This window comes from Salvelinus namaycush, chromosome 22 (genome assembly GCF_016432855.1).
Source record: "Salvelinus namaycush isolate Seneca chromosome 22, SaNama_1.0, whole genome shotgun sequence".
NCBI classification, from domain to species: Eukaryota; Metazoa; Chordata; class Actinopteri; order Salmoniformes; family Salmonidae; genus Salvelinus; species Salvelinus namaycush.
Window position 1 is genome coordinate 13,575,459 of NC_052328.1, and position 60,948 is coordinate 13,636,406.

General features: G+C 42.9%; 2 protein-coding genes across 7 annotated transcripts; one reads left to right on the forward strand and one right to left on the reverse strand.

Moving 5' to 3' along the window:
• Window positions 1–9,554: 9,554 nt before the first annotated feature.
• LOC120066949 (peripherin-2-like) lies at window positions 9,555–13,954 on the forward strand. Its single transcript, XM_039018288.1, has 3 exons — window positions 9,555–10,135; window positions 11,660–11,906; window positions 13,540–13,954. The coding sequence occupies exons 1-3, from the start codon at window positions 9,555–9,557 to the stop codon at window positions 13,744–13,746; spliced, it is 1,035 nt and encodes a 344-aa protein (XP_038874216.1). The 3' UTR covers window positions 13,747–13,954.
• Window positions 13,955–20,015: 6,061 nt separating this feature from the next.
• ubr2 (ubiquitin protein ligase E3 component n-recognin 2) lies at window positions 20,016–58,342 on the reverse strand. 6 transcript variants are annotated; one of them, XM_038960417.1, is made up of 46 exons: window positions 58,216–58,333; window positions 55,196–55,455; window positions 54,647–54,725; window positions 51,596–51,706; window positions 51,304–51,434; window positions 51,041–51,179; window positions 46,416–46,478; window positions 46,161–46,281; window positions 45,773–45,880; window positions 45,438–45,526; window positions 42,705–42,803; window positions 40,750–40,913; window positions 40,490–40,589; window positions 40,092–40,220; window positions 39,719–39,902; window positions 39,527–39,588; window positions 39,313–39,423; window positions 39,114–39,179; window positions 38,885–39,007; window positions 38,693–38,756; window positions 38,405–38,529; window positions 36,783–36,835; window positions 36,457–36,608; window positions 36,172–36,326; window positions 35,932–36,034; window positions 35,549–35,652; window positions 35,196–35,279; window positions 34,908–35,089; window positions 34,544–34,743; window positions 34,201–34,294; window positions 33,850–34,008; window positions 32,358–32,449; window positions 32,109–32,184; window positions 31,795–31,943; window positions 30,717–30,772; window positions 30,510–30,606; window positions 30,274–30,341; window positions 29,694–29,829; window positions 29,373–29,469; window positions 29,066–29,196; window positions 28,034–28,142; window positions 27,812–27,868; window positions 25,526–25,603; window positions 23,077–23,247; window positions 22,129–22,230; window positions 20,016–21,911 (listed from the first exon to the last, which is right to left on the reverse strand). In XM_038960417.1, the coding sequence occupies exons 1-46, from the start codon at window positions 58,297–58,299 to the stop codon at window positions 21,770–21,772; spliced, it is 5,259 nt and encodes a 1,752-aa protein (XP_038816345.1). In that variant the 5' UTR covers window positions 58,300–58,333; the 3' UTR covers window positions 20,016–21,769. The 6 variants fall into 6 exon arrangements, 4 of the variants coding, with proteins under 4 accessions (XP_038816345.1, XP_038816343.1, XP_038816344.1 ...); XM_038960415.1 differs by having other exon boundaries at window positions 35,549–35,658; XM_038960416.1 differs by lacking the exon at window positions 42,705–42,803 and adding an exon at window positions 42,883–42,981 and having other exon boundaries at window positions 35,549–35,658.
• Window positions 58,343–60,948: the final 2,606 nt, after the last annotated feature.

Genomic DNA, 60,948 nt, shown 5'->3' on the forward strand with positions numbered 1-60,948 from the left:
TCGTCAGTCCCTTGAATAATTTCACACAAAAGAGATGCATATTGTAGCACATCCAAACCCAGCGCCAGGATAACGTGACTAAGGGTGCAGTTGAAATCTTGCTTGTACCTGTCGTTTTTTCCCCCGTTAACGTTACAACCGCGCAAATGTTTGTAATGCACTTTCAAACACCCCAGTAATGACTGAAATGGGCTCAATGGAATACATTGTCTTTCAGTTGCTTCTATAAGAATGCTTCGTCAGGGATTTAACACATTGTCTCGACACTTGTATCACAAGAAAGACAAGAAAAAGATATTTTCTTTTTAAATGGGTGTTGGTTTTTTTGTGGAATGAAATTGAAAAAAGTTAGAATTTAATACAGTTGAAATGTTTACAAATGAGGTGTGCTGAACTCAAAGCAACTTCTGAAAACGAACACGGATTATAGTGATATTATGTCTGATAGTATAGTGATATTAACACCTTTTTTGTTGAATTATGCAACAGAACGTGACAACAACAGTAATTAATGAGGCAGTCTAGACAGCGCAGGTGAGTCCAGGTAGGCCTAGACAGAGCAGGAGAGTCCAGGTAGGCCTAGACAGAGCAGGAGAGTCCAGGTAGGCCTAGACAGAGCAGGTGAGTCCAGGTAGGCCTAGACAGAGCAGGAGAGTCCAGGTAGGCCTAGACAGAGCAGGAGAGTCCAGGTAGGCCTAGACAGAGCAGGAGAGTCCAGGTAGGCCTAGACAGAGCAGGAGTGTCCAGGTAGGCCTAGACAGAGAAAGTTTTTGTTGTTGCAGCCCTGTTCTACCCCTTTATGTTAATCTATTCATATATGCAAATACACACCGTGTATTTATGCAAATGAGGCACATATAATTGTATTTATTTTAACACAAAATATATACCAAAAAATTGCTGATACCATTAGAAAATGTATATATAAGTACATTCTAAGAAAAAATGTGAAATTATACAATAAATTGATTACCTAAATTCCCACCAAAATCCCTGAACTCCATTTATTATTTGTCCGTGCCAGTACAATGTGTTATGTGCAAAAATCTGATGGATTTTAAACATTCAAAATGTTTGGAGTATCTTCATCCATTGTCCAACTGTTGCATTTATTAGAATGATTTTTAAAACCTTTGAACAATTTGTATGACCGTTGCTGCTGTGTGTGTGTGTGTTTACGTTCTCTTTAAGACACGCCTCGTACTCGGCCATCATAAGACACTGGTACTTGCTCATCATAGCTTCCTTTCACATCATGACCTCAGTGGCCTCTGCCTCAAACTCCTCATCCACTGCAGAGAGAAAGAGGATAGGTTTTAAAGACTGACAGCCTCCCTATAGTCTGGACTGAAGTCATGATAACCCATGTTACTGTACCATACCTAATAAAAAGCATGAGCTGGTGCACAACCAGAGAAAATGATTTAGTGTAGAGGTGCTGACTAACGGCGAATAAACTGTAAACTATAAAAACAAAGAGATTTGCATACTCTATATATAAACTCCCAGTGATTTATTGGGTAAAACACCAATGTTTCCCCATCACTGTGCCTTCTTCAGGGTGATTTAGAGTACCGCTGTACCATACCTCCTCCTGTGGGGGTACGATGGTCTGGAAGCCATGGTAGGGCAGTAGGCGATGGGTAGCATCCTCCAGTGAGGTGAAGGAAATGTGTATTGTCAGAGAGGTTTGAATAGGCTATTATTATGTTCTTACCTGGAAAAGATGTTCCAGTGGCAGTTTTTCAGCAGATGACAGGGCATGGTTTTCTGGGAGCCTGATGTTCTGCCCGGTAACTGGATCGGCCTCAGCTCTGTGGTTGGCCAGTATATGCCCGGAGAGGGTGGTACAGATAAACACATTGATAATGGGGAAGGTGGTCTCTGTGGATCCAGGCAGTTGAGTCTGATGCACTGGTCTACAGGTCCTGCGCTGGGCCTGGAGTGGGTTGGACTATAATGTGGTAGACCATCTGGGGGCTGCTGGTGGGTCACTTCTGGCGAGCGTGTCTGGTCAGTGGTGGAGAGATGCTGTAGGCCCATACTGGTGACCGTGTACACAGTGTTGAGTTGGGGATAGGACAGGCCTGAACAACCCCTTGGATGAGCTTGGCCCAGGCTGGATTGTACTGTCATGGAGGGGGCGGTGGACCCAGCGCCCATCTGTGTGTCCACAATGAAGGAGGGGGTAGACCCTGCATTGAGACGTATCCCCTGTCCCTGCAGCAGACCTGCTCTCTTCAACTCAGGCAAAGGCCCATTGTACATGTCTAAAACTGGATTAAATCATTTTGAAGAGGCTGACGGTTGGTTAACAGAGCCTGGTAAAGAAAGCCCTGCTTCAGAACATGGGAGTTGTCCTCTTGGTGACCCACCTTTTGGGAACCACTCATCTAAAGAATGCCTAGTAGTAGGCAACCTATCATAATCCATAGTGACTGAAGTGGAGAGATGCAGGGTAGGGGTATTCGATACTCCATGGTCACTATGGACAAAGCCAATAGAGAGGAGAGGCAGAAATGTGCTTGGAGAGCATAAAACACCTGGGTTTGTTGTGTCTGATATCTAAAAGGGCTAATCCATTATTTCTCAACTGTGATGCCAGCTGCCACATCCCATTTAGCAGTAGGCTTAGGACAGGCTATAGCAGGATAAGAGGAGATTAACACCTCCAGGTATCACCTTTAGAAAACAACCCACTGGGCACACTGCGTCATTTCAACATTCATAATTGAGTCATATTTGGTTGAGACATTGGTCAATGAGATTACATCCTATATTCACCCAGGCAAAAAGAGACAAAAGTTAGTTGAATTTCCAATGTGTTATCGCAATGCCTTCAACCATCTAAAAGCACAAGCAAATTCCAATGGAAAAGCAATGTCTTATTTTTGCTTTCGTTTTTTCCCCAACCAAATGTCTATCACTGCGCTTTCAACCATTTTAAAAGCACAGCAGTTCAAATAGAAGTGCAATGTCAGATGTCTTGTTTATTTACACAACAGATTGCGGTATCACTGTGCTTCATCTAATAGCAGAACCAAATCAACTGGATTGCGGTTGAGATAACATTAAAAGTACATGGTGCAAGTGATCAATGTTGTTCGAGATTCTGCACAGATTATTAGAGCAATTGTGAGGATCTCCACAGACCTGTGACAACCTATGCATGCTATCTTGAACATGCACGCTTTAAATTATTACATAAAGAAGACATTGATAGTAACAGTGACCTCAACATGTGGCCATTGATGTGTTATTCATTTTGAGGTCGAATGTTACATTAGTTTGTAAAATAGCTTCAACTTTAGTCTATTTACTGTATTGCAAAAGTAATATTGAATTATGTTTGGTTGTCAACGCAACCAAATATTAACATTTTAAAGGAGATGTAGATACTGCTTGGATAATTCCATCTGATCATCTGGTTTAATACCATTCTTTAACTTTTATTTTTGGTTGAGTTGGAGAATCCAACATATCAGTACCTCATAACTTGTCGACAAGTTAATAGGCTATTTATTGTATTTCAAAAGTGATATTGAATTGTGTTTGTTTGTCAATGCAACCAAATATCAACATTTAAAGTAGTATCTTCTGCTTGGACAGTTCCATCTGAGAGATTTACTTAGTTTGTCTTTAATTCCAGTTTGTCTAAAAATTTATGTTGGATTCACGTCTAGATTTCAACCAAAAATCTAAGTTAAAGAGAAGGACTAAATCAAAGCTAATCAAACTTTACATTTATTTAGTCCTATTCTTCAACTTAGATTTTTTGAGATGGAGACTTGAATCCAACATATCAATTATTAATTTGTAGATAAACTGGATTTAAAGCCAGACTAAATAAGTTTCACAAATGGAACTATCCAAGCAGAAGATAAATATTGTTGATATTTTGTTGCATTGACAACCAAACACAATCCAATATCACTAAATATCATTAGATTTACAATCAACCAGTTTGGAACCCTAGGCCTATACAGTTGAAGTCGGAAGTTTACATACACTTAGGTTGGAGTCATTAAAACTCGTTTTTCAACCACTCCACAAATGATTTGTTAACAAACTATAGTTTTGGCAAGTCGTTTGGCAAATCTACTTTGTGCATGACACAAGTAATTTTTCCAACAATTGTTTACCGATTATTTCACTGTATTACAATTCCAGTGGGTCAGAAGTTTACATACACTAAGTTGACTGTGCCTTTAAACAGCTTGGAAAATTCCAGAAAATGATGTCATGGCTTTAGAAGCTTCTGATAGGCTAATTGACATCATTTGAGTCAATTGGAGGTGTACCTGTGGATGTATTTCAAGGCCTAACTTCAAACTCAGTGCCTCTTTGCTTGACATCATGGGAAAATCTGAAGAAATCAGCCAAGACCTCAGAAAAAAATTGTAGACCTCCACAAGTCTGGTTCATCCTTGGGAGCAATTTCCAAACGTCTGAAGGTACCACGTTCATCTGTACAAAGAATAGTACACAAGTATAAACACCATAGGACCACGCAGCCGCCATACCGCTCAGGAAGGAGACGCGTTCTGTCTCCTAGAGATAAATGTACTTCGGTGTGAAAAGTGCAAATCAATCCCAGAACAACAGCAAAGGACCTTGTGAAGATGCTGGAGGAACAGGTACAAAAGTATCTATGTCCACAGTAAAACGAGTCCTATATCGACATAACCTGAAAGGCCGCTCAGCAAGGAAGAAGCCACTGCTCCAAAACCGCCATAAAAAAGCCAGACTACAGTTTGCAACTGCACATGGGGACAAAGATCTTACTTTTTGGAGAAATGTCCTCTGGTCTGATGAAACAAAAATAGAACTGTTTGGCCATAATGACCTTTGTTATGTTTGGAGGAAAAAAGGGGGATGCTTGCAAGCTGAAGAACACCATCCCAACCGTGAAGCACGGGGGTGGCAGCATCATGTTGTGGGGGTGCTTTGCTGCAGGAGGGACTGGTGCACTTCATAAAATAGATTGCATCATGAGGGAAGAAAATTATGTGGATATATTGAAGCAACATCTCAAGACATCAGTCAGGAAGTTAAAGCTTGGTTGCAAATGGATCTTCCAAATGGACAATGACCCCAAGCATACTTCCAAAGTTGTGGCAAAATGGCTTAAGGACAACATAGTCAAGGTATTGGAGTGGCCATCAGAAAGCCCTGACCTCAATCCCATAGAAAATTTGTGGGCCTCCAAACCTGACTCAGTTACACCAGCTCTGTCAGGAGGAATGGGCCAAAATTCACCCAACTTATTGTGGGAAGCTTGTGGAAGACTACCCGAAACGTTTGATCCAAGTGAAACAATTTAAAGGCAATTCTACCAAATACTAATTGAGTGTATGTAAACTTCTGACCCACTGGGAATGTGATGAAAGAAATTAAAGCTGAAATAAATCTTTCTCTCTACTATTATTCTGACATTTCACATTCTTAAAAATAATCTTAGGGCTCGCGAACCGCTAGCGGGACACCTGTCAACAACATCTGGTGAAATTGGAGCGCGCCAAATTCAAGTTACAAAGTTGTAATATTAAACATTAATTTACATACAAGTGTCTTATATCATTTAAAAGCTTAACTTCTGCGTTGTCCGATTCAAAAAGGCTGTACGGCGAAAGCATACCTTGCGATTATCTGAGGACAGCGCCCCACATCAAAATACTTTTTTAACCAGCACAGGCTTCACAAAATCCCAAATAGCGATGAAATAAATCACTTACCTTTGAAGATCTTCCTCTGTTTGCAATCCCACGGGGCCCAGCTACACAATGAATGTTCGTTTTGTTCGATAAAGTCCTTCTTTATATCTACTTTAAAAAAGTATGTTTAGTTTGCGCCATTGATTTCAGTAATCCACTCCTTCAACATGCATACAAAGGAATCCAAAAAGATACCGGTAAACTTCGTCCAAAAATGTCAAACAATGTTTCTATTCAATCCTCAGGTACCCTAATATATAAATAAACGATAATATTTCAGACGGAAAAATCAGTGTTCAATAGGAAAGGAAAATAACGAAGAGCGCATCCTCATTCACACGTGCCAAAAGCCTACTTTTCCTGTTGAGCTCACTTTGGAAAAACTACTATTACTTGTATGTTTTTCAAGAAACAAGCCTGAAACCCTGTATAAAGACTATTAACATATAGTGGAAGCCATAGGTGCTGCAATCTGGGAGATATGTTTATATATAGACCCATAGACTTGCATTGGAAAGGCCTGTGACCTAAAAAAAAAAAAATTCCGGATGGATTTTCCTCAGGTTTTTGCCTGCCATATCAATTCTGTTACACTCACAGATGAATGCCTATTCATACTGTTAAAATACTGATAGGCCTAGAGTAAACACTAAAACAAATGTGGACCACAAATTGGATTAAGGTTGGGCTAAACAAAGCTTTAGACTTTGCAAAGTCTCTGAGCCAAACACATAATTATTAAATTTTGCACTGGAAAAGGAAACTGCATCAGACACCTGCAATTTGTAAATTTTATGCAAAGGCTTATGAAAGTTAATGTTCTAATTAGTTATATTTGTTGACTCTTATAAACCCTAGCCACAAAATAATTGGAAAAGGGTGTGTCTTAGTGATATGTAGAGCCAGTAGAGAAAACTATACGGTTTTAGTCAAATGCTGTGTGGAAAATTATATTTAGCATGTACTTTTCTTTCTAACTAGTTTTGAACTGTGTATTTTGTGTTTTTTGGCTATTGGATTAAATGGTAGTTAATGCCAGGCACCACACACTAAAAGGGGAAAAAATATTTTTTATCATATCACAATTAACTTTACCAGTTGAATGTTGCATACATATCAACAATTTCCCTCTGGACAAGTCTGGAGAATATATCTAAGCATAACCACACACAATTTTGTGAATGCAGATGCTTCTGAAGATGAAAAATATGAGTTGAAGTGTGGGAAGCGGAAATGGCTGTTGAAGACAAGCACACTGAAATTAGACTACCAAATTCATAATGCCTATTTAGACCCAATCAACATCTATAAAAAGTAAGTTACCAAATATCGTCCAGTTTGTAACATTCTCTATGAAATGGCCTTTTAAATGGTGTAATTTAGTGTAGTGCGCTTTGAAATTATTGATGTATGTCCATTTTAAAGTTGTTCAAAGTATTTTCTTTTTTATATGAGGGTATTATCATACAATAAAGAAAATACACATTTGCATCAAGTTGACATTTTTATGTTTATAAAAATGATCAAAAATAGGGGTATTGTAAAGCAGTTGGCTAGCGTAAAAATGTAGCACGGTGTTGTTGCCATTTGTGCCCCATGCAACATTGTACAAGATCACCTTTCTACATGACTTTCTACGCCTGTCTCTCTGCTTGAAATCCATCAGCTTACAGTGCATCAATGAAATTCAGACAATGAGTGGAATATATTGTTATACTGTATAAAACACAGGTATTCAGCAGTGCACTGTACACTACACTATAATTCCAAATGGTAGTACATAAGAGTGACTCTTTCCACTTTTTCCCATTGAAGCACACTGGTGGATGGAGAATGATGTAGCATTTACAGCCACATCTATATATGATTTGGTTTTACCGTCCAACATAAATTGATGTAAAATTAATACATTTATGAGTTAAAAACAGATATTTACAGTGTTCAGCCGTTATCAAACTATTTAAGTTAACTATGCACTACATCATTTTGGTTCAGTACGTATCAGTTTGAGCAGTTTAAATGATAGTTTGTTGTATTGTTAATAAATGACAAGAAAATCATATCAAAAGTAAAGTGAATAGAGCATTTTGAAAAACAGATACTTAGATTGAATGCGTATCTAAATTGAATGAGTGATTTGGTGCAGTGAACAAGGACTTTGTGAATTGGTTTGTTGTACTCAGTCAATTGAAAATGTGCTTAGAGTTTTGAAACATGAGCCATGTTGATGATCTGTTTTGATTTTTGTACTTAGAGTTGTGAAAATGTACCATATATTTGTGAAACTTGTTGTGTACAAAACATTAAGAACACGTTCCTAATATTGAGTTGAATCCCGTTTTGCCCTCAAACAGCCTCAATTCGTCAGGGCACAAACTCTACAAGGTGTCGAAAGCGTTCCACAGGCATACTGACTCATGTTAAGCCGGATGTCCTTTGGGTGGTGGACCATTCTTGATACACACAGGAAACTGTTGAGCGTGGGAAAACCCAGCAGCTTCGCAGTTCTTGACACACTCAAACCGGTGCGCCTGGCACTTAAATATTTTGTTTTGCCCACTCACTCTCTGAATGGCACACATACACAACCCATGTCTAAGACTTAAAAATCATTCTTTAACCTGTCTCCTCCCCTTCAACTAGATTCAGCCAGCAGAACAATTTTTTTCTTGACCGGATGGTCAGGGGGCCGGAATGTAATTACAAATAATTTGTAGACTGCAAATTGACCGCAAGAAGCCCAAACAGATATAATGTTTGACTAAAACAATTATTTCAAACCTTATTTACATTCGTATACGATCACGTGTCTCTCTATTATGCGTGGGAATATTTAGGAACAGATTTCTTAAATTAAAATAACTTGGCGCTGATTTCCTAGTGTTTTTTACAGTCTTCTATGTCCAACAATTATTTTTTATTTATTTTTTGCTCAGAAAACTTGTGGACCAAATAAAACCACCTGCGGGCTACCAGTTGGGAAACCTTGATCTATACTCATTGAAGTGGATTTAACAAGTGACAACAATAAGGGATCAAAGCTTTCAACTGGATTCACCTGGTCAGTCTATGTCATGGAAATGTTTTGTACACTCAGTGTATACTGTACCTATATTGGTCTATTAGGTAGTTGTTTTGGCAAACACCCGAGGCAGTAGAGTCTTACTCTTAGAACACCACTCGCGCTGTCACTAGATGGTTCACACTTGAAGAGGTGGACGTTCCTGCAGCCACAAGACTCCAAGGTCTCCCCATCCCAGTGCAGCCCAGCGCAGGTAATGGAGGAAGCTGACGCTTAAGCAACAAATCAATTACATGGTAAGACAAGAGATTAAAGCCCAAGGCTCATCTGCTACAAATGGGATCAGGGCTGATTAGCAGGGTTTAGGATGACGTACTGCAACTTTGTGGCTTGATCACTCTGCTACTCACCTGGCTACCTCCTTTTGCAGGAAAAGGATCCACCTGGAATAGCTGTGTAGCCCGCTATCCTGTCATTTTGGGGGATTTTATGTGAATATTTGTTTTATCATTTTTGGTGGCAGACTCCTCTGTCCACCCAGCACTATGGACTTTCCTGATTTGAGGTTGGTCAGAATGGATATGAAGAGGGGAACCCTTGCCAAAACACATTCTGCAGCTCCTTTCTGGAACAGATTACAATTTTCCAACTGAAACTCTCCCCGGGAACATTGTTGCCTAAGGTCAACTGAGGTCTTAACTGTTACTGAAGAAATAACATTGAAAAAAATAGTTTTTACTATTTTGTATATTCTAATTTGTATATATTTTTTTTTATCCAAGTTTTGATTTGGGAATAGTATACACTCTGAGGTAAGCATGGTGTTGATGAAGGTAAAGTTTGACTTGCCGAAGCGGGTGAAGCTTGCCCAGGGCCTGTGGCTCATGTACTGGCTAGCAGTGATGACCGGCATTCTGGTCTTCAGTCTGGGGCTGTTCTTTAAGATCGAGCTCCGGAAGAGGAGTGAGATGATGGACAACAACGAGAGCCATTTTGTGCCCAACCTGTTGATTCTAGTTGGCCTAGCTGCTTGCGGGGTAAACGTTTTTGGCGGCAAGGTGTGCCACGACTCTCTGGATGCTTTGAAGTTCGCCAAGTGGAAGCCCATGGTCAAGGGCTACCTGATGGGCTGCTTCGGTTTCAACATCCTCCTGTTCTTCACAGCTCTGCTGTGCTTCTGCATGCAGTTCCAGTTGTACTTTTCCCTGGCTGAGGGTCTGAAGAATGGGATAAAATACTACAAGGATACGGACACACCTGGACGCTGCTTCATGAAGAGGACGCTGGACATGACCCAGATTGAGTTCCGCTGCTGTGGCAACAACAACTATAGGGATTGGTTTGAAGTCCAGTGGATCAGCAACCGCTATCTGGACTTCAGCAACGATGAAGTCAAAGAGTGAGTACCGAAATCAGTAGCTGATAGAAAGCAATGTTGGGTGGATCATGGTACCCAGAAGGCCAAGATAGGCCCAAAAATTGCCTGTCAAGTAAAAGTAGGCAAATGACTTGTTGACAGTGTCTCTGGGCGTCAGCCAGAACCAAGAAATCTGTCTTTCCACCAAAAGCTCCTTGGCCTCGAAAGATTCCTTCGGTCTTTCGATTGACAGAAAGGCTATTTTAGGAAAAACGTACTGGTTAATTCATGCCAAGTCTTATGCAACATATCCAACATTGCTGCTACATAGGATTTTTTTCTCACTCCTGACCATAGTCTCCATCTTTACTCATATGGTCTCTTGTGTTCTTGTGCAGGAAGCTGGGGATAGCAAATGAGACAAGGTAGCACTTGCTGTTGCTAGTGTATGGTAGTGACAACTTAGTTAATGTAAAACATACAAAACAAATAGTTTAATTAGGGGTATACCTTAAAGGGGGTCAGGGCAGGATAAATGTAGAGAGAATTAAAGAAGTCTTAGTGGGATGCAGAGGATACCAGTGTAAGTGGAGTCAGGCTCATGTGCCAGGTTCTGATAAGTAGATAATCTCCCTGGATCTAAATTCCACGTCCTTCAGAGCTTACTGTCCCCCTAAATCATAACAAGACGGCAGTTAACTGTCACCAATAGACTCTGACACTTAACAGAAACACACTACCCCCCTCTCTCCCCAATATTGTGCCTTGGTGGCAACTGATACTATATTTAGTCAATTTAGATTCTGATTTGAAGACATTGATTAAAGGGATAGTTCACCCAAATGACAAAATGACACATTGGTTTCCTTACCCTGTCAGCATTCTATGGATAAGGGGTGACAGCAATTCATGCTCTGCTTTTGTTTACCTGGCCACTGTTTCAAGTGTTAACTTGTAGGTATTCTTGGCACAAATCCAATGCAAGTCAATGGTACCTATAGTAGCATTTTCATGCTTTATGTCCAAATCATCTATAAGTAACTACACAATCAATTTTAGAATATTTAGGATGGATGATTTGGACATTTAGAAAGTAATTCAGGAATATGTTTGGAAGTGGGTGGTAATGTGTGAATAGCACACGTGTAATGGTGTGCATGTTTAAATGCATTAGAGTTCATTTACATATGTATATGTGTGTGCATGTACAGTATACTTGACTGTGTGCATTAGGCATGCGTGTTCATATGTTAATCTACTGAAGAGATGCCTGCTGTCTCTCTCACTCACGAATGATCCCATCAAGAGGATCCTCATGAACCAGGTTGAAACTCTTCACCTGTCAACATTAGCCTGAAGCAATCCCAACTTTTCTCCTGTCAGCCAAGGCCTCTCTATATGATAAAGCTGATTGATCATTTAGTCATACAGTTAGTCTAAACTGACACTTGACATGTGAGCTGTTGCCTCATTTCAATGCTTTCACATGTCTGTGTTATGGGACTGACGTAAACTTGTCACGTGGCTTGTGACGGGTCTGACGTGTCTCTCTTGGCCTCTCCACAGCCGTGTCCTGAGCAACGTGGAGGGGAAGTTTCTGATGGAGAGTGTACCGTTCAGCTGCTGCAACCCCGGCTCCCCCAGACCCTGCATCCAGCACCAACTGACCAACAACTCAGCCCACTATGACTACGACCACCACACCGAGGAGCTCAACATCTGGACCCGGGGCTGCCGCGAGTCCCTGGTCGCCTACTACGGAGGCATGATGAACAGCATCGGGGGCCTGATGCTACTGTACATCATATTGGAGGTGAGAAAGAGAAGAATAGGGAAATGGCTGGGGGGGCCATGTCCTTCACTTCAGAGGGTAGCTGGCGACATATGCTAATGATCACACGCGAACTAATTGATTAGCTGATTTGATTAAATTATAGTCTTAAAGGCATATGTGGGTAAGTAGTAGAGCAGGACTAGGCCCAGTGGTGTGGAGAAGAGGATAAAAAAAATCTAACAATTTAAGACTGTCCATCGGTTTCCCATTAATGGCCATATATTAGAAGGTGGCCATTTCTAACTATCTAGCTCAGTGAGTATTAGTAGAAGTCCAGCTGGTCCAAGTTGGCCACAGCTGACCAGTTCAGTGGGCACACATACCAACCCTCCTGAATATATTTTGACTTTAGGAGAACATGTGGCACACACCAAGCCTAACTGTCACCATAACGTTGCCCTTCTTACAAGCAGGCACTAAAACACGCCATTACATAGTTGTCTTAGCACTCACTTGACTTTCATATAAATGACTTGCCAAAAGTAGACCTCTAGTGTCTGATCTATCTGCCCAGTCTTAAGTATCAAAAGTACATGTAATTGCTCAAATATACTTCAGTATCAAAAGTAAAAGTATAAATCATTTCAAATTCCATATATTAAGCAAATTAGCCAGGGGCACAGGCCAACACTCATTTTTGTTTAGTGAGTCTGCCAGATCAGAGGCAGTAGAGATGGCCAGGGATGTTCTCCTGATGTGTGTGTGAATTGGACCATTTTCCTGTCCTGCTAAGCATTCAAATAGTAACGAGTACTTTTGGGTGTCAGGGAAAATGTATGGAGCAAAAAGTACATTGTTATCTTTAGGAATGTAGTGAAGTAAAAGCAAAAATTGTCAAAAATATAAATAGTAAAGTACAGACACCCAAAAAAACGACTTAAGTAGTACTTTAAAGTATTTTTACACCACTGTGTGGGTGTGGTATACTCTGTGAGGGAGGATCAGGGTTAGAGGGGTTAATCTGGGCAGAGCAGAGACCAACAGGTAGCCTTCCTCGAAGCACTAATAGGTTTGCTATCTGGGTCAAAACAACAACACTAAATTGTCATTTTGTGCCAAATCCAAATTTGAGATCTGTGTCAATTCATTGATGTCCAATTGATGTCCAATTGGCGCCAATGGGAGATTTGATCTAAAACCCAACCCACTGGGGGAAAATATTGTTTCAATGTCACTTCAACAACAAAAATCTATGTGATCACATTGAATCAACGTGGAAAACTGATTGGATTTGCAAAAAGTCATCAACGTAAGAGAATGTGGTCTGCTTTTCATCCAACTTTTCATCTAAATCCAATAACATGGTGACATGTTTCGTTGATTTCACGTTGAATTCACGTTGAATTCACGATAGTTGACAACTCAAACAAATGTAAATCAAAACTAGACGTTGATCTGACATCTGTGCCCAGTGGAAAGCCTTAGTGACTATAATTTTTTTTTGATTTAGATCAGTGATTAATACATTTGGAATCAGTGTTTTCTACATCTAAACAAGAACGGGTACCAGAGATCTCTGGTGGTTCAGAGGCCATATAGATTGTTTGATAACTACAGCGTGTCAGTGTAAAGGCTGTCAGTGATGTACATATCTTGTTTGTCTGGTCCTCAGGCAGGAGTGATGGTGGGCTTACAGTACCTGACCACTTCTCTGGAGACTATGGCCGATCCAGAGAACCCGGAGAGTGAGAGCGAGGGCTGGCTCCTGGAGAAGAGTGTGAAGGAGACGGTGGCAGACGTCATAGCAAAGATCAAGGGCCTGGTCAGTGCAGGGAACCATGTGGGGGAGGTTGAGGAGGGGGTGGCCACTGTGAGTTGAAAGGGTCTCACCCAAAGGGACTATCGACGGGAGCTCAAAGAGAAATAGGAGTGAGAGGAGAGACATCTTCTCAGTGAAACAACACACATATTCAAACATACACACACAGACATATCAATGGACACATGCACACACCCTATGAAAAGTGAACAACTAAACCAACTCCTCACATGAAGGGAGAACCAAACTCAAAAATGTGAATGTACAGATGACGTCGGAAGTTTACATACCCCTTAGCCAAATACTAGTAATTTGGCTAAGGTGTACGTAAAAAAAAAATATATATATCCCTCTCTTAGGTCAGTTAGGATCACCACTTTAATTTAAGAGTGTAAAATGTCAGAATAATAGCAGAGAGAATGATTTATTTCAGCTTTTATTTCTTTCCCAGTGGGTCAGAAGTTTACATATACTCAATTAGTATTTGGTAGCATTGCCTTTAAATTGTTTAACTTGGGTCAAATGTTTCGGGTAGCCTTCCAGAAGCTTCCCATAATAAGTTGGGTGAATTTTGGCCCATTCCTCCTGACAGAGCTGCTGTAACTGAGTCAGGTTTGTAGGCCTCCTTGCTCACACACACTTTTTCAGTTCTGCCCACACATTTTCTATGGGATTGAGGTGAGGGCTTTGTAATGGCCACTCCAATAGCTTGACTTTGTTGTCCTGAAGCCATTTTGCCACAACTTTGGAAGTATGCTTGGGGTCATTGTCCATTTGGAAGACCCATTTGCGACCAAGCTTTAACTTCCTGACGGATGTCTTGAGATGTTGCTTCAATATATCCACATCCTTTTCCTGCCTCATGATGCCATCTATTTTGTGAAGTGCACCAGTCCCTCCTGCAGCAAAGCACCCCCACAACATGATGCTGCCACCCCCGTGCTTCACGTTTGGGATGGTGTTCTTCGGCTTGCAAGCATCCCCCTTTTTCCTCCAAACATAACGATGGTCATTATGGCCAAACAGTTTTATTTTTGTTTCATCAGACCAGAGGACATTTCTCCAAAAAGTAAGATCTTTGTCCCCATGTGCAGTTGCAAACTGTAGTCTGGCTTTTTTATGGCGGTTTTGGAGCAGTGGCTTCTTCCTTGCTGAGTGGCCTTTCAGGTTATGTCGATATAGGACTCGTTTTACTGTGGATATAGATACTTTTGTACCTGTTTCCTCCAGCATCTTCACAAGGTCCTTTGCTGTTGTTCTGGGATTGATTTGCACTTTCCGCACCAAAGTACGTTCATCTCTAGGAGACGGAACGCATCTCCTTCCTGAGCGGTATGACGGCTGCGTGGTCCCATGGTGTTTATACTTGCATACTATTGTTTGTACATATGAACGTGGTACCTTCAGACGTTTGGAAATTGCTCCCAAGGATGAAACAGACTTGTGGAGGTCTACAATTTTCTTTCTGAGGTCTTGGCTGATTTCTTTTGATTTTCCCATGATGTTAATTAAAGAGGTACTGAGTTTGAAGGTAGGCCTTGAAATACATCCAATGATGTCAATTAGCCTATCAGAAGCTTCTAAAGCCATGACATTATTTTCTGGAATTTTCCAAGCTGTTTAAAGGCACAGTCAACTTAGTGTATGTAAACCTCTGACCCATTGGAATTGTGATACAGTGAATTATAAATGAAATAATCTGTCTGTAAACAATTGTTGGAAAAATTACTTGTGTCATGCACAAAGTAGATGTCCTCACCGACTTGCCAAAACTATAGTTTGTTAACAAGAAATTTGTGGAGTGGTTTAAAAACGAGTTTTATTGACTCCAACCTAAGTGTATGTAAACTTCCAACTTCAACTGTATATCCTGTCCATAATAATTCTGTATATATGTTAATCAGAGTATATTTTTTAAAGAAAAATAATGAAAAATATATTTGGGTTGTCAAAACATCTGTACCGTATACATGAATTTGGGCATGTGAATATCTAGAAAATATAATGAAATAATGAAATCTCCCCTTCCCTCCCGGGAATCCTCTCCATGAAAAATGATGGACCTACCCTGAAACAATCAAGCCTAACATAGTTGACCTATCCTCATGTCTAATAGATATACCCCTATGTCCTTTTTAAACTCCACAACTTGAGTTAAGTGGACATGCAACCCGATAGCTACACAAAGATATGTATTTTAGTCAAGTAATCCAAAAATGTTCTTAGTCTGCTCAATTTAACTGAATTTTGTAATCCAAAACACATTATCAATGCCTAATGCCACCCGGTCAATCGGTCACGTACGTTCCCTCACGGCAGCTTAAATCGGGCAGCTGCGGAACCGGTGTCCTGGCTGTCCCTCCCAGCCCCCTCTCACACTGATTAAAGGCAGATGAAACTCTGATTTTGTAGTCCTTTGAGGGGCTACAGTGGACTGAGTGCCCAGATGAGGTGCTGGGAGCACGTATCAGAAGAAGAGGGGGGAACACATAAACCCGGGCACTGTAGTGTCCCCATACAGGTCCCTGCAGAGCAGCGCCACATGCATTTACATCTATACAACACACATTTTAACATTTATCGGTTATGTATCAGTGTTGCTATCGGGTTATATGTCTGCTTGATGTACGAGGCAGATGAAACTCTGATTTTGTAGTCCTTTGAGGGGCTACAGTGGACTGAGTGCCCAGATGAGGTGCTGGGAGCACGTATAAGACTGAGTGCCCAGATGAGGTGCTGGGAGCACGTATACGAAGGTTATGTACTTTTTTAAGAGTTAACAATGATCAGATTGGCAGTTTAAATCAGCATACCCTTTATGGGCAGATAGTGATGCTGGTCAGTTTGCAGTGGATACAAAAAGTCTTAACAGTTGTCATATTTTTACTTTCTGTGTGATCACGATTTTCTTCCTTTGTAATATTGAGAGTTCATCTTTTCTGTAAATTTGGATTTTGAGATATTGTGTAAAATAAAAATATATAAAGAGAACAAGAGTCGGATTGTCTGTTTTGTCCATAAGGTTTAGTCTGACATGAGTCATTTCTAAAATGATACTGCACACTTAAAAATGTCCTGTCACAGACATATGTACTCACATTCATACAGTATTTTTAAACTCTTTATTCACCATGGCCATGCTGCCTATGCTTTACATTTTTCCCCTCATTCTCTCACTTTTTGCTAACTTCACTTAAGTGACATGCTCTTGATACATGTTGGTTGCGGTAGGGTAGTACCATATCCAAATGATGAAAAACGTCAATTAAGGAGAACCGGAGGTTCACGGTTGATGAGGGAGATGAGGCGTACGTGTAAAGAACCCAGTAGGAGCCCAGCTTTCCCTGATGGGATCAGCAGTAACGTGTGGTTCCCACTCAGCAGGGATCCAATCCTCAGTTACAGGACAAAAAAGTGACTAAAATCACTTTAACTGTGCCACCCTCAGAAGAGATAAGTTGTCTCTAGTTATCAAGTCTCAATTGAGAAAGAGGTCTTCTGACTAATTAGTCTTCCAGGTTAAATAAAGGTTTAATAAGAGTAAGTGTTGGATAATACATGTCAAAGGGTTGAGGTATATCTAGCAAAGACAATTTAAAGGATACTTAGGCTTACCTATACCCTTTTTAATGTGTCCCCTGATATGTCCAACTAAACCATAAAAGGAGGTATCCTTACCTGAGGGTTAGGTTCAGTTGAGCAAGAACAGTAAATATAGTTGTATACGTGAGAGTGGTAGTGGGGGGTAAAGGGGACATCTGTCCTCTGGAATATAGCTTAAAGGACCTAAAGCACATAAACAGCTGCTGAGGAGATAAGAGCAGTAAGAGGCTTTGATGTGCAGCTTAGCCCCGTCAGGTGATTGCAAGGACAGGTGCCTCTGACGCAGGGAGATGCCCAAAGCATCTTTGACCGGATGGGGCGGGCCAGCCTCTCTCCAGCAGAATACTACCCAATTCCTCTCCAATCCTCAGGAGGCCTGGATATCTGTGCCAGAACGTTAGATCTAATGACTGATGCTAGGAAATGTAGTGATGCACATTTAAATACTGAAGAGGTTTGGGTTAGTTTTAACCTTGTCCCCAGGCTTGTGGCTGGGAATTATCCAAGGGAGAAATTCTAATTGAAAATGTATTAAATAAAAATATTTATTACCTATTAATAAGAATAGGAATGCAGCACTAAAATACTACTCTGTGACTTCCCTTAAAAAATCTAGTTTGAGTCTGGGAATGTGTCAAAGAAGCTTCCAAAAATATCTCACCTCACCTTGAATGTTTCTAACCTCAGCGTTGCTGTAATCCTGGTTAACCGCTGGTTAACTGGTTAAGTGTTCTCATTACACCAGCAGCTTTATTCTCCAACTGGGCCTTGGGAGCCTAATCCACTTAATTATCCTGGACGGTGTCCATGGTGGTTATACTGGGAAGCCCTGACAGATCGGAGATGGGCACAAGTGCTGCTCACAGCAATAGTGATATTAATATCACGCAAGGTCACTCAAGGTCACACACACACAAAGCCCAGCAGGGGTCTTTGCATTAAAGGGTTAGTGCGAGATTTTGTTCTACTTACCCAGAGTCAGATGAACTCATGGATACCATTTGTATGTCTCCGTGGGAATTTGAGGGAAGTTGCTAACTAGCATTAGCACCATGCCTGGTAGCATGGTGCTAGCATACCATAGTCTAGCCTTCGTCATTGCGCTAACGCTAGTTAGCAATGGCACGCAAAACTACCTTCAAACTGCACGTAGAGATATACAAGTGGTTTCCATGAGTTCATCCGACTCTGGAAAAGTAGGAAAAGGGCTTATTTGCCTAAATCTAGCACTATCCCTTAAAGACCGGGTATCGGCAGAGACTTCATGATAAGACTCATTTAAAATGTTAAAATCAATCATGATAGATAGCTAGGTCACGATTCAAAATATTGAGATTCTATATGTATTGTGATTAGACTTTGCAATAGGGTGAGTCTTAATGATTTTGCCAGGAAGAACATGTGTTTGCTGATTATTTGGTTTACAACTCAGTCAGAATTTGTTGTTATATTTAATTAAACTGTTAAACAAACATACAAAGTGGATAATCGCCAAATCCGTCATGATTTCTGTGTTCCAACAGGCACACAACATGGTTACTAAAATCCGATTTGGATATATTTGGCTGTTTTCGCTGCATAATATTTTGAAATAGTCCTTTTCAGTTCTAAAATTGTTCTGCTAAATGTGAACTCCCGTTTGTATGAGTTGGTAGCATAGCTAATGTAAACTCACGCCATTCCGTACATATGTGCGCAACCGCGACATTCAAACGAGGCTGCAAAGAAAACTAATGGGACTGTAGCGACTGTGTTGACTTCAAAATCTGGGGTATGAACAACGTTTCTATTCAAGCGTTGATCGACATGGTAATGGCTCTATAGTATTGGAGAAAAGTTGAAATAACGGACCCTCCGTTACACCGTGACGTGTCATGTCGTAACGTACAGCACGCATAAATCTACTATTTCTGTCTTACATTCTCTCTCCACCAGGTGTAGCACTTCTCTCATCCTTTAAAAACAAGAAATGGACAGTGACGGGGGTATGGGGGGGATACCTAGTCATATTTTGCGTCGTCACTGCAAGTGATCACGACTCTCAAAAAAACTGTTTACTTCTGAAGATCACTTTAGCACCGTCTTAAAAACACGATTCAAATTCGACACAAACCTTCAAATAGGTATGTAATCACACATTATATAAACTCTTCATAGTGTTTTATTTACATTTTAGAGGTAAGGTGATAAGTTGGACAGATCGAGTGAAAAAAGCGTTTAGGTCATGTCATGTATTTTGTTGGCAAGGGGAGAAAGTGTGCTTTACAATGGTATTGACATTACAGTTGATCTGGAAGTATTACGTTTTTGAGGCGCTAAAATAAGGTCAATTGTACGGACCAAGGCGATGTACAAAAGTGAGTGAGTTTACGTGTAGCCATCTAGAAATCAGTTGTGCTACTTAAGTCTTGAAGCTGTTTTTAAGTGTAATGCAGTTGATTGGTGAAGATGACATGAACATGTATTGGGGTTGACATCCATACAGCATTATACCCCAATTTTTTACCTCAACAGTGTGTAATACACATATATACACAATAGTCTAAATGTATGAGGAGATTCTGAAACTTTCCCCCATGTGGGAACGCGTGAGTAGCGTTGCCAAGGCACTTCCATTGTTTTGGTCGAGTTCGATTGATCTCTCTACCGCATCTATTACCCCCCCAGCCCTCCCATCATCATCTAGTGACTAATTCAAAGTACACCTCACAAATAGACAAGACTCGGGCATTCCTTTTCCTTTTTAATTAGGTATCATTTTACAATATAGTACAATGTACTCATTTATACAATAATTAACATATTAACAAGTCTGTGACATGAAAATAATGATGCAGCCTCGATATTGGGAGTGTGTTGAAGAATGGGGTTGTGGATGGTTACCATGAGAATATGCCATATAGGAGGAAGAATTATAGAGCGTCAGGTCCCAGCATCAGGGAGACCCTGCATCAGAGAGCAGTGTGTGTGTGTGTGTGTGTGTGTGTGTGTGTGTGTGTGTGTGCGCGTTCCTCTAAAGTGCCTGCGTGTGATTATCCTGTTAAGTTTCTGAGCTTAAGGATGATATTTCAGTCTACCTGTTATGTCACACACTGCTGCCCCCTCTGTAGGTGTGGTAATGGTACAGTCCAGAGACAACCTTATGATTAGGGATAGGACTACCTGACCTGACCAAAAACACAACTCTGGCCTTTACTTATAGGCTAAAGCTAGGTCCAGAGTTGATTTCCAGGTCAGGTCGTCAGGCAAACCCACAGGCCCTACTTATGACAACTTCACAGTCCATACATGAAAAAAGGTTAAAGGGATATGTTCCTGCACTCTTCTCAGAGATCCAAAAAATGACAATACAAAAACAATTACCAAAACAAACAAACAAACCCCATCAATGCACAACATCCACGTCAGATAAAAAGTTAAAGAGAATACATGGTTCTCCAACCAACCACATATTACCACAAAAGGAAGAGACAGCCTTGTGGTAAAGGCTCATATCAGGTTTCCTTAAATATAGTGTTAAAAAACGAATAGTTGACAACGAACAGTCTGGACACATTCAAAACGCACAGAAACATAACCTGCAAAAAGATTTCACACGCACGCCAACATACACACGGACAAATTGAAAAACCAAAACACAGGCCCTCGGGAGTTACAACACGCAAACACTGGTGTGTTACTGCACTGTGTATTTGGGTGTCCATCAGACTGGAGAAAGTATTCAATGATTGCAGCAGGGGGAGAATGTAACCCCCACACTGCAATGGGTCAGCAGTGGCTCTCACATAGCGCGTTGGGGTCAATCAATTTCAGGACTTGAATTGAAATTCTAATTCAAAGCTGAAAAGCACTATTTATTTTCAATTTGGATTTTTCGGCTCTTGAGTTCAAACTTAAATTCAAAGGAATTGAAATAGAATTGACCCCAATACTGTTAAGGGCATAATCTGACCTCCCCTATAGACCTATCAGATGAGATTTTGGCCCAAACTCTGAAATGAGCAGTCACTGGCTGACAAAAGCAGGGATGAAAACCTTGTGCTTACTCAAAATGTTTAGTATCAAAGCAATCCAACACGGCAGCCATCTATCTACCTTAGAAATCATTTCCATCCTATTTGAATAGGCAGAAACTAAATAACATTCCTATAAAGAAGTTATACTCTGGAGTATTCATGTTGCACCCGACCCCGGCGGCCCGATGTGTCAGCTATATGCTTTATAATATATATATATATATTTTATATTAAATCAGAAAGAAAATAGAGGAACACATTCTTTCCAGGGAGAAACAGCAAAAAGAAAAAGGAGAAAAACATACATCCACTCCCCGACAGAGGGGGAGAGGGGGAGGAGCGAGAGAGGTGGGGCTCTGTTGCCATGTCCACCATACTGCTGCTCTCTCATGTGCAGAGTCCCCCATGTTGGGAGAAGGGGTGTATCCGACTCTGGTAGGTGGGACCTATAGTAACCTATGACATCACAGGTGCTGCCAGTCGATACCCACCAGGGTCTGGTTGGCCTCCTGGGCGTGCCCTATTTCCTCTGTGACGCTGTGCTGGCGCCACAGCTTCTGGATCTTGCGGTAGCGCTGGCGGCACAGGTGCAATGGGTTCCCCCGCCTGGATAAACACAGAGATGCAAGGCTTTCAAACAGCGGAGCACAGCAACACACACTACTGGACACCTTTCAGCACAGATCAATAACATTTACAGCAGTGGGTCTCAAAGTTGCTTCTGGGGAATTCTAATGAGCGCTGGTGTCTCTTCCAACCATTTGAGAAGCCATTTTGAGAACCACTGCTGTAGTGTAATGAGTGAATGTGCAGTGTTGTTCACCTTAGGCCCTGGTCCGTCTCTCCATAGTCGTCCAGGTAAGGAGGAGCGTAGAAACAGCCCTTAGTTTTACCAGCCAGGAACAGAACCTGGCTCTCTCGCACTCTGTAACAGAAAGGATAGCATTATACTTGCACACTCTGAACGAATTCGTAGTTTTTTTTGTCAAGTAACCATTTCTTTGTGCTTGGAGTGAAATGAAAATAGAGGTCTTTGACCACGCACACTACTGGTGGGTTTGGCCATCGAAAGAACAATATGCAGAAAAACACTCAACCCTACTGTAAAACATGGTGGGGGATCTTTGATGTGATTGGGCTATTTGGCTTCCACTGGTCCTGGGACTCTTGTTAAGGTCAACAGCATCATGACCTTTACCCAGTACCAGGACATTTTAGCCAAACACCTGGTTCCTCTGCCAGGAGGCTGAAACTTGGCCGCAAGTGGATCTTCCAGCAAGACAATAACCCCAAGCACACATCAAAATCCACAAAGAAATGGTTAATTGACCACAAAATTAACATTTTGCAATGGCCATCTCAGTCTCCAGACTTGAACCCCATTGAAAACCTGTGGTTTGAATTGAACAGAGCAGACCGAAGGATATCGAGGATCAGGAAAGATTCTGTATGGAGGAATGGTCTCAGATCCCTCCCAATGTGTTCTCCAACTCAGAAAACATTTTAGAAAAAGGCTCTGTGTTGTTATCCTCGCCAGGGGAGGGTGCTAGAGTACTGAAAACAGGGGATCCAATCATCTTTCAGATTTATTTTTTAGTATTACTTGTTAAAGAAATTCATTCTCTGAGCAAATGTATAAGTATACAATAACGTGTATATATTTTTTGGGCATACAATATAGCTCAGTGTTATTTACTTTATACAGTCTTTATCAATGCATCCAATAATTCCAGACCCCATTGTATACAGGCGCACACACACGGGTCTGTACCTGAGGAAGATGCCTACTCCAGCTCCGCAGGCGAAGGTGTGCGCGGTGCAGGCTCCCACGTCCTCTCCATCTAGCTCTGTCTGGCAGCAGTAGCTCTGAGAACACAGCATGGAACCACACACCAGGCACAGGGTGGGCGCACGGGACTTATCCCCACCCGACTTAGGGCACCTGGGGCGAGAGCGAGGAGAGCATAAACACACAGTTGGGGCCAAATACACTACATGGCCAAAAGGTATGTAGATATCCACTCATTTTGAAGGGGTTCGGCTATTTCAGCCACACAGGTGTATAAAATCGAGCACACAGCCATTCAATCTCCATAGACAAAGATTGGCAATAGAATGTCCTATACTGAAGAGCTCAGTGACTTTCAACGTGGCACAGTCATAGGATGCCACCTTTCCAACAAGTCAGTGAGTCAAATGTCTGCCCGGCTAGAGCTGCCCCCGTCAACTGTAAGCGCCATTAATGTGAAGTGGAAATGTATAGGAGCAACAACTGCTCAGCCGCAAAGTGGTAGGCCACACAAGCTCACAGAATGGGACCGCCGTGTGTTTTAGCGCACGGGAGAACTGTTTGTCGGAAGCTTCAAGAAATGGGTTTCCATGGCCGAGCAGCCGCACACAAGCCGAAGATCACCATGCGCAACGCCAAGTGTTGGTTGGAGTGTTGTAAAGCTCGCCGCCATTGGACTCTGGAGCGGTGGAAACGCGTTCTCTGGAGTGATGAATCACGATTCATTTACATTTTAGTCATTTAGCAGACACTCTTATCCAGTCACTGTACCCCAACTGTACACATTTGACTAATCTGTACCCCCACACATTGACTCAGTACCAGTACCCCCTGTATATAGCCTCGATATTATTTATTGTGTTACTTTTTATTTTATTGTTTACTTTAGTTTATTTAGTAAATATTTCACAGTAAGGTCTACAGCTGTTGTATTCGGTGCATGTGAAATAAAATTTGACTTACAATAGTGAGAGTATACATTTTTGTATTTTTTCATACTGGTCTCCCATGGGAATCAAACCCACAACCCTGATGTTGCAAGTGCCATGCTCTGCCAACTGAGCCCCACCGGAGGACCACATTCACCATCTGGCAGTCCGACAGACGATTTTGGGTTTGGCGGATGCCAGGAGAACGCTACCTGCCCCAATGCATAGTGCCAACTGTAAAGTTTGGTGGAGGAGGAAAAATGGTCTGGAGCTGCCCCCATGAACAAAGCGAGGTCCATATAGAAATGGTTTGTTGAGATCAGTGTGGAAGAACTTGACTGGCCTGCACAGAGCCCTGACTTCAACCCCATCAAACACCTTTGGGATGAATTGGAACGCCGACTGTGAGCCAGACCTAATCACCCAATGTCAGTGCCCGACCTCACTAATGCTCGCGGCTGAATGGAAGCAAATCCCCGCAGCAATGTTCCAACATTTAGTGGAAAGCCTTCCCATAAAAGTGGAGGCTGTTATAGCAGCAAAGGAGGGACCAACTCCGTATTAATGCTCATGATATTGGAATGTGGAGGTTCAATGAGCAGATGTCCATATCATTTTGCCCATGTCGTGTATATTGGCACCCTTGCACATTTCTTAAAGGCCCAATGCAGTCAAAATTCTGTTTTTGCTGTGTTTTATATCATGTTGTAAAACAGCTGATGAAACTAACACTGTTTAATGAAATTATTACAGCAATGTATTTAAACATTACTAGGGCTGTCCCAAACTCAAACAAATCATCAGTGTTTGAGGGGTGCCTTCCACCAACTGCTGTTCTCAGCTCTCATAGGTTATGGAAGTGATTCAGATTGACGCATAGGGTGTGTCTATATAGGGAAAAATACACGTTTTAAATTAGATTGGTTTAAAGAACAGACAACAGTTGAGAGTTGTCTATTCTTTTGACCAATCTATTTAAAACGTGTATTTCCCACCTGTATTTCACCCCTCAAACACTGATGATTTAGAGCAGTTTGCTGCTGAAGAGTGGGCCAAATTGCCAGTAGAAAAGGTACAGCAAGCTCAATGATGGCTACAAGAAGCATTTGTCGGCAGTTATCTTGGCCTAAGGCTGTGCAACCAAATACTAGCACCAGGGTGCCAATCATTTTGTCCCTGCAATTTGTCTATTTTCTAAATGATTAATTGTAAACTTAAGTTTATAAAAAATTAAATTGGTTCTGCAATGTTGAAAATCCAATAAGGTGTGGAGACCTACAGTTTTCAATTTCAACTTATTTGAGAAGAAATAGGGAATGATTTAAGAAAAGTGCAATAGGTCCTATATATTTGACCGCAACTGTATTAAACATTCACTCTAAAAGGTCTTCCATAGGACAGGAAGGAGAGCAATGACATCCAATTGCTCCCGATTGTAATTTTGCAAGGCTATGCTATGACATCTCTGATGCACCAATGACAGTTGTTCGCTGGGCACTCACGTGAAGCTGGATGCTTGGTTTATGAGGGCACTGTAGTCATCTGGGAGGTCAATCAGGCTGTTGGACTCCCGAGGGAAACTGAACAGAGGAAGAATTGGTCAGCCCTAGAGCTCTTAACATTATCAACAACAAATTCTGTACCGTTCTAAAAAATAAAAAAAAACTCGACCACACCAGTGTTAATTTCGTCAACAATAACTATGACGAAAAATATTGGTCAACATTTTTCCTGCCGTTAACGAGATGCCATGAATGTGTTACGAGAATTCCTTGCGAGACTTAAGGACATTCAATTCGACATGAAGCTCCTATTCATCCGTTTTGTCCAATCATAAGCATGCATGCTTTTGCAGAATGTTTAATGCCATCCTCTCATTGGCATAAGTAACGTCTTTCAGGTGCGTGGTCTGATTGAGCTGATCTGCTCTCCCACACAGCTCCCGGGCGGTCACTTCAGTCACTCGTCAATCTTTTGATATGATACGCAGAACAATGTTAACTCTGTCTTACTTTCATGTAGGCTATTTTTGCATTGATCATGTCAACTATTTTCCTACGTGCTCTTTTACTCATCTGTCTTGTCGCGTTCCGCAAATATGCGTGCAGTTTTTTCCCAATTGGACCTATGAATGCTACAGTATTCGCTGAATATTAGGAGTAAAGTAACATTTCTGGCAATGTTGGAAAGCTCAGATGTTCCCCTCTAAGGGAATCAACGGCGTGGTCAATCCTCTGCAACTGGATCCTTGACTTCCTGATGGAACGCCCCCAGGTGGTGAGGGTAGGCAACAACACATCTGCAACGCTGACCCTCAACACGGGGGCCCCTCAGGAGTGCGTGCATATATCCCCATCCTGTACTCCCTGTTCAACCACGACTGCGTGGCCGTGCACGGCTCCAACACTACAAATCAGCAAGACATTGAGGGAGAGTCCACGAGCGGATTGTGGACTACAGGAAAAGGCAGGCCGAACAGGCCCCCATTAACATCGACGGGGCTGTAGTGGGTCCAAACAGACCAACACAGTCGTGAAGAGGGCACGACAACGCCTCTTTTCCCTCGGGAGGCTGAAAAGATTTGTCATAGGCCTGCAGATCTTCAAAAAGTTATACAGCTGCACCACAGAGTATCTTGACTGGCTGCATCACCGCTTGGTATGGCAACTGCTTGGGTAGTGCGGACATCCCAGTACGTCACTGGGGCCGAGCTCCCTGCTATCGAGGACCTCTATAGCAGGCGGTGTCAGAGGAAGGCCCTAAACATTTTCAAAGACTCCAGCCACCCAAGTCACGTTTCTCTCTGCTACCACACGGCAAGTGGTACCGATGTATCAAATCTGGAACCAACAGGACCCTGAACAGCTTCTACACCCAAGCCATAAGCCTCCTAAATAGTTAACCAAATAGCTACTCAGAATAACTCATCACATACACTGCTGCTACTGTTTACTATCCGCCACTTTATTCCTGGCTACAGTATTTGAACATATCTACCTTGTACCCCTGCACATCAACTCGGTACCGGTACTCCTTGTATATAGCCAAGTTATCGTTACTCATTGCGTATCTATTTTTACGTGTTTTACTTTTCTATTATTTCTCCATTTTCTTTCTCTGCACTGTTTTTTTACAAAGCATGTAAAGAATAACATTTTATTTTGATTTGATCTTCTCCTTGAGCATAAGCTGAAAATGGCAGGCGTCCAACATGTAGAAATCACTCTGCCATTTCCTGGTTACTTAAATTCTACACTGTTCACTCAATTTCAGTTTTTGTGAGAAAACAAGCACTTGAGTGTAGAGAATCACTGCACAATCTAAAATGTGTTCAATAAATACAAATATCATATTTTCAGCTGTTTGAAGCTGGTGGATAAAACTAAAAGTAAAGACTCCAGGGCGAATCTCCACCATGTTGCCGGGAAATGGGATGCGGGGGAGGAGGGCGAGTGGTTATTCGCCTAGCTTCCTCAAGGGGAAGCAAAGTTAGCCATAATACCTTTAATGTGCATATGATGGAAGTAAAAAAGGTCATTATTATTTATTTCATGAAATAAAATGCATTGACTAATATGCGACTAACATGACTGGCTAAAACTACACTAAAATTGTCTAGAGTTTTGGTCGACTGAAACTAAGTCTGACATGACAAATGTATTTTAGTCATAAAGACTAAAACGAAAATAGCTGCCAAAATTAACACTGTACCACATATTATACCAATATCCAACCTAAGTAATCAGAGTCTTCAACCCATCATATCACAGTAAAATAGCAGCACTGACCTCACGAGAACGCCACCTCCCTGGAGGGTCTGTCGTACACCTGGGTGAGAGCACCACCTACAGGACAGGAGGACAAGATGCTAAATGAAATAAACTTTCCCCCATCAGTGTGACTATGATATACAGTACATCAATCAGTCATGCAGCTGGCACTTCTGAACCATTCAGAGGATACAAGAGGAGAAAAGACAGGTTACTGGCGCGAGCAAAGGAGACTCTTACCCGTGCAGTAAGGGCTCTAGTAGCTCCTTTTGACTGTGGTAAAGCTGAAGCAAGTTGGAGGGCAGACTGAGGTATCCACACAGCACCTCCCACTGACCAGGACACAGAGCTAGAAGAGACACAGAGTGAACATCAACAGCATGGCTCCGTTTGGTACAGTGTACGTGTTCAAAAATCAGTAAGAGTGTAAAAGTGTGTGAGAGATACACACACTTGAATATAAGTGTAAGGCTGTGCCTATCATGGAATAACCACAATCACCGTTATAACTGTTCAAACTGCTAAATTAAAAGCACGCACTAATTGTCTCTCCTCTCTCCCCTCTCTGCTGCTGTAGCAGTGGCCCACTTGTGGTGTGTTGCCTAGCAACCGGAGTAAACAATCTATCACGCAGTGGTCATGCCTTTGGGTCACGCCTACAGACTTGGCTCTCGATTCAATCCATACAGCCGAAGTTCAGTGCAATAGCGCGATTGAAATTTAAAGGCAATGTTCCCGCATTCACAGGGAGACTCTTTTCATGGTAAATACTGCATGTCGGCTCAATCGGAAATTACATTTAAAATTCCAAGCGCGCTATAGTGCTGAACTTTGGCGATATGGATTGAATCGAGCCCTTAACGTTCGCGAACTTCGGTTTTTATAACATTGACGATTCACTTTCGCTTATAAAATGTCCCACACTCACCAAGCAGACAGTGGTGATTCAGGTCAGATTTCAGCATCTTTTTAACACCTTTACAAACCAGAGAATTATTCCTACTGTAGCTGGTACAGATAATACTGGCTACAGCGTCAAAGAGAGTGCATTTCTGAAGGAGAGCGTACGTTGGGAGGAAATGGAGACAGTTGGATATCTAGACAGATTATCATTCTTTTACACTACTGCCATTGCGTCAAATATTATTTCAAATGAAAGGATTGAAGGGTTATGGCAGCTCTTATTCACGGTCTTCACCCATAATCATTGGTTACACGATTATACAATTAGCGTGCCAGCCCTGTGTGTGTGCGTATCCATGTTGTAGTTACCATGCAGCTCTGGGGGCGTAGGAACCCCGTTAAGGTGGTGGAAGAAGAGTGCAGCTCCTCTCAGGTAGGGCAAGATGCCAGTCTTCACGCAACGCCACAGGTGCCAACCAGAGCCCACCTCAGGCAGGGAACTGTCACCACACACACATTAGAAAAATCACTCACAGCATGGTTCAAGCACAACGCACGCATTACCGCGACAATACTGGGGGAAAAGCTGGCTGCTTGGTGGATAGGGTAGACGAGGGTGTAGTCTGGAGGGGGTTCACGGCAACGTGTCATAGCTACAGAGTCAGTGTCGCCTCACCTTCCCAGGTGTGTTCTGAGGGTGTTGTAGAGAGCACAGATGTCCTCCTCCTCTTCCCTCTCTGCTCCCCCACTCTCCTGCTCCATGGTCACCTCCTCTGTTGACACACACAACGTATATATGTTTGGTCCTTTCTCTACGCCGTACAAACACGTTTCATGTTTGACAGCGGTTAACTTCGACGACTCGTAAGTACCCTCTCCTCAACTATCCAAAAGGTAAGATTTTAGCTGGGGTTGAGAGAGCTTTAATATGCATGCAGACACATTTCCACATACACACACGCACCCTGTCCAGGTGTAGGGTGCTCTCTCTCCTTACCTGGGCCTGACGTGAGCAGCATCTGGACCATGTGAGCCACAGTGATGAGGTGGAAGAAGTGCAGCTGGACAGCGTCTACGCTCAGCCCTGAAGAGTCCTGGGAATGGACCGACCCGTAAGACAGCACCACACTCACCTGAGAGAGGGGTTGGGTATTGACTTAACACTTATACACAAAAATCACATTTTATTGCTCACATACACATATTTAGCAGATGTTATTGCGGGTGTAGCGAAATGCTTGTGTTCCTAGCTCCAACAGTGCAATAATATGTAACAATTTACAACGACACACACAAATCTAAAAATTAAATAATGGAATTAATATATAAATATCAGAACGAGCATTGTCAGAGTGGCATTGACTAAAATACAGTATATACATATGAAATGACTATAGCAGTATGTAAACATTATTAATGTTTTATGGTCAGAGTCAACAATTGGTTTATGATCTTGTCTTCACTATTATTCTACAATGTAGAAAATATAAAATAGTAAAAATAAAGAAAAACCCTTGAATGAGTAGGTGTGTCCAAACTTTTGGCTGGTTCTGTACGTCTGATAGACGGGGACTCACCAGAAGGTGCAACATGTCTATGTCCAGGATACAGGGAGAGGTCTCCACCTGGGGGTCTGGAATCAATGCTACACAAAACACACACACCCCATCAATAAAACTATACAACTCAAATGCCTAGACCAAAAAAAAGCCTCAACATAGTCAACATTAACACAACATGTGAATTTGAATTCAGGCACTGTAAAGACCAGCAAATTGGCCCTGCAGGTGCCCGTCGACAGTGTCTGTCCTACCTGCTACCAGTCTGATGTAGTGGCCCTGCACGGAGGGCTGAGAGGCTGCAGTCCAACACGCTGAGCCAAACCTGGCCAGGGAGCTCAGGCAGTCATCCTGCACACACAAACACCGGTGTCAAATATGTCTCAGCACCTCTCCGCATAACACTACTTCCTAGAAGTCCAGTGACTCATAGGTTAGAAGGAGAGGTTGTCGTCGTTTACCTGTCTGCAAGGTAAACTTCCAAATAAAGGCTTCTCCTCGTCCACCAACAGTCGCTCTGCAAAATGAAAGAAGAAACATTGAACATCACAATGAGAGAAACAAATGTTGTGTTTGGACATCTGTGGACCATTCTCAGCAACATATTAATTGAACTGATTTGGCAGGCGAAAACCTGAGAAAAATCCATCCAGGAAGTAGGATTTTTTTTTTATTTTTGTAGTTTTCTATTGAATGCCTTTACAGTATCCATTGACTTAGGACTCAAATTGCACTTCCTATGCCTTCCACTAGATGTCAACAGTCTTTAGAAATTGTTTCAGACTTGTATTCTGAAAAATGAGGGAGTAAGACCAGTCTGAATGACTGGACCCTACAGTGTCACAGAGCTTTTTCATGCGCGCGACCGAGAGCTCGCCTTTCTTGTTTACCTTTTATATTGACGACGTTATTGTCCGGTTGAAATATTATCGATTATTTAGGCTAAAAACAACCGTAGGTATGATTATAAACATCGTTTGACATGTTTCTACGAACTTTACGGATACTATTTGGATTTTTCGTCTGCGTTTGAGCCTGTGGATTACTGAAGAAAACGCGAACAAAACTGAGGTTTTTGGATATAAAGAGAGACTTTATCGAGCAAAACGAACATTTATTGAGTAAATGAATGTCTTCTGAGCGCAACCATATGAAGATCATCAAAGGTAAGTGATTCATTTTATCTCCATTTCTGACTTGTGTAACTCTTCTACTTGGCTGGTTACTGTTTGTAATGATTTGTCTGCTGGGCGCTGTTCTCAGATAATCGCATGGTATGCTTTCGCCGTAAAGCCTTTTTGAAATCTGACACCGTGGTTGGATTAACAAGAAGTTAATCTTTAAACCTATGTATAACACTTGTATGTTTTATGAATTCTTATGAGTATTTCTGTTTTTGAATTTGGCGCTCTGCAATTTCACTGGATGTTGGCCAGGTGGGACGCTAGCGTCCCACGTACCTTAGTGAGGTCAAACTATGTTGGTTCTCGAATTCTTGTCAATCATCTTTGTTTTTCTGTCTGTGTGTGTGTGTATTACCGATAGACTGGATGGTGTAGGCACAGCTGCCCCAGCACATGATGGGCACACGGGGGTCCTGCTCGTTGGGGTGCACCTTAAGGCCAACTTTGTAGGTCGCCGTCCCAAACGTCGTCAGCATCTCCTTTATGGTGCTGGAGTAAGGACTCCTGAAGAGACGGGTACGTGAACAACATCAAAATCAGAGGAAGCCAATCGAACTAACCCAAAGATGTCTTGGTTTACTCTTTAAGCCATTGTCAACTGCCCGGAGCCCAAAAAGTATCTTTCTCTCATAAAATGGGTTACAGTGTCAGTCATGAGCAGTCACTTACATGGGCGTGTAGTCTATTCTAAAACTCTCAGGGGCAGGGCACCCCTCTTCTACCATCTCTTCAACAGCGTCAACACCTACACACACACAGGTTAGTGACATAACGTGAACGCATAGACACATTCTGTCGTATATCACCTCAGAAACACTTTCATCTCAATGCTGATATACAGTGACCTCTAATGTGTTACGTTGAACGTATGAATGGGTCGTGCGATGATGAGAATGATCTGCGCGGGAAGGAACTCACCGACGGGCTGGAGTTTCCTGTGGGCAGAGTGCATGGCCTTGATCTGCTGACCACTGATCTTTAGCCACTGACCAAGACCAGGCTGCTCACAACTGGAGAGAGGAAAGAGAAGGCGACTGGTCAGTGGACTGACCTACTCATTGTCACACTTCTGGAGAAGCATATAAATATGGGCTGGCCATTGCTTCTTCATTTGGCATGCTAATAACAAGGCTGTTGGTTTACACCGAGTTTACAAAATGCTAGGAACACCTTATTATTGCATTGCACCCCCTTTGGGTCGTGGGCATGGACTCTACAAGGTGTCGAAAGCGTTCCACAGGGATGCTGGCCCATGTGGACTCCAATGCTTCCCACAGCTGTCAAGTTGGCCAGATGTCCTTTGGGTGGTGGACCTTCCTTGATACATACGGTAAACTGTTGAGCATGAAAAACTCAGCAGCGTTGCAGTTCTTGACACAAACTAGCGCGCCTGGCACCTACTACCATACCCCGTTCAAAGGCACTTCAATCTTTTGTCCTGCCCATTCACCCTCTGAATGGCACACATAACCAAGCCATGTCTCAATTGTCTCAAGGCTTAAAAATCCTTCTTTAACCTGTCTCTTTTTCATCTACACTGATTGAAGTGGATTTAACAAGTTACATTAATAAGGGATCATAGCTTTTACCTGGATTCACCTGGTCAGTCTACGTCATGGAAAGAGCAGGTGTTCCTAATGTTTTGTACATGCATCAGAACCATTCTTTGAATAATATTTATTTAACCAGGTAAGTCATTCAGAACATATTTTATTTAACAATAATGACCTGAATTGTATAAAAAGAACGAACACATACATTTGCTAGCATGGTCTTCTCTTGAAACCTTTTCTCAGCGTTCTCTATGTGAAAGTGTAAACGATCTGAATGACCTCTGTGTAGTTGTGGAGGTGACGACTGAGCGTTAGTGCCGAGTGAGCCTTGACCTCGCGTGAGAGGAGTGGTACTGTTGACATCAGAACTCTTGAAAGGAATTACACTGGTTTAATTGGGGGGGGTGGACTGGTTGGAGGTGAATGAGAGGCGAGGGACCAGAGTGGGTTCATCTTGTATCAACCGCTAATCAGTGTGTGGTCACTGTGACCCTGTACCAGTCAAGTGTGGTTTCCTGCATCCCAGTAGTCTTAAGCGGATTCCTCTCGTCCCCTTCATCTGCACCGATCTGAAGGAACTGGACGGGTGAAAGCAAATTCCCATTGAGAATTCACTATCTGCATTCACTTATCCATCATTTTCAGATGAGCACAGATAATGGAAAGCAAACCAAATTAGACTATGAGAGATGCACACCAAATTAACGCGCGCGTGTCCTCTGTAGCGGAGTTGGCGCTTGCAACGCTAGGATAGAGGGTTCACCCGTAAGTTAAATGTATGCAGCATGACCAAGTCGCTTTGGGTAAAAGCGACTGCTAAAAGGCATATATTATTATGATATAGTGTGATTGGGTACCTGTTGGAGCCCTTGGTGCCGGGGAGCAGTGGAATGACAGTGTTACTGAGGCACTCGCACAGCGGACACAGGAACTCCCCGTTCCCCACATCGTAGCTGGTGTGGACGCGCAGTCGCTGTTGACGCCGCTGCTCCTTGGCCTGCACCGCCTCAAAATACCTGTACACACACACACACACACACACACAGGAGACGACAACTATTGAGTTTTAAACCCAACCAACAGTCAACTCCACAGGCCCACTGAATCCTCAAGATCCAAACGTTCCATTTAACACAACCCCCTGTATGTGTCATACTGCCCTGCCCCAGCGCTGCCCAGGTTGTTGTAGAACCCCGAGTCTGGCTCACCTCTGCCAACAGTGAGAGTGCATGATGTGGCCACAGCTGCCTGTGTGTGTGCCAAACGACAGGTCAGGGTGCATGAAGAGAGGGTCGTAATGCTCTGGAAAACACAAGCAGGTAAGTCAAGCAATGCTAGTAGATCATTCACAGACAAAACACAAAGACTATACATCCTTCAATCTGTGGTCTAGGGGATAGGATGAAGTTGCTTCTTGACACTGATCTAAGGTCAGTTTAACCCCCCCCCCAATAGTTAAGATTAGGACTTGAGGGAAGGTAAGCTGATCCTAGATCTGTACCTAAGGGCAAATTCTACCCATCTTTGTGCCCTCCAGTCTCTTTCTCTCACCGGGGTCGTGCGGCGGTCTCTTGCGGTTCTTGGACATGACGGTGGAGCGCTGGACGAAGGCAGCCAGCACCATGGCCTTGCTGTCAGCCCTGATCTCCTGCTCCTCCTGGCACAGGATACACGTCACCACCTGCCTCTTCTCCCTGGGACGAGACCTCCTGGGACCCACACACACCAGGGCTGCGTCTGATGAAGTGGGGCTGCAGGAGAGAAAGGGGGGGCAGGTGAGAGACAGCTTATAGAGCTTGATTGAGTGTAGAGTAGGGATTGGGTGGTGAAATACAAGTGTGTTTGTGTGGTGGGGTGTGTGTGTGTGTGTGTGTGTGTGTGTGTGTGTGTGTGTGTGTGTGTGTGTTGTCAGTACCTGTGCTCCAGTGAGGTAGAGGTGGAGGCATCCAGCTCCTCTAGACTCTGCTGGAAGAGTTCCTTGTTCTCGTTGATAAAGTGTCTCTGCATCTCTGACATCTGGGCCATGATCTTCTCCCTGCGCAGGCGAGCCATCTCCGCCTTCCTCTTCCTCTCCGCCTTGTCCTTGTCACACACCATCTGCAGGAAGGGAAGACACAGACGCCATATATTTGTCTATTAAATTCACGAGAAACCAAATAAAATGCCATCTAGGTGCATCTCCTCTTAGATGTGCTCGACCCACCTCTTCCTGACCGTGACTCCCGCTGGCGGTCACCGTATAGGTGGAGGCAGTCAGCTCCCGCATCGTCTTAATGCTGGCCACCATCTGCACAGTGACACAATACTATTACCTCATCAAAAAGTGAGACATCAATATAAACACGAGAACATATCTTCCTATTTTGTCTGACAGAAGTCCTTTTGGATATGCATTTGTCTCGAGGGACCACTAGTTGCACGCTGTCCTATGCTGCCTCCTGGTGGCCATGGCATGTACAATATTGCAGTGTACCAACTGAAACACTTGGGTACGGTGTCTTTCTATGAGAGTTGAGAGTTGCATTGGTAGGGGAGGTTGTAATAATGTTGACCCACCTTGAGGATCCAGCGGATCATGTCCTTGTGGACCTCCAGGTGAGGGGCGTTCTGTAGGTTCTCTAAGAGGGCCAGGACACTGGCTGTGTTACTGGGGGCTTCCCCTGGTCCTAGGACACACACAGCAGTTAAATACAGTAGATAAAAAGTAATGGAAATCAAACTAATGTTGCCCCCAAAAAAATGAATACCTGCACAGTGTCACGTCTGACCGTTTGAATGACCCAGATTATTTTGAGCAACATTACTAAGATTTCTATTTTTCAGCTCTCCTCTCTCAGTTTTACAGTTTCAGAGTGAGAGAGAGAGTTAGCAAAACAGGTCCTGGATTTCAGGCTAACGATAACTCGGACTGGTACCCAGGCTAAGAGGGACTGACTCACGGGAGATTTTGAGGGTGAAGTTGAAAGAGACGTCGTGGTCTTCACTGCTGTTCTTCAACTGCTGCTGTTCCTCCAGCAGACCCGTGCCTATCAGGTGGAGCACCTGGAGAGAGACACACACACGTTATGGACAGAGAGGCCTCTAATGTGCCTACAAATAAGCATAGTACGACACTGGAACACGCACACTTTCTCTAACACACGCGAGCGCACGCACAGTGCGGTCCTGGTCTCCCTCACCCTCTGCAGCATGGACTCTGACCAGTGCCCTCCGCTGGGCTCCACGGCCCACTGCAGCACGGCTCCCAGCATCCCAAGCAGCACATCACACTGCAGAATGTTCACCAGGCTGGCAAACAGCGGGGAGAACGGGGGCAGCATCGGAGGAGGCAGGGCTACAACAAACGGATTACTTGATAGACAGCTGAAAGACCACAACCAATCACCACAATAGTTACATAATCAATTCCATTTAAAGATGTGCGTCATGTATATAAAGGCGAGGGTTTCTCTGAGACTCTTTACCCATGTCCTCTCCATTCTGTCGCTTCAGCTTTCTCTGGGCTTCCTCTGCCTTGGACTGGTCAGCTCGGGAGTAGTGGTGGAAGTAGAGGTTGAACTGCTTGGCACACTCTGGCCTGAGCTCATACAGCCCTCTGCCTGTCACGCCAGGCTTCCTGTGGGTAAAAAGGACACGAGTGACCAACATCTCACATAACTAGACCCAATGGGCGCATCATACATATCTAATTGTCTTTATTCAGCCAAGTCATCAGGAACAAACTCTTTCACATTAACAATCTGGGTGGTCAGTTTAAACGTCATGTAACAAACTAGAGAAAGCGACTTACTTAAACGAAGCAACACAGTCGATCACCCTCTCCATACCAGTCTCCTTGTTCTCCTAAGGAAGGGAGAACAGTTCAACCTCTCTCCAAACACACCAAGACCGTCGTGAAGAGGGCACGACAAAACCTTTTCCCCCTCAAGAGACTGAAAAGATTTGGCATGGGTCCCCAGATCCTCAAAAAGTTCTACAGCTGCACCATCGAGAGCATCCTGACCGGTTGCATCACCGCCTGGTATGGAAACTGCTCGGCATCTGAACGTAAGGCGCTAGAGGCTAGTACGTACGGCCCAGTGCATCACTGGGGCCAAGCTTCCTGCCATCCAGGACCTAAATAATAATAGGCGGTGTCAGAGGAAAGCCCATAAAATTGTCAGAGACTCCAGTCACCCAAGTTAGACTGTTTTCTCTGCTACCGCACGGCAAGCGGTATCGGAGCGCCAAGTCTGGGACCAAAAGGCTCCTTAACAGCTTCTACCCCCAAGCCATAAGACTGCTGAACAATTAATAAAATGGCCACCGGACTATTACATTGACCCCTCCATTTGTTTTGTACACTGCTGCTACTCGCTGTTTATTATCTATACATATAATCACTTCACCCTTACCTACAAGTACAAATTATTACTTTTTTTTATTTTTTAACTTTAGTTTATTTGGTAAATATTTTCTTAACTCTTCTTGAACTGCACTGTTGGTTAAGGGCTTGTAAGTAAGCATTTCACAGTAAAGTCTACACTTATACATCAAGCTGACTCGCGCTACAGAAACAGGATAGGCTGACCTGCGTCCCAGCTAAGCCAAAGTTTGTGCAAGGCTACTTAATCTCTTGTGGACAGACTATGTAAACATATGACCAAATTACGCACAATTTTAGTTAGACTAGTGTTTGCACCTCTTCTGCACTGCCTAGGCTCACCACTAGGTGTCAGGGTAGTCAAAGAGATACACTATTATTCCACACAGTTAAAAAGTCTCATCCAAAGCTCCAGATGGTGTGTAGATCATGGGAAATGGGAGCGATCAAAGCAGATGCCACGACAGCTTATGTCACTAGTTAAATATCGTTGGCTATGACTCGTTACAAGATATTCCAAGTGAAAACTGCAGTCGGGCAGTCAGCATGAACTTATGTGTGGTGCAAAAAGGAGTGAGGGAGAGCGAGAGAAGGTGAGAAAGAGTGAGAGAAATATAGTAAGAGAGAGCAAGAAGGAAAGGAGAGAAACAGATAGACAAAATAACACAGGGGTTAAAGCAACAAACTAAAAAATCCCATGACTGAAACTTAAGTCGATCTCAGATTGTCTAGAAAACTTTTGGCCGCACTTATCTTTTTTAAGACCAATCGGTTTGTCAGAATCATTTGCGGCCCAGAAAAAAAGGGCCGTTTCTACATACTTTCTATTGTTTTAGACATTCGAGTGTGGCCTGGAGTGTTTTTTTACCCCAAAATAATAACCCCCCCCCCAAAAACAAACCTTTTTATTCAAATCTCATACGTCACAGTGATGGAGAACTTGAACCCTTGCTAACAGATAGACTAAGATAGAGAAAAAGATAGCAAGAGAGAGGGAGACGTAAAGACGGAAGAGAGAGAAAGGGGCAGAAAGCGGAGCAAGGCCTTACGTTCTCAGGCAGGGCCTTGACCAGCTCGCTGTGGGCCATGGGTCTGATACACAGCTGGTGAATGATCTCCCTCTTGATCTCGTCACAGCCTTCCACCTGGCCGACGCCAGCCTCAAAACGCTCACCTGAGACAACAAGCGTGCAAACCCATCAGGTACTCCACCGCCGTCGTTAACATAAGGAAAGTCAAACAGAGGCTCCGAGTACACAAACATGATGAAACACACACCACCCAACCCCACCCCAGGCAACAAGTCCTAGTGAGCGGTAGGATAGTGGAGCACTCACCCACAACCATCATGATGAGATGCAGCATCTCCTCTATTAGAGTGTTGTTCTGCTGGACCACGTCCTAACAGAGACGTAGGGAGTCAGGTCGGTCAGAGATGGACACACACACCACCGCCACACACCTCAACTGAGTGCAAACGGAGTAAAAAAAGCCAAAAGGACGTTGTCATTGTGAGTGAGAGAGCAGACCTTGTTGGTGTTCTCCCTGTTGTATCTCTTCCTGCAGTCGGCGGAGCTGAAGATGTGGTAGAGCTCGAAGCGGCTCAGGACTATCATCAGGAAGTGGTTGGGATCCATCATGGAAGCTCCGGCCTGGAGTGAACACAAACATAGACGTACACACACACACACTTGTTCAAGCCTGTAACACGTTGTTGACCGTTAAGCATCATTAGGTTGTTAGTTAAAACAAACCGACCTGCAGCATGATGAGGTCCTTGTCAAACATCTCCACTCTGCACTTGACATTGTGGTAGTAGTAGATCTGCAACCAGAGTACACTATGAGCTCTCTTCATTATAAACACCACGAGAACAGCAACACACACCGTGTGTTACAGTTCTGGTATACACCGCAGGGGAAGAAAGGCAATACGGTGGCGGACGGGGCGATTTTACCTGATTCACCAATGAGAAGCCATTTCTCCTCCACATCCCAGCGTGCACTTGGGCACAGAGGACCAGGCAGCGAAGGGGGTGTTCTATCAGCATGGGGGGGCTCAGCTCACTCTGTGGACCATACGAGAGACTCATTAGAAGACACACACATTTTGTAAAAGGCAAGCTGAACCTGTTCCAACCGTACACAGAGACACTCCTCCTGCATGCTTACCAGTGGAAGCTGCTCAGGGAATCTGTAGGCCACCTCCATCTTACTGAGGAGAACGTGGAGACCTAAACAGAAAACCAGCAGTGACCATGTTAGCAATGTGCTGACTCTTCTTCATCAATATCAAAGCCAAAGCATTAGTGGTCTGTCATTCAGCTGTGTGTGTGTGTGTGTGTGTGTGTGTGTGTGTCCTACCTGCAAGTAAGCGGGAAACAGGCAGGTGGATGCTGACTTTCTCCTGAGACACGCAGTAACGGATGGTGTCCACAGAATGTCCACACATGCTCAGTGTGATTGGCTGCTCTCCATCGGTGAAGCCGCTGTGGCAGTGTGTAAGGGCTGTTAGGCACTTCTTATAGGCTTCAATCAGCACACGTTCCTGTACACACACACACAAACACACAGGGGATGAAACAATAGGAACACTGGTGAGAGAAGGCGGCTGGCTGCGTGTTTGTGAGTGAGCGAACGTTTGAGAATGTGAGTTTGTGAGAGAAAGCGAGAGTGTGTACATTCATGTGCATATGAGCGCACACACACACGTGCATGTATACGTCCAGTCACTCACATCTGTGGCGCACCACTCCTGCATCATGGAGATGATATGTGTGAGCTTCATCTGCAGGGTGAAGGCTGCCTCCCACTCAGGCTCCATCTCTATGTGCTGGCCCACCTGCCTCACCACAGGGTCCATGCCCTGAGGTGGGAAAGACAGAAAGCACAGATGCTGCTCAACACTACCCCAAATGAACTAGAAACATGGGATGGATCTAATTACTCTAATCTCCTCCATCTGCTCTGGTGTGAAAGAACTGGGCGGGTGAAAGTACGTTTTCCTGCAGGCTTGCTAGGCTACCAACCATCTTATTTGTTCTGTTCCACAGTGCTGCGCAGTCTCAATCATGCCCAGAGGGGTTGTAAACTCCCTTTGTCTCCTATCACCACTATAAGGCAACCTGTCCTTACCTGCATGCACTTGAACAGCTCCAGGAAGGTGTCGAGTCCCTCCAGGAACTTCTCCCTGAGTTGGTCACTCCACTCTGTGGGCCGACTGATGAGGACGTATCTGCGCACACACAGCAACAACATTGTTTACAACCCATTCCGAAACACACACTCCACAGCGGTCAGTATGCTGGCTTTGATTAACACTCACACAACTAATCTACACACACTGTTATATTGCCCAGAGTGTGTGTGTGTGTGTGTGTGTGCGCGCATCTTACTTGAGGTCTCCAATGAGGCTCTGTACGCGGCGGAACTTGAAGGCCTGCTGGGCGGTGTAGCGCTCAAACTGGAAGCGGCCCTGCAGGTCACGATGGCGCAGGTGGTCCACAAAAGTCCTGATGATTGTGGTCATCAGGTTCTCCTCTGTTATCAGCATGCGCGCCTGGGCCGGGGAAAGGAAGAGGTTCAGGGAGCCTCAAGTAGCAGGAGTCATTCTGGAGTCAAATCCCTACTACACAAAATCTAAGCAAATCTATGTAAAAACGTGACAATGCACTACAGCCTTAAAGTAACTGTCCAGTGGAAATGGCACTTGTTAAAAGTTCATATTCTGTTAACTTATACCCAAATAATGTTGGTGGTGACTCCTATACTCACTCCTATGTGGCCAAAGGATACATTGTATCGCAAACTGACCATTTAAAAAAATGCTTGCCATTTCCTCAGAGGAGCTAGCCAATCAGCAGTCTACTCGGGTGAATATTTTTAATGACCGGTATAACACCCAGACCAAGCCAACACAGAAATGCTTCTTTTTAACATACTTCATTACCATTTTCTAGAAGGAAAACCATGTACACTCATTTGTATTAATTATAGGTGATTGAAATCTGGTAACACTGGACAGTTACTTTATATTACACTACAGCATACAATTGGAATAGCATACGATTCTTTAACATTTTCATATCTATGACATGGGTATAGTTATTACGACATGAAATGGGATGTTGACTGTATAATGTCGTTAAGAAAAAATCATATATCTAACGTCAGTATAGCATGCCACACCCTTTTCAAGGAATCAATGTTGAGAATGGAGCTATTCGGAACGTAACTAAGATGGCACTCATGATTTAGATCAGTGGTTCCCAAACTGTGGGGTCGGCGGGGAACTCAGTCCGGTTTAGGGCTGTTACGATGATCGTATTAACACCACAGTGGTCTTGTAAAAGTCTTGTAAATTAGGGTTATTTTAGATGACACCTAGCTATATAGTTGCTAACTAAAGCTACTGTAACAGATGTAGTTTTGCTGTGTTTTTGGGAAAGAACATTGTTTGCTAACTAATTTAACACATATATTATTTTGTATATGTAAAGACAACATTAAATTAAGAACAGTTTGATTGGTGACAATATTAGCCTATCACTTATGAACAACATATTAACACTTGTGAATGATGCCCAGCTTGTGTGCAGTAAGGCAAGAAACAGAGCATGCCTTTGTCGACTTTTTCAAATCAGTTCCACACCTCATGTAGCCTAGCCCATAGGCCTAACTGTTTTGATAAGTTTTGTAAAGTGGCCAAATAACTTCTTAAAATTAAGCACATTAATCTGCTTTACAACCGGTGTAGAGCCTAACTGGCATACATAGTCGGCACTTGAGTTTCAAGTGCGGGGAAGATAATTGTCACCATAGAAATGCACCTTTATAATAAAGCATTACATGCATAATCACATTTCCGGTCACTTTTGAGAACAGCGTTTTGCCGCTAATTGATTGTATTTTGGAACATTCGCGCTTATAACCTACTACATATTAGTAGAAGGTGTGCGCATTGATGCTCTCATAACGTGAAGGAATAGCCTAATAGTTTATCAAAATTTGTGTAGAATTGCAGGAAATAAGCTTTAGAAACTTCCAAAATTCTCTCCACCAAGAGAGGTGTGAACAGTTTGTGTCATGAACAGTGCTTGTGCCCACAGAAATAGACGTGGCCTGTGTGTGTGTGAGCGCGTGCAGAGGGGAAGGGATGTTCCACAATGCTGGAAGGGCCCCCCCTCCCCCAAGTGAAAAAGTTTGGGAACCCCTGACTTAAATGGCCATACTTTCTCTCTATGGACATGACATCATCCATACTAAGTCTAAGATCCCTGAGGTTTTCAGCATGCGTCCCATCTCGGATGGTACTATCTTATCTCACCCCGACCCTGCGGCCCGTACTCACCAGGGAGGGCACTGTGAACATTTGCACGGAGAGGTCAGTGACTGAGAACTCCCTGTCGTGGTCATCTTTCACATAGTCGCTCTGCAAGCGCTCATAATTCTAATGGTGTTGGCATGTGGAAGACAAGAGAAGAAGAGAAGGTGTGTGTGTGGTCAGGCGTGGGATTGGGGTTACTCACCATGGTGGGGACGGTGAAGAGCTGAACTGACAGAGAGGTCACTGACACTACACGCTCGTGATCATCCTCCATAAAATCTGTCTGGAGGCGCCGGTAATTCTAAACGACAAGGGGGACATTCACCTCCTGGTCAAAGGGCGTGGGCCCCTTTCCCTCTCCTCAACCCCCCCCCCCCCAAAAAAAATGTCTAAGCTCCCGGGAGAAGTAACCTCTAGACACAGATCTAGGATCAGCTTACTCCAAATCAAAAAACCTTAACCATTTGGGAGGAAAGCAAAACTGACCTCAGATCAGTGTCTAAGGGCAACTTCATCCTTCTCCCCGTTAAGCTTCTGAAGCCCTCCTGCCCTTGAACACCCAGGTCTCCGAAAGCATAGATATAGAATCCCAGGATAGCATCAGACCAATTGTGTCCAATCAAAGTTTGGGTTTAAATACTCCTCCACGTAAGATTTTGAGCAGCCCATCTTATCCAACATCCTGGCTTCGAGTCTAAGCTCATGCGACCTAGTGAGCAGATATATCTATGCTCTCAGGTTCAGCTCAGGAGACCTGTAGAGTCTTGGCTCCGAGTGTGTGTGTGTGAGAGCAGAGCAGACTTTGGGGTCAGACAGGGATCGGGAGTGTGTGGGCCTGAGTTACACGCCAAGCAGGCTGAGAGGAAAGCCACCCAGGAGGACTGGTTAAAGGATGTGATGTAGTTAGTGCCCCCATTGAGGCCTTGTGCCAACACATTCATACAATACAGTCTTCCGTCATATCAAACTTCAATTCAAGACAGTGTCCAATTTTCTGCAATAGCTACACCATACATTTACATTTGAGACATTGAGCTAGCACTTACAGTTGAAGTCAAAAGATTACATACACTTAGGATGGAGTCATTAAAACTCATTTTTCAACCACTCCACAAATTTCTTGTTAACAAACTATAGTTTTGGCAAGTCGGTTAGGACATCTACTTTGTGCATGACACAAGTCATTTTTCCAATAATTGGTTACAGACAGATTATTTCACTTAATCACAATCGCAGTGGGTCAGAAGTTTAGATACACTAAGTTGACTGTGCCTTTAAACAGTTTGGAAAATTCCAGAAAATGATGTCATGGCTTTAGAAGCTTCTGATAGGCTAATTGACATCATTTGAGTCAATTGGAGGTATACCTGTGGATGTATTTCAAGGCCTACCTTCAAACTCAGTGCCTCTTTACTTGACATCATGGGAAAATCAAAAGAAAACAGCCAAGACCTCCACAAGTCTGGTTCATCCTTGAGCAATTTCCAAACGCCTGAAGGTACCACGTTCATCTGTACAAACAATGGGACCACGCAGCTGTCATACCGCTCAGGAAGGAGACACGTTCCTTCTCCTAGAGATGAACATACTTTGGTGCGAAAAGTGAGAATCAATCCCAGAACAACAGCAAAGAACCTTGTGAAGCTCCTGGAGGAAACAGGTACAAAAGTATCTGTCGCCACAGTAAAACGAGTCCTATATCGACATAACCTGAAAGGCCACAGTTTGCAACTGCACATGGGGACAAAGATCTTACTTTTTGGAGAAATGTCCTCTGGTCTGATGAAACAAAAATGTAACTGTTTGGCCATAATGACCATCGTTATGTTTGGAGGAAAAAAGGGGGAGGCTTGCAAGCCGAAGAACACCATCCCAACCGTGAAGCACAGGGGTGGCAGTATCATGTTGTGGGGTTGCTTTGCTGCAGGAGGAACTTCACATAATAGATGGCATCATGAGGGGGGGAAATGATGTGGATATATTGAAGCAACATCTCAAGACATCAGTCAGGAAGTTAAAGCTTGGTCACAAATGGGTCTTCCAAATGGACAATGACCCCAAGCATACTTCCAAAGTTGTGGCAAAATGGTTTAAGGACAACAAAGGCAAGGTATTGGAGTGGCCATCACAAAGCCCTGACCTCAATCCTATAGAAAATGTGTGGGCAGAACTGAAAAAGTGTGTGTGAGCAAGGAGGCCCACAAACCTGACTCAGTTACACCAGCTCTGTCAGGAGGAATGGGCCAAAATTCACCCAACTTATTGTGGGAACCTTAAACATTTGACCCAAGTAAAACATTTTAAAGGCAATGCTACCAGATACTAATTGAGTGTATGTAAACTTCTGACCCACTGGGAATGTGATGAAAGAAATAAAAGCTGAAAAAAATAACTACTATTATTCTGACATTTCACATTCTTAAACTAAAGTGGTGACCCTAACTGACCTAAAACAGGGATTTTTTTACTAGGATTAAACGTCAGGAATTGTGAAAAACTGAGTTTAAATGTATTTGGCTAAAGTGTATGTAAACTTCCAACTACAACTGTATGTACATCAGGATTAAGTCCTCGCCCCTGCTGATGTGATGTTGACACATTAGTTCCTCATTAAAAAGGGGGCCAGCTGGAGACGCAGGTTCACAATAGCGCCTCCAGTGCTTATAATGCAGAATGCACTGTGACTTTCCACATAGCTGTGTTACATTAGGTGGCCATACTGGTCCTTCAAATCAAGGGTCAAAAGAAGAGGCTTACTTTTGCAAACTGGATAGCAAATAGCTTCTTGTATTTGAGGTCCATGAGAAGGCTGCTCATAAAGAGCTGGTGGTAGACATTCCTGGCCCCTGGAGTGGAAAACAGGTATTACTTAGAACAACAGTACTCACGGAAAGGCTGTTCATGTTTTACGTGCATTGCAGGAGAAAGGGGGTGGGAGGGGGTCAGTCAATGCCATCCCAATTCAATCAAATCTCAAAGTAAATAGACATTTGCCATTTCTTTTCGATGAGGATTTTTCAATTATTGCATTGAAATGTAATTGTCCCCAACCCTGGCAGGAGAACTAAAAGGACGCATTTCCTCCTCCTCACCTTTCCACATCTTGGAGTCACAGAGCATGAGTGTGTCCACCAGGGAGGAGTTCTCTCCCTCTGGCCCTCTCTCCAGGCCCACCTGACACAGGATCCTCCTCAGAGCATCTACAAACACAGAGCATACACAAGTGGTGTCAATGGGCCTCGGGCAAACACACACAAGGATACAAAAACAAAGCAAACAAGGATGTGTGGCGGGTCTTTAGCAAAAGTAAAGACTGACGTGACCAAAACTTATTTTTCCTCCAATAAACCACTTATGAAGCGGATTTTTTTTTAAAGATTGCGGGTTAAATTCTTTATATTTCAAGAGGATACGGAATGTACAATCCAACGGCAGTTAGACATACTTCACATGCAGCTTGGAAAGAGGAAGGAGACTCACCTGAGTATCCTATGACGTGGCCCAGCCAGTGGAGGGCTTTGAGAGCAAAGCACTGGTGAGCCACCACCGAGGAGTGCATTACCTGGACCCTCAAGGGCTTTGACTGACGACTCGTGTTCCTCTGCAGACGCACAGATTAATACACTCATGAAAAATGACATGGTTTAATTGGTGGCAGCGGTGGGATGTGAGCATCTGTCATCTCATGACAATTTCAATGGAGATACATCCAGCTGCCCAGACCATGCTACTCACCACAATGACTGACTTGGCCTGCTCACAGAACGCGAAGTCGCCAAAGCGCACTGATTTCCTTCCCTGTATAGCAGAAGATACAAGAGAATGATTATACACATATGAAGTAGGGCTGGGAATTGCCAGGGACCTCACGATACGATATCACGATACTTGGGTGCCGATGCGATATGTACTGCGATTCTCACAATTCTATATGTATTGTGATTGGATACCACAATTTTATTGTAATGATGTTCCAAATATATTGCTCAATATTTTTTTCATTTTACTTAACTTATCTAGGATAGGGGGCAGCATTTTCACGTTTGGATGAAAAGCGTGCCCAGAGTAAACTGCCTCCTACTCAGTCCCAGATGCTAATATATGCATATTATTAGTAGTATTGAATAGAAAACACTCTGACGTTTCTAAAACTGTTTGAATCATGTCTGTGACTATAACAGAACTTATTTGTCAGGCAAAACCCAGAGGACAAACCATCCAGATTGGGTTTTTTTTGAGGTCACTCTCCTTTCAATGTCTTTTCATTGGGAATCCAGATTTCTAAGAGACCTTCCTGCAGTTCCTATCGCTTCCACTGGATGTCAACAGTCTTTAGAAATTGGTTGAGGTTTTTCCTTTGAGAAATGAAGAAGTAACACTGTTCAGAATGAGGCTCCAGTGAAGTGTACTGTTTGTTAGAGGCGCGTGACCAGAAAGCATGCTACACATTGTTTTCCTCCGGTATTGAACACAGATCATCCCGTCTTCAATTTTATCGATTATTTACGTTAAAAAACACCTAAAGTTGAAATTACAAAAGTAGTTTGAAATGTTTGGACAAAGCTTACAGGTAACTTTTGAGATATTTTGTAGTCACGTTGTGCAAGTTGGAACCGGTGTTCTTCTGTATCAAACGCGCCAAATAAATGGACATTTTGGATATATATCGACGGAATTAATCGAACAAAAGGACCATTTGTGATGTTTATGGGACATATTGGAGTGCCAACAGAAGAAGCTCGTCAAAGGTAAGGCATGAATTATATCTTTAGTTCTGCGTTTTGTGTCGCGCCGGGAGGGTTGAAATACGATGGTCTGTGATTGTTAGCTGGGATGCTATCCTCAGATAATAGCATTGTTTGCTTTCGCCGTAAAGAATTTTTGGAATCTGACATGTTGGCTGGATTCACAACAAGTGTAGCTTTAATTTGGTATATTGAATGTGTGATATCATGAAAGTTTAATTTTTATAGTAATTTATTTGAATTTGGCGCTCTGCATTTTCACTGGATGTTGGCCAGGTGGGACGCTACCGTCCCACATATCCCAGAGAGGTTAACTAGGCAAGTCAGCTAAGAACAAATTCTTATTTACAATGACGGCCTCGACCGGCCAAACCCGGACGACGCTGGGCCAATTGTGCTCTGCCCTATGGGACTCCCAATCACGGCCGTTTGTGATAAAGCCGGGAATCGAACCAGGGTGTCGGTAGTGACGCCTCTAGCACTGAGATGCAGTGCCTTAGCCCGCTGCGCCACTCGGGAGCCCTGTAAGTCTGCTGTTTTTGATCAGGGAAATAAAAGCTCTGAAAACATGTTGGCTCACTATTTCAAAAGAAGATGGAAAACAAGCTATAGGATGAAAAAAAAGGCGCTTGAAAATGTACAGCCAGCCGACTAGCGCTAGCTAACCCTACCTGCTAGGGATGCACGATATATCGTTAAGCATATCGGAATCGGACGATATTAGCTAGAAATGCCAACATCGGCTCTATGTCTAGTTTAACGCCGATGTGAAAAACCGATGTCAAAGCTGACGTGCATACCTATATAACGTAGGTAGATGACGTAATGACACCACCGAAAAATACAGCGCTACACATGCAACAGCATTCCTAACCTAGCCCACAATGTCTCTGTGTGGATCTATTTTTCAAGTGTCAAAGGAAGATAACAAAAAGGCCATATGCAATGTTTGTGCTGCTATTATTTCCCGAGGGGAGAAAGTGAAATCCTTCAATACCACAAACCTAATTACTCATTTGAAAGTGCATGACCCCCAGACGTGCAGCGACTACTTAGAACAAAAGCAGAAAAAAAACTAAGCGCACACTTCCAACAACTAAACAAGTTCAAGTCCAGCAGTCATTTGAAAGAGTAAGAACATTTCAGTGAGACAACTCAAAGGCGAAATCCATTAACGGCGAGATAATGAAATTTATTGTCCTTGACAATCAACCGTTCTCTGTCGTGGATGATGTTGGCTTTCGCCGACTGGTCGAGCACCTCGAGCCCCGGTACACACTACCAAGTAGGCGCTATTTTTCAGATGTTGCCCTACTGGAGTTACACAGTATTGTTGAAACGCACATCCATGAGCGTCACTGCTATTAGCTTCACGACTGACATTTGGACCAGCGATGTCAGCCCCATGACAATGCGGAGTCTGACAGCAGAGTGGGTCGACGAGGATTTCGTACTGTGGAAAGCCGTATTGCATACTCAAGAATGTGCTGGTTTTCATACCGCTGCTGCCATTTCAATGGCATTTGAGAACATGTTTGGAATAAAGTACACACTGTGCTACCTGATAATGCACATGACAAAGGCTTTGGAAGAATGCAGAGTTGCCAGTTTTCCATGCATAGCACACATGCTGCAACTGGCTGTGAACGAAGGTGTTTTGGACCAACGCAGCATATCTGACAGTGGCAACAGGTAGGAAGATAGTGAGTCATTTTAAAACGCTAGCATGCAGCCGGCTGCAAGCAATACAGGAGCAGCTTGGAATAAAAACGAGAAGGCTTAAGCAAGACATTTCCACCAGTTGGAACAGTACTTTTTACATGACGGAGAGCCTGCTTGAACAAAAACGAGAACTTGGCGCTTACGCAGCCGACTGAGTTACCTGCAACAATCAGTACAAACCAGTGGACTCTAATTGAAAACATGAACACACCCCGAGATCCATTCGAACAACAGATTCAAGAAATAAGCTCCGTCGGCAGCAGACGTGATACCCTCTGTCATGGCATTGAAACACCTGCTCAACAAAACTGCCGACACAGACCGTGGGGTTAAAACTTGCAAAAGTACTCGACTAGAAGCTATGAACAAGCGATTCGGTGGTATTCTCTTTGAGCCTCTTTACTGTGTCGCCACCATGGTCGATGCTAGGTACAAGGACCGCTACTTAGATGCAGACAAGAAACAGGGTTTACGTGAAATGTTAGACACCGCTGGACAAGATGGAAACGGACACAGTGACAATGCGCACCAAGGAAGAGGACCCACGACAGAAGAAGCCACAGACAGACAGAGCTGAAACTTGCTTGACATACATGATGAAATCCTGCTTGAAAATGAAACGACTGAACAACGAAACAGCACAGCAAGTAAATTAAATAAATTTGTTTTGATTATGTTTTACTGGTAATGGGGACATACGTAAATTCCAACAAAATAACTTTCTGGTCAGTGTGTGTCTCAGAGAGAGACGCGTTGTATTTGCATTTTCTGTTACTACATCGGCCAACATTTGCCCATATTGATCTATGCCTAATGATCCTTGAGAATGCAAGAATAAGGCAATATGTTGTATTTAATGTACTAACCCCCTTTCCCATTATTTGCAGATACTAGCATACCAGAACCTACTATTACCAGGAATGAAGATGCACTTGGATACTGGAGAAGTAACAAGCAACGTGTAGAAAGTATCTTGGTGCTCCCTGTACTAGTGCGGACAGTGAGCACCTTTTCAGTGTAGCTTCACACATTGTAGACGGAAAAAGAAACGGACTCTCTCGTGACAAAGCCGAGCAGGTCCTCTTTGTGAAGAAAAACCTCCCCCAAATGTTAAAATTGTAAATGGGCAGTCATATTGTAACCCAATCATCTATAGGCACTGGGGGGAAAAATGACTAAGCCCGATGGCTTTTCTGTTGTTTTTTCATGGCTGGTATAGGTCAAGATTTTCATTTAATTTAAAACAAAGCAGTTTTGTTTTTGTTTATTTATTTCCAAAATGAAAGATGAGATGTGTTGTAAATTTGCTCTCATTTTACTAGTCAAGTCCGCTGAGCACATTTGAAAAGCTGAAGTTGTGCCATTTATAGCAGTTCAGGACAGCCTAGAGACAGTCATATTTTCAAGCAGTTAAAGCTAAAATGATGAACTGCATTTTAGTTTCAACCAATATTTATTTCAAAGCACTTTTAAGTTTCTCCATAGAGTCAAGATTAGATAGTGAGAAGAGCCACCAGCAACTTTACCATCTTTGTAATGCGGGGCAGCTCAACTATTTGTGTCATGAATATCTGTTGTGCTAATAAAATACATTCATGGATGTCCTTTTTCTCAATTACAAGTTATTAAACAATCTGTTCCTAACTGAACATATGACACCTTGTTTCAACTACTTAACTGTACTAGAATGCTTAAAAGGCCGCTAAAATGTAAAATATTGGTTACCGGTATCGGACAAAAATGTCATATCGGTGCATCCCTACTACTTACAGTAGTAAAATAATGTTTAACTAATTAATACCTGGAGTCAAATATAGATAAACTGCAATATGTAACTATAAATGTTCCCCCCCCCATCATTAATATGAAGCCATTAGTCATTAACACACTCACATCTCTGTCCACTGTGGTGGCGAAGCTGACTGCTTCTTTCTGGGTGCAGTTGACAGCCTTCTGGAGGGTGTAGATGACTTGCTCGTAAGTGTGCACCTCGTCATTGAAGAGCATGCAGTAATAGGTGTCACCTCGGTCTCTGACAAATCAAAAAGACATGAATATCAACTGGCTAGAGATGAAAACCCTTTTGTTGTCATGACGACCAGCAAGAACATGACATGTGATCACAAATGACTTCCTGTGTGCGGGTGTGTACGTACGGAGGCTCTAGGCCCGGGGGCAGCTCGTCCTCCTTGTCCCAGGTGAGCATGTCCACGGCGTATTTCAGCACAATAGAGAAGACATTGTAGCAGCGGGCAATCATGTCTGTTGACAGGTGGGCAAGGGGATCCTGCAAATACACAATCAAATTGTGTCAACCTCAAAGAATGATTAAAGTGGCAATTAGCAATCTGTAACATAATGTGTAGTAACAGCAGTGAATGAACTGTGTACTTCTATTAGATGTGAATGAGACATGATATACAGTCGCAGTGGCTGAGAGCTGCTCACCTCCTGACAAGAGTCACTGATGTTGGGCTCATGTTTCTGACAGTAAGGGCCCTTCTTCCAGGCCTCTGTGTCTCCACAATCACAGAAACCCCCTCCCCCAGAGGTCGTCATCTGAAGGGGAGACGATATGTGAGGCAAGACAACACAAGTACATGTACACAGTCATACGCAGCAGACAGAGAAGCTTCTGGATGGTTTACATTTGAAAGACGACAACAATGACCATCTTCTACATCACCTGCATTGCCTTTAAATTGTTTCACGAGTAAAACGTTTTGGGTAGCCTTCCACACACTTCCCACAATAAGTTGGGTGAATTTTGGCTCATTCCTCCTAACAGAGTTGGTGTAACTGAGTCAGGTTTGTAGGGCTCCTTGCTCGCATACGCTTTTTCAGTTCTGCCCACACATTTTCTATGGGATTGAGGTCAGGGCTTTGTGATGGCCACTCCAATACCTTGACTTTGTTATCCTAAAGCCATTTTGCCACAAATTTGGAAGTATGCTTGGGGTCATTGTCCATTTGGAAGACCCATTTGTGACCAAGCTTTAACTTCCTGACTGATGTCTTGAGATGTTGAGTCAATATATCCACAATTCCCCCCCCCTCATGATGCCATCTATTATGTGAAGTGCACCAGTCCCTGGTGCACTTCACCAGTCCCACCACCACATGATGGTGCCACCCCCGTGTTTCACAGTTGGGATGGTGTTCTTCGACTTGAAAGCCTACCCCTTTCTCCTCCAAACATAACAATGGTCATTATGGCCAAACAGTTCTATTTTTGTTTCATCAGACCAAAGGACATTTCTCCAAAATGTACAATATCTGTCCCCACGTGCAGTTGCAAACCGTAGTCTGGATTTTTTTATGGCGGTTTTGGAGTAGCTTCCTTCCTGAGCGGCCTTTCAGGTTATCTCGATATAGGACTCGTTTTACTGTGGATATAGATACTTTTGTACCCGTTTCCTCCAGCATCTTCACAGGGTCCTTTGCTGTTGTTCTGTGTTTTATTTGCACGTTTCGCACCAAAGTATGTCCATCTCTAGGAGACAGAACGTGTCTCCTTCCTGAGCAGTATGATGGCTGCGTGGTCCCATGGTGTTTATACTTGCGTACGATTGTTTGCACAGATGAACGTGGTACCTTCAGGTGTTTGGAAATTGCTCCCAAGGATGAACCAGACTTGTGGAGGTCTGCAATTTTCTTTCTGAGGTCTTGGCTGATTTATTTGGATTTTCCCATGATGTCAAGCAAGGAGGCACTGAGTTTGAAATACATCTACAGGTACATCTCCAATTGACTCAAATTATGTCAATTAACCTATCAGAAGCTTCTAAAGCCATGACATCGTTTTCTGGAATTTTCCAAGCTGTTTAAAGGCACAGTCAACTTAGTGTATGTAAACTTCTGACCCACTGGAATTGTGATACAATGAAATAATCTGTCTGTAACCAATTGTTAGAAAAATTACTTGTGTCATGCACAAAGTGGATGTCCTAACCGACTTGCAAAAACTATAGTTCGTTAACAAGAAATTTGTGGAGTGGTTGAAAAACGAGTTTTAATGACTCCAACATAAGTGCATGTAAACTTCCGACTTCAACTGTACATACATCTTCCTGCCCTGAAGTAGTGTTTTAGAATGTTCTAGAACACAAACAAAGGGGAGTAAGACAAAACCAGAATGCATAAGTAAGCACTCAAGGTCATATTTTCCACAGATCAATTCACCCTACCCCCCAATCCTAACCTTAACTGTTAGTAGGCCTAAAAACTACAGTATATACCTGACCCTGTATCAGTAGTTAGGGGCAACTTGTACCTACTCTTGGGTGAACAGAGCTTGAGACCTGAGGAGAGGTGCACCCATCCTGAGGCTCACATGGCAGGAGAGTGGCAAGCCCAAATGGGATTAGCCTGCCTGCCTGATCCTCAGCCTGGATTCAGAGCAGCAACTGGGTGACCCGTCTCATGGCAATCACCCACTCACACTTACCTACCCATTCAGAGACAGAGCTTCTACTGAAACCTAGGCAGTAGTGCTGAGCGATTTGTGCTTTTTGAGGTCGGTTCCGTTTTGGTTCGATTATTTTTTATTATTATTATGAAATAATTATATTACAATATTAGAGCTTTTAATGGATATTCCAAAGCCAAAAATAGTGAACATTCAATTGCCAAAACATCGAACATATTCCATCATCTGTGTCAGGTCCACATTGGGTAGACATCAATAGAAGAAAATAGGAAATGACTATGAAATATAATATTTCAGTTGTGTATATTACATAATGTACTGTCTTTAGTCATCCTATTTCGCTGGCCTGCCTAAGTATGCTGCAGAGCTGTCTGCCAAAATACAATTGACTAGTTCTTCAAAGTAAATAAGGCATTCTTTCACAAACCGTCTCTGTCCCTCTCGTCGTTGTGTACATTTCTCTCTCATGCGGTCTGTGTGCATATAACCTAACGTAGCAGGCGTAAAAGTGTATCCTTCCAAAGATTTGTATATAATGATGAGATACTCATGTCTCTGCCCTAACAATGGAAGTCGTTGTCCCAAAGGCAGGCGACAAGCTTAGGTCCAAAATAAGCCCATAGAAATGTATTGGGCTTATTTATTTTGGACAGATTTTGGCAAGAGTGAAACCTCTCGCTTCGCCTCTCCTCTCTGATCTGTCTCTGCACGAGCTGGGAAAAAACAGGCGCAATGGATTATGGTCATTGTAGTTAATTACCATGGGTATGCGCTGAACTAGGTTGAATATGTGCTTAATGAAAACTACAACTCCCTTCAGCCCAGCGTCCCAAATAGTTTTTGACTTCTCTCGTGAATGATTTCTCTGTAGAGAAAAGGTGCGTTGGGCTCACAAATAAAAAATAAAATAAATAAATGGAATTCAAGTTGTCGAACCAACGTGGGTCAATTAGTTGTTTCATAAACAAAATGACAGTTAATGGCTCAGCACTACTAGCCATTGTTTGGGCTGTTGGCCTGCTTATACTGAACCCTTGAGTGTATGATAGAGGTTGTGTGGTCCTTCTTACCCTGTAGCGATGTTCTTTATGCACACTGCCCAGGAAACACTGCATACAAAGCACACAGGTGGGGTCTGCAGCACATTCCCTGCAGGAGAGAGAGCTAGACTGTGAGAGAAGCAGGAGGGACAGCAACAGTACCTAACATTGTCTTCCAAGGTTCCACCAGGTCATGTCTTGATCCCATGCTACCCTCTTACTCAATGTCAATACAAAGGAGCAGTTGTTCAGGAAAAATAAAAACAATACTCATGGAATGGATGTTCAATTAGGCTATACAGCACATACAGTACAATAAGCATGTGAGTGCATTGCAATGGCTTTCCATTGAACACACACTTGGGTGTGTATGGAATTAGCTAGTATGGTCAAGCTGATCCTGTAAACGGAAGTGACCTCGACCTTATCGAGACAGCACCGCTTACCAGGAAGCTTACGGTTTGACCTGAGACTTAACACAGTACCAACTCGACCCAATTCACAGGAAAGGACAGCTAGCATACGTATGCGTGTCTGTCTTTCTGTCTGCCTGTCTAACGAGACCTCAACTACCCCCACCTGCATGAGTAGGTGGGCTCTCCCACTCTGAAGACGTGTCCACAGAGCTGTGATGGCTGGTTGTTCTGCTCCAGCTTGGCAAGGCCCGTGGAGGGGTCCTCCCCACACAGGTACCACTCTAGAGGGGCCTGCAGCAGCAGCTGGGCCAGCAGGTCCTCACTCTGGGGGTTCAGGTTGGGCCCCAGGCAGTAGATCTTGGGTACATAGCGGGCCAGGTGCTGGTACACCTCCTTGTACAGGTCGGTCACTTGGAGCCATTTCTGTGTAGAGGGGGGGTAACAGTGAGACATGAACATTACAACAAACCTGTTGTTAGCTTTTCAGACTGGAGGGCATTTAACACAGTCCAGGTCCAACTTGTATGAATTTGACTTCGTTATATGGGGTGGTCTTTATTGTATGATGAGCAGAGCTGAATCTTGAACGATGAACATACATATGTTAGCCTACAGGCAGGGCTCTGTACTGCGACCATTTAGTCGCATTTTGCCACCCTTTGACTTGGCTGTGAATTTTTTAAATTTTAAATCATACTGGTTGCATCGGCGTGAGCTGCACATTCTATATGGTCACCTCACTCCAAACATCCTATTTTTTATTAGGAGGCAAAAACATGGTCAGTAAGTGCATTAGCCTCATGTTTCCTGTAATGAAAGTATCTGGCATGCCCCTTTGCCTGTTTTGCTGGGGCCTGCTGCTTTGATAAGCGACCCTCCCGCTCTATATGAGCCCAACCTATATGTTTTTGGGGGTCTCATACCAATTCTAATTTTTGGGGGGGACAAAACTTGCCGATGTATCTGCCGATATACTGTTTTACACCGGGGGGGTTACTTTTTTCCATCCTGAATTCTCAAATTGCCACCCAAAAGAGCAATTGTTGAAGAAAAATCTTTCAAATGTTGATTTCTTACATTGTTAAATTAATGACATCATGAGAATGACCACAAGTGTTCAGATTAGTATGAGATTCCATTTTTTCATCCTATTTATTGAATATCGGTTATCAGTGGAAAAATCGTCTGATACTGATATAGAGGTAAAAGGCCAATATAGTCCGATAACATTGGTCGGGCTCTATAAAATATAACAGCCTAATTGTCAACCCAAACTTTCTGACAATCACTGGATCACTTGCATGAAATAGTAGCTATTTTTACCTATACACGGGAGGAACGAGAAAGACCAGACTACTGGAATTCTTTGCATTTAGGTCGTTATCAATATATCTAAAAACAATATATATATAATCACCTGCCCAATGGGGCAACCTCGGAGCAGGCTCAACTTCCATGACAGCTCAGTTCACTTGCACCAGGCAATAGGGAAACCCTTAAAGTCAATCCTAGCAAATATAATTAATCAAATGACAGTGATAAACTAGCACAGTCACATCTAGTACATGGCATGTTGTGTCATATGTGGAGAGTGAGCTCATAGCCTGCAGGGGGGCAGATGTCACATGTAGACAACATGTAGTCTTAGGCCGAGTGTAATGGGGAAATGAAAGACCACTGAAGTTGATATTTCGTTTAGTGTGATCAACACAATGTTTAGCATATTTAGAATTAGACTCCATGTTTAATGTTATGGATTGTTCTCACATCTGTTGGTAGTGATTGACACCAGAGCTACTGAAGGCCCAAGTACAAGGACACTATTGACAATTTGATACATTTGCAATACATTCTGGCTAGCTAGGGAAGTATTCGCAATCAACAAGTGCTGTATCACACTGGATGAGCCATGGGTAATGGAAAACATCTGTTTTACCGTTATTAACAATATGTGACTAGTAGGTAGAATTAATAACTAGCTAGTTAGCTAGGTTTGTGCAAATAGCTAAATTCAAGCTTTTCTGTAACCTGGCATCATTACCCCTCTATCAGACGGCCAGCGTCATTGTACAACAGAAGTACATTCATTTCCAATGTAATGCTGTGATTGCAGAGGGAGTTGCAGTGCGTTCTTTGTTTTGTGTGGTACATTCATTGGATTTATCCAATGTATGCATCAAATTGACTTGACAGAAATAGTAGCAAAAGTTGAATGTTGAACTTTTGTTGCACATATCCAGCAACAATTTTGGATTACAATATGAAAAATGTTTGCCTGCAGAATGTATTATGCAGAATTGAAGCAATGACGCTGTTGGTCTGATCAGGGAGCTACGATGCTAGCTGGTTAACGCCTCAATCACACCGACAGAGTTTACGTTTTGGGACACCAGAAGTACATTAATTTCCAATGGAACGATACGGTTTGTCTTGCAACATTGGCAGTTTTAGTGCGTTCTGCGTGGTGCATACGTTCGATTTATCGAACGTATGCGAAGACGGTTTGACAGAAATGGTAACAGAAGATAAATGTTGGTACTTTTGTTGCACACATATCCAGTGGTTGCTGTGTCCTATTTTGCGCTAACACTGTCGGTGTGACCCAGGCATGACGGCCGAGCTCTCCCCAACTACACCCCACTCTCCCCAACTGGTTGTGTTAACATTAACAGGGTGGATTTCACGGAGCGAATAAGGTCAATTCCCAACAACAGATATTGCGGGTTTGTTGGTACGCAAGTTGTACAGGATAGCTAACTACTGCTGCTAGTTATGGAACAACAACTGCTTGACGTTCAGACAGTGCGGCGAACAAATTATGTTGGCCGGCAATACCAAAAATACTGTCTGCCAAGTGACCCTAGCCTATAACGTTAGCTAGTATTGTTTAAAATAATCCTGGACACATTCCTACCAATATAAAATAGCTGGTATAGTATCGATTCCAATCATTATATTACAGTTATCTAATGCCATAGGTTAGCTAATGCCATTTTCTAGAACGCTAGTTAGCATTAGCCATGTTCCCGTACTGTAGCCTAGGCCAACATCATCGCATTGAAGAAAAACAAGTCGAGATGGAAAAATATAGAAATTAATATAGTCGATGAAATTGGTGCGCTCTGCACCCTTTGATAAGAAACATCACATCAAATATATACACATATGGAAACTGTCACATACCGAAGCTGTGTCCTTGGCAGAGAAATTCAGGAATTCAGTACACAGAGCAGACGGTACTTCACGATCAGATTCTGCCGCCGCCATCTTCGCTAGCTAGTCCGTCCAGTGTGGAAGGAAACGGATATCAACCGTTCATAGTGCGGACGAGAGAGTAGGGAAACTTTTAAGCTGACTAATGGAAAATGAGAGGCTGAAGGATCAACGATGACACAACATGGTCAGGGAACAGCCCAAACTAGGGGACTTTTTTCTAAGGTGCACTGGGGACATGAGACACACTGTAGTAGCCTACTTACTAGTAGTTGTAATATCAGAATCAAAATATTCATAATTCATATTCTGATGGTGATGGTAGTGACATACTCCATAAAGTCATGACAAAATATGTGCAATACATTTATTTACACTGTACAATAATGTTGAGCATGTATCTAATGCCAGACAGACTGCCAGACATTAGCGGAACATTGTTAATTCTCGTTTAAAAGGCAGCATCATAATCTGACCAGATCAGTAAATTACAACTAAATGGTTGGTTCTCGATTCACCCAAACATTTAGGCCTACAAAGCTCTGGGATAACTGAGTCAAATAAATAGGCTAGATTTATAAAGAGGTAACTGGAAATAAACAATAGAAACGGTGGGGATCTTTGCCCCCAGCAAAATTTGCCTACATTTAGGGCAGTGGCGACCTATCATTCTGGGCAGGTGGGGCAGATATATATATATAGATAGATAGATAGATAGATAGATAGATAGATAGATAGATAGATAGATAGATAGATAGATAGATAGATAGATAGATAGATAGATAGATAGATAGATAGATAGATATTAAGCAAGCTGGTCCTAGGGCTCTGTTCACAAACACAAACCACAGAGCCCCAGGACAACAGCACAATTAGACCCAACCAAATCATGAGAAAACAAAAAGATAATTACTTGACACATTGGAAAGAATTAACAAAAAAACAGAGCAAACTAGAATGCTATTTGGCCCTAAACAGAGAGTACACAGTGGCAGAATACCTGACCACTGTGACTGACCCAAACTTAAGGAAAGCTTTGACTATGTACAGACTCAGTGAGCATAGCCTTGCTATTGAGAAAGGCCGCCGTAGGCAGACATGGCTCTCAAGAGAAGACAGGCTATGTGCACACTGCCCACAAAATGAGGTGGAAACTGAGCTGCACTTCCTAACCTCCTGCCCAATGTATGACCATATTAGAGAGACATATTTCCCTCAGATTACACAGATCCACAAAGAATTTGAAAACAAATCCAATTTTGATAAACTCCCATATCTACTGGGAGAAATACCACAGTGTGCCATCACAGCAGCAAGATTTGTGACCTGTTGCCACAAGAAAAGGGCAACCAGTGAAGAACAAACACCATTGTAAATACAACCCATATTTATGCTTATTTATTTTAACTTGTGTGCTTTAACCATTTGTACATTGTTACAACACTGTGTATATATAATATAACATTTGTAATGTCTTTATTGTTTTGAAACTTCTGTATGTGTAATGTTTACTGTTAATTTGTATTGTTTATTTCACTTTTGTATAATATCTACCTCACTTGCTTTGGCAATGTTAACACGTTTCCCATGCCAATAAAGCCCCTTGAATTGAATTGAATAGATAGATAGATAGATAGATAGATAGATAGATAGATAGATAGATAGATAGATAGATAGATAGATAGATAGATAGATAGATAGATAGATAGACACACACACACACACACACACACACAGTACCAGTCAAAAGTTTGGACACACCTACTCATTCCAGGGTTTTTCTTTATTTTGACTATTTCCTACATTGTAGAATAATAGTGAAGACATCAAAACTATGAAATAACACATATGGAATCATGTTGTAACCAAAAAAAGTGTTAAACAAATCTTACATATATTTTAAATTTGAGATTCTTCAAAGTAGCCACCCATTGCCTTGATGACAGCTTTGCAAACTCTTGGCATTCTCTCAACCAGCTTCATGAGGTAGTCACCTGGAATGCATTTCAAATAACAGGTGTGCCATGGTCAAAAATAATTTGTAGAATTTCTTTACTTAATGCGTTTGTTGTGACAAGGTGGGGGTGGTATACAGAAGATAGCCCGATTTGGTAAAAGACCAAGTCCATATTAGGGCAAGAACAGCTCAAATAAGCAAAGAGTAATGACAGTCCATCATTACTTTAAGACATGAAGGTCAGTAAATCCAGAACATTTTAAAGACTTTGAAAGTTTCTTCAGGTGCAGTCGCAAAAACCATAAAGCGCTATGATGAAACTGGCTCCCATGAGGACCGCCACAGGAAAGAAACACCCAGAGTTACCTCTGCTGCAGAGGATAAGTTCATTAGAGTTACGAGCCTCAGAAATTGCAGCCCAAATAAATGCTTCACAGAGTTCAAGTAACAGACACATCTCAACATCAACTGTTCAGAGGAGACTGCGTGAATCAGGCCTTCATGGTTGAATTGCTGCAAAGAAACGACTACTAAAGGACACCAAAAAGAAGAAGGGACTTTCTTGGGCCAAGAAACACGAGCAATGGACATTAGACCGGTGGACATCTGTCCTTTGGTCTGACGAGTACAAATTAGATTTTTGGTTCCAACCACTGTGTCTTTGTGAGACGCAGAGTAGGTGAACTGATGATCTCCGCATGTGTGGTTCTCACCGTGAAGCATGGAGGAGGAGGTGTGATGGTGTG

Coding starts and splice junctions, on each gene's coding strand:
- LOC120066949 (XM_039018288.1), top strand. CDS start 9,555: ATGGTGTTGATGAAGGTAAAGTTTGACTTGCCGAAGCGGGTGAAGCTT. Junction 10,136..11,659: donor AGCAACGATGAAGTCAAAGA/GTGAGTACCGAA, acceptor GCCTCTCCACAG/CCGTGTCCTGAGCAACGTGG. Junction 11,907..13,539: donor TACTGTACATCATATTGGAG/GTGAGAAAGAGA, acceptor TCTGGTCCTCAG/GCAGGAGTGATGGTGGGCTT.
- ubr2 (XM_038960415.1), bottom strand. CDS start 58,299: ATGGCGGCGGCAGAATCTGATCGTGAAGTACCGTCTGCTCTGTGTACT. Junction 46,479..51,040: donor CCACCACAGTGGACAGAGAT/GTGAGTGTGTTA, acceptor TCTGCTATACAG/GGAAGGAAATCAGTGCGCTT. Junction 38,757..38,884: donor ACAGGGAGAACACCAACAAG/GTCTGCTCTCTC, acceptor CGTCTCTGTTAG/GACGTGGTCCAGCAGAACAA.